General features: G+C 37.5%; 2 protein-coding genes across 3 annotated transcripts; both read right to left on the bottom strand.

Annotated features, from left to right (window-relative positions):
* Nucleotides 1-18,154: 18,154 nt before the first annotated feature.
* On the bottom strand, nt 18,155-44,623 carry LOC104113886 (uncharacterized). Of its 2 annotated transcripts, XM_009624201.4 has the most exons (27): nt 44,444-44,623; nt 44,055-44,297; nt 42,149-42,208; nt 41,972-42,064; nt 41,141-41,369; nt 39,858-39,964; nt 37,520-37,582; nt 35,389-35,489; nt 34,640-34,734; nt 32,975-32,995; nt 32,805-32,900; nt 32,576-32,696; nt 32,295-32,474; nt 32,001-32,197; nt 29,869-30,140; nt 29,071-29,172; nt 27,481-27,657; nt 27,182-27,370; nt 26,090-26,331; nt 25,845-25,991; nt 24,262-24,475; nt 23,700-23,828; nt 23,475-23,618; nt 21,217-21,288; nt 20,962-21,141; nt 20,400-20,459; nt 18,155-18,912 (listed from the first exon to the last, which is right to left on the bottom strand). In XM_009624201.4, the coding sequence occupies exons 1-27, from the start codon at nt 44,447-44,449 to the stop codon at nt 18,838-18,840; spliced, it is 3,615 nt and encodes a 1,204-aa protein (XP_009622496.1). In that variant the 5' UTR covers nt 44,450-44,623; the 3' UTR covers nt 18,155-18,837. The 2 variants fall into 2 exon arrangements, with proteins under 2 accessions (XP_009622496.1, XP_009622497.1); XM_009624202.2 differs by lacking the exon at nt 44,444-44,623 and having other exon boundaries at nt 44,055-44,303.
* Nucleotides 44,624-67,884: 23,261 nt separating this feature from the next.
* Nucleotides 67,885-68,492, bottom strand: LOC138892228 (uncharacterized). Its single transcript, XM_070175933.1, has 2 exons — nt 68,182-68,492; nt 67,885-67,921 (listed from the first exon to the last, which is right to left on the bottom strand). Exons 1-2 carry the CDS (start codon nt 68,490-68,492, stop codon nt 67,885-67,887), a joined length of 348 nt encoding a protein of 115 aa, XP_070032034.1.
* Nucleotides 68,493-72,089: the final 3,597 nt, after the last annotated feature.

Raw genomic sequence — 72,089 nt, 5'->3', positions numbered from 1 at the left:
TCTTCGCAGTTGTTAGAGAAAATTATGAGCTTTAGAAGAAAAAACTTTGTAAAAAGATGGTTGGTTTCAAAGAGAGAAAGAGGAAAAAACAACCGTGATTGGGGGAGGATTTACTAAATTAATGGACTACAATCAAGGGAAACACATTTAAAACTATTTGATATATAATTGGTAAATTGTATATGACCATGTAATTAAGTTAAAACTTGATTAGGAATGGTAAATAAGTTTCATATGTGTTTACCCGAAAATCGGATAACGTTAGATTTGTGTAGGGTTCTAAGGATATGCGATACAATTTGATATAAATCGTGTAGAGAAATAGAATATGTATATTCTTGACTATGAGAATGAGAATACTGAGTAAAAGGAATGAATAAAATAAAGTAAAACAAGCACAAGGGGATATCTTTCAATGTGAGAAGTGATCTTTTGCCCAATATCCTCCGCTTGCTTACAATCCATATCCCTCTTATAGTAGAGGGATCCTACTTTATATACAATAAAAATACGTAGTGGAGAGCCCATGATGTATTGTCTTTTCCTCGATTTCCGCCAAGATTCTCTCACATAGTGCGGTTGCAACGGCCCTAGTCTGCGAGCTCGATACTGGCTCGGGCTCGATATTGGATCGAGCCCTCGGTCTTGGTCCGAGCTCGATTCTGACTTGGGGTCTCGGTATTCGGGGTGAGTGTTGGTCGGTCCATGCATCTTCGATAATCTCCGCTTTGCCTCGTAGTTCGATTCGGATATGAGCTCGATAATGATATCGAGCTTGTCATTGATCGGTCTTAGAGCTCGAAGCTCGTCGCCCCTACTTTGGACCTTAACCGAGCTTGTCATGCGGATATATTTTGATCGAAATATAATCGTCTCGACCAGTCCGTACGACTGACTCAAATCAGTTTTAGCCGTACACAGATAGTCCCCTCGTTTCTCGAAAAAGGATGTGGCGAGAAATGATATGATTTTCTCAACAGCTCGATCAGATATATACTAACGTTTTCATCGATCCCGACCATGACGTATGTGATAGCTGTCCTATCGGTTCGATTTTACCAAGGCATTTAATGTGTTAGACGGTGGTCGGCCATTTTTGATATTGAACCGTCACTGCTTCAATCTATAAATAGCCTTTCCTTCCACCATTCATCATTTTTACGTCTTCAATCTTCAAAAAATTTCAAGTTCCTTTTCGTCTTTTCTGAGTTTTCTGCCTGTAAGCCTGTGAGTTTTACTGCAAACTCTTCCTTAGAACAACAAATACTTCCATTCTTTGTTTACGAAATTTTAAATGGCAAAAACGTCTAAAACTATTCCGCAAAAAGAGAGCGCTTCTTCATCTCGACCTGCTGGTGGCGAGGATGTGGAAGAGCCCCACCCTGAGGAATTCATTCCGGTTGGGTGTTCGACAGTAGGCAATTTTAAAATTGAAAAGCCTTCTCCGAGACCGGGTCGGTGTGAGCCGATGTCGAGGTACCAATGTTCAATCACCGAAACAATTCTCGATAAATTCATACAAGAATGCAATTGGGATAATAAACTCGTAGTAATCCCATTGCCCGATGAATCAATTACTACCTACGTCGAAGGGTTATTAAGTGTTTATACTTATCCTTTCACGTTGGGACTGTTGGACCCTATCATCGTTACCTTTTGTAAGAGGTACGATGTGACCCTCGGCTAAATCCACCCTTCCTTTTAGAGGATAGTGATTTTTCTTCGATTTTTCTCGAGCAAGGTCTAGGGGCGCATCTTCACCCTCGATCATCTTATGCGTCTTTACAGTCCCCGACTTTATCGAGGAGGACTAATCAAGCTTGCTCGCCGAGCGACCAAAGTGCCATTCTCAAGCATAGACTAGACCCAGGATCGGGGTTGGATGGGCTATTTTGTTCGAATCAGAACCTCGGATCTGATCCCTGCCGATGACTTGCCATTTCCCGAGAAATGGAATATGAGCCGTGAGTTAATGTTTCTCTTTGCCCGTTTTGATTTTGTGATTGCTTTATATTTTGTTGATCCATTTTTCCTTATCACAGTCATAGCTCGAATGCCGGAACCAATCCCGGATCTTAGACAATGGGTCGAAAGCCTGGTATTGCAGAGACCGTACTCCGAGTGTGCTTGGGTCGAATTATCAAAGGGTCGATGGGAGGCTAGCAGTCATGGTAAATCTTTTTGTCAACTTGTCTCTTCATCGATTTGTATGGTAAATCTCCCTCTTCCCTTTTGTGGGACTTGGGAAAGATGTAGTCATGAGGCCGCCATCTGGTGGCGAAGAAGTTCCTGTCCTGAAGCAGGTGAAAGAAAGGAAGAGAAAAAATGTATCGGGCTCTCTGAGCTCAAAAAAGAAGAAACTGGCTAAGAGACCTCGAAAGCTAAAGGGGGCTCTGGTGTTATGTCTTTGAAAGCGGTCCGTCATTCAAGGGATGAGCCCGAAGAAGGAGAGGAGAATTTAGCCTACATACGGGCTAATGTTGTGATTCAATAGTCTTCCAATTTGGTGGAAGCAAATCAGGGAACCTTAGCCATAATCCCAGAACAAGAGGAAGCCGAGATTGTACCTTCTCGAGCTAAGATAGTTGGAAGGGATACCGATGGTGGATCTTCTCAGGCAGTAGAAGATATTTCAAGGGATGAGTTCAGGATAGTTGACATTGGCGGATCCCCCCAAATTTCGGATGCCATGATTCGGGAGGCCGTCATGTTGGAGGATCGGTCCTATGAGGGTATTCAGGAGTCGGCCGATATCCACGGTTTTCTGGAGGGGCTCGAGTCAGGTGCCTCGGAGGAGGTTACCGGTTTTGGTGGAATGCCGGTACCCAAAAAAGCGTCGTGGTTGGATTCCACCGAGCCTTCATCGATTCATAAACTGGTGGACCGATTTTCGGCCCCGAGTATCGATCCCGACCGAAGGCGGAAGATAGTGCTCTCCGTACTTACGGATACCCGAATTTTTTATTCCCCTGTGGGGATTGCCAGTTACCTTCGGTCCTTGGTGACTGAAGAAGATCAATCAGTGATGAATACGGTGGGGCCTGCCTGTCGATTCAACGAGTCCCAACATGCTTTGAATCGGGTAACTCTGATGGCGTTTTCGCCGCTTTTATTTTTTACACAGAGTTGCAGGTAATTCTAATGTTTCCCTTTTTGTTTGCAGGCTTCGGTGTTGCATCACGAGGCCTTTCTTCGAATCAGGGAGGATCATGATGTCAAGGTTCAGAGCCTCACTGAGAAGAGTGACTCGTACAAGCTTCTTAGTGAAAAACTTCGAGCAGATTTGACAGCGGCTCGGGGAGAGCACAAGGAGATGGCTGAGTAGGTATTCCGAATGTTCCATGATAGTGAAGATGAAAAAGAGATAACCACTAACGATCCGATTCTGCAGGTTCGGCAGAGGATCGAGCAAATTGGATGACTTAACTCACAGGTAGATGCGCTACTGGCCGAGGCAGAAGAATTTAAAAGGTGTATGGATAACCTTGCCTCGAAAAAGGAAGCCGTCGAAGCTCAGTTGGAGCTATCCGATGCCCAACGTCGATCTGCGAAAGAAAATGCTTTGGGGCTGATCGAAAAGATGAAAGAGCTTCAGCATCGATTGGATTTGGCCACTTTAAATAAAGCAGATTTGCCCAAAGAACTCGAAGTGGCCAGATCTGAAGTGATCGAGGCCAACAAAAGAGCCGATGCCAAAGTGGCTCAGTTCAGGATCGATGTCGAGGTCAACCAAGCCAAAGCTACGAGCATGGTTGAACATGCAAAGTGGCAAGCTCGGAGAGAGGCTCTCGAGGAGGTCAGAGCTCAGGGCTTCGATGTTGGGGCCGAGATTGAAGTTGCTAGGGCAGAGGAGAACAAAGCCCGGAGGTTGGCTTTTCCCGAGGAGGACTCCGATGACTCGGGGGAGTCTGAAGACGAGGGCGATGCTGAGAATACGGCCTCCGATGAAGATTGAGTCATTTAGGGCCTTAGGTCGATCGCTGCGTTCTTTTGATACCGCTTTCGATTTTTGTATAAAGAACTTTTTTTGGAAGAGTAGCCGCCTCTGTACAAAAGATTTGTAAATATGAATCTTTCTTCTTTTTGAAGAGAAATGGCCTTTCAAACTAAATAGATAGTTTGAATTTAAATCTCCGTTGCCTTCGGGCCTTGTGGGTAGTCCCCTTTGCTTTATCGGGCTCAAACGTCCTTCAGCTTAAATAGTCAAGTTTTTGTTTTAATTCGAAGAAATGAGTAGTTTTGCTCGAAATAATGTAGCCCGTAGGCATAATAGTTGAGTGAGTGATTGCTCGAACTCGAAATAAAGGTCAAGTGAGTGATTGCTCGAACTCGAAATAAAGGTAGCCCGTAGGTTTAGCAGTCGAGCGAATGATTGGAACTCGATGCAATCTAGCCCGCAGGCGTAATAGTCAAAGTTGCCTGTAGGCTTAATGGTCGAGTGAGTGATTGCTCGAACTCGAAATAAAGGTAGCCCGTAGGTTTAGCATTCGAGCGAATGATTGGAACTCGATGCAATCTAACCCGCAGGCGTAATAGTCAAAGTAGCCCGTAGGCTTAATGGTCGAGTGAGTGATTGCTCGAACTCGAAATAAAAGTAGCCCGTAGGCTTGGTAGTCAAGTGAGTGATTCGAACTCGATGCAGTGTAGTACGTAGGCATAATAGTCAAAGTAGCCCGTAGGCTTAATGGTCGAGTGAGTGATTGCTCGAACTCAAAATAAAGATAGCCCGTAGGCTTGGCAATCGAGCGAATGATTCGAACTCGATACAATGTAGCCCGTTGGTGTAATAGTCAAAGTAGCCCATAGGCTTAATGGTCTAATGAGTGATTGCTCGAACTCGAAATAAAGGTAGCCCGTAGGTTTGGCAGTCGAGCGAATGATTCGAACTCGATGCAATGTAGCCCGTAGGCGTAATAGTCAAAGTAGCCCGTAGGCTTAATGATCGAGTGAATGATTGCTCGAACTCGAAATAAAGGTAGCCCATAGGCTTGGCAGTCGAGCGAATGATTGGAACTCGATGCAATGTAGCCCGTAGGCATAATAGTCAAAGTAGCACGTAGTTTTAATGGTCGAGTGAGTGATTGCTCGAACTCGAAATAAAGGTAGCCCGTAGGCTTAGTAGTCGAGTGAGTGATTGCTCGAACTCGAAATAAAAGTAGCCCGTGGGCTTAGTAGTCGAGTGAGTGATTCGAACTCGATGCAATGTAGCTCATAGGCGTAATGGTCGAGTGAGCGCATGTTTGAACTCGATCCTGTTTGCATAATAAATTTTGAACATAGAATATCGGTAAAGAAGAGAGCTTTCTTGGCAAGTCATTATACATGGGTTCATGTTTTGCCTCAGGGCTCGGGCCAACTATATAAGCATGGTTCGTTTTGTCCATTTGGCCCTTACAACATATCCCGTTGAGACACTGTTTGTCATGAAATAACGAAGTAACTTCCTTTGCACCGAACTTGATAATCATCACAAATGCGTTCAATGATAAAGCCCCCCAGTGTACGATGTTGATTTTAAAGAAGGCTCGGATACTCAACAGTAGTATCGTTTCTGTTATATGGCTGGTATCGATCTCTGGTCAACTTTTTCTTTTTCGTAACGGACCTAGAAATCAACTGGTCATCTTCGACTCTTACTTTGGATTGATATCGATTGTGCACATCAGTCCAAGTAATAGCTGGGTACTCGATCAAATTTTGCTTCAACCGCCGTGAAGCCATCGAGCTCCGCTCATTTAGACCTTGAGTGAAAGCTTGAACAACCCAATCGTCTGTGACTGGTGACAGATCTATTCGTTCCATTTGAAAACGAGCTACGAACTCCCTTAGCATCTCATTATCCTTTTGTATTATCTTGAATAGGTCTGACTTTCTGGTTTCGACCTTTATTGCTCCGACATGTGCTTTTATGAAGCAATATGCAAGCATAGCAAAAGAATCAATGGAATTAGATGGTAAATTATGATACTATATCATTGCCCCATTTGACAGGGTTTCACCGAATTTTTTTAATAATACAGATTCGATCTCATCATCTTCCAAATCATTGCCCTCGATGGCACACGTGTAAGAAGTGACGTGCTCGTTGGGGTAGGTCGTTCCGTTATATTTGGGTATTTCGGGCATACGGAATTTTTTATGGATTGGTTTTGGGGCTGCACTCGAGGGAAAAGGCTTTTGAATGAATTTTATCGAATCTAGCCCTTTTATCATTGGTGGAGCTCCCGGGATCTGGTCGATCCTGGAATTATATGTTTCTACTTTTTATCGTTGGCTTCGACTCATTTTGTGAGTTCCTCGAGCAATTTAGTAATTTTGGGAGTAGTCCCCGATTCTTGCTCATTTGACTTCTATATGGCCGGTTCCGTTCTGTGGGTGATTTCTCAAAGCGGATTGGGCTCCAGCCTGCTTTGTACCTGAATTTGGCTCTGCAACTGAGCTATTGCTATTTGCTGGGCTTATAACATATCGAAGATCATCCGTAAGCTGACTCTGATCTCCTCCACGTTATGGGTGTCTCAAGCTACGGATCGAGTATCGCCCTGAATGCTTCTTTCCGGTTCGGAATGCTGATTCGCCTCTAGAGCTATTTGTGAATTGACATCTAATGGTACTTCGGCTCGAATTTCAGGTGCATCGACTCGAGCCTTAGTGCCATCATCGAGTGGCCTTCCGGCCCCGGGTGCCAAGTTGTTGGTTTCATCTTGAAGACCGGCTTCGTGGTCGATAGGTAAAGCCATTGCTGATTTTAAGTTATAAGTTGGTGTGTATTGTAGGTTTGTATCAAACAACCACTGTTACCCTTAGCCCCACGGTGGGCGCCAAACTGTTTACCCGAAAAATCGAATAATGTTAGATTTGTGTAGGGTTCTAAGGATATGCGATACAATTTGATATAAATCGTGTAGAGAAATAGAATATGTATATTCTTGACTATGAGAATGAGAATAGTGAGTAAAAGGAATGAATAAGATAAAGTAAAATAAGCACAAAGGGATATCTTTCAATGTGAGAAGTGATCTTTTATCCCAGTGTCCTCCGCTTGCTTACAATCCATGTCCCTCTTATAGTAGAGGGATCCTACTTTATATACAATAAAAAATACATAGTGGAGAGCCCATGATGTATTGTCTTTTCCTCGATTTTCGCCAAGATTCTCTCACATAGTGCGGTTGCAACGGCCCTTGTCTGCGAGCTCGATACTGGCTCGAGCTCGGTATTGGATCGAGCCTTCGGTCTTGGTCTGAGCTCGATTCTGACTTGGGGTCTCGGTATTCGGGATGAGTGTTGGTCGATCCATGCATCTTCGATAATCTCCGCTTTGCCTCGTAGTTCGATTCGGATATGAGCTCGATAATGATATCGAGTTTGTCATTGATCGGTCTTAGAGCTCGAAGCTCGCCGCCCCTACTTTGGACCTTGACCGAGCTTGTCATGCGAATATATTTTGATCGAAACATTATCGTCTCGACCAATCCGTACGACTGACTCAAATCGGTTTTAGCCGTACACAATATGTAGTATATTTAAGTAAAAATCCTTATTCCTGCCATATATCTAAGAATGATACAAGATGTAATTATATTTACGGATATATATAAAGTAAATAAATAAGTATCAAGTATCACCACATTTTATCTCTTAGTTTTTATTTCACGACTTGTGCAAAACACGTCTTAATTGACCGGAGTCAATGACAAAAATTTAAGTAAAAGAATGTTTTGGTAGCATATATTTATTATTTTGATATATACATAATATAGTCTTTTCTTGTTTTTTCCTGGTTTGGACGTCTTTTAAAAATCTTTTTGGTACTGTGTGTGTCGGGTTAATTTCACTAATGGTCATTGAACTATCTTTCAATTTCACTAAAGTCATATAACTATTTTTTGTCACTTAAAAATAACTAAACTTTATCATTGTCACTTAAAAGTCATTTTGCCTCAAACCCCTACCATAAATATGACATGGCATTAAATTTTATGATAAAAATCCAAAAATAAATGCCACATAAGCTAATATGGGTCATACCCATTTTAGATCCATTTATCCTTTAATGTGATTTGATCCACAATCCAAATGAGTTTTGATAAAAAAAAATATTAATTCCACATTAGTTTAAAATGATTATCCTATACTATAAAGTTTTGCCTTTTCTGTCACGGCACAATCATATTATTCTATACTAAAATAATCTATGCTATAAAATTCTTATTTTATTTGTATGCCCCATCCGAGTCATTCATAATTATTCTATACTAAAATAATCTATGCTAGAAAATTCTTATTTTGTTTGTATGCCCCATTGAGTCATTTTAAAATACTATTGTATACAATAGTATTTTAGCTTCAGTAGAGTTATAAAATGATTCAGATGGGCCATACAAATAAAGTAAAAATTTTCTAGCATAGATTATTTTAGTATAGAATAATTATGTATATGCTGTGACAGAAAAGGCAAAACTTTGTAGTATAGGATAATCATTTTAAACTAATGTGAAATTAATATTATTTTTTTTCGAAACTCATTTGGATTATGGATCAAATCACATTAAAGGATAAATGAATTTAAAATGGGTATGACCCATATTAGCTTATGTGACATTTATTTTTGGATTTTTATCATAAAATTTAATGTCATGTCATATTTATGGTAGGGGTTTGAGGCAAAATGACTTTTAAGTGACAATGATAAAGTTTAGTTACTTTTAAGTGACAAAAAATAATTATATGACTTTAGCGAAATTAAAAGATAGTTTAATGATCATAAGTGAAATTAACCCTTAAAAGTCATACTAAAATAATAGAGTAATTTGTCTTGTCATCTAACTGTGTTTGTTCTTTCAAATTGAAACAAAAGTCTATTGATGATTCACAGGAAATACACCAAATTAAACTTGCTGTCCTTAATGCCCCTACCAACATACATTTGGTGCATATACATAAACCCGAATTTCCTTCATTCATGACTTGTTAACTTTGCACTGTTGCTTCCTCACCCAATAAATATAACTTAGGTCGTACACTAACAGTCTAAAAAACTAATAATGTAACATTTGATAGCAGATCAGTTACTTTTTAAACCGTGTTACCGGTGGCAAAACTAGAAAAATTAATAAAGGTGTTCAAATTTTGAATACCTTTTGTCGGTGGATTATGCAAGAGTGTTCAAAGTTTATTTTTTAATCAAGAACAAGTAATATTTTACCTTATACGTAGTATAATTTTTCGGCGAAGAGTTTTCAGTTGACTACCCTTGGGCCAATATAGCTTCGCCCCTGCATGTTACCAATCAATATTTAATGTTGAGATGGTAAATGGGCGGGCCGCGTCGAATATGGATGGGTCGAAAATAGGTAATGTAAAAAAGAGATAAAATATTCGAGCCTCTCATATTTAATACAGATAAAAAATGAGTTAATCAGTAAATAATAACTTCTTGAATGTGATCACTTTTGGAAGGATTTTTAATCTCCTGAATTTGAGTCTATACAAATATAAAAGTTAATTCATTGATTATTCATTAAGCAATATGAATTTTATCCATATTTAATCCATTTTTAAAAAGTTCATTATCCAACTTATTTTTTAGTTGATAATATGAATGAATATATTGTTTCAACCACCGCTAGTTTAATACAAAGAACTTGTACTTAATTACCTTACAAGTACGCACAATGCGTAAATATTATATATAATGCAAAGCACCAAAACTCGAAAAGCAAAGAGAAGATGGTGGAAGATGGGAGTAAAAAATTGGTTGGCTGGGAACTCTACCATTTTATCTAACCGACGTCACCGTAATGTATCAAGGAATCCGGAATCAAAATCGGTTCTTTTGAACTTAAAAATTTAAAATATGTAGGAAAAAAACTTGGGGACCATAATATGTATAGCGCGGTATTTCACTGCGCTATACTTTAACGGCACAGATGAGAGTAAAAAATTGGTTGGCTGGGAACTCTACCATTTTATCTAACCGACGTCACCGTAATGTATCAAGGAATCCGGAATCAAAATCGGTTCTTTTGAACTTAAAAAATTAAAATATGTAGGAAAAAAACTTGGGGACCATAATATGTATAGCGCGGTATTTCACTGCGCTATACCTTAACGGCACGTTTGTCTGTTAAGGTATAGCGCGGTGCAAAACCGCGCTATACTTAATTATTGGGCCCACTAATAATTCTTCTGGTATTAATTGGCACACCAATAATTCAAGTGGGTATAGCGCGTATATTTAAGGCGCTATACATTAATATTTTCCTTATTTAAAGAGTTTCAGGAGGATTTTGTAAAAATTCATTCAGAATCCTTCAAGTCTTCCGATATATTTGTTCGTTAAATATTTGTTAGTTAAGTTATTTTGCATTTTGCCATAATGTCTAAAGAGCGAAAAATTAGGGTTTCATTATATTGGGGGGATGAGGTTGTGGTGGAGAATAACTCAGTACACTATAGTTGTTCTCCACAGTGTCATGTTAAGCTGCCACTTACAATGGAGTACGATACATTGGTATCGTTATGTAAAAAAAAATGAGTGTGACCAAATGTTCGGTGAATATTAAAGTAACCAGAAGATATCCGTATTCTGTTACTCCGCAAGGGGTTGCTTGTTATGTTAAGTTTAACATCGAAGACGATGAAATTCTGAGAGATTTTTTTAGGACTCTGGATGAACATCGGGAATATCTTGTGATAAAAATATTGGAAATGTACGTTAAGGCTGAAGATGGTCGCAATAATGAGGTTCCGCAAAGTAGGGATATCCCCCAATCATCGGGTGGTTATTTTGGAGCAGTTTTAGTCGAACAGGTTCCGGGTGAAAGAGTTTGGCCTGATCTAAACTTATCTCCACGGGCGAATGAGGAGCGAGGAAATAATTTCTCCCCTAGTTTATATAATCCACAAGCCAAGTGGTAAACTTCAATTTTTCTTTGTGTTACGATGTTTATTTTTATGTAATGAATTTGTATTAAAACTCATATAATCTACAAGGGAGTACCGGCCAGATATGAATTTTACAAGTTATGAACTAACGCCCAGTTGGAATATGCCTAATTTTAGTGTGTTGGATCATGGTGGTCCATCCGGGAGTCATCATCAACAAGATAATGTCCATCATGGGATATCAACACATTATGATTTGTAAGTAAAGTGATAAAGCTATATGTAAAGTTTGGATCAATTTGAGAAACTCATTATTTTATTAGTTGTGCAGTAAAAACGAGCAACTTGAAGGTCCTGTCCTTACTCAATTGCCCGAAGACGACATATTTAATTGGGATCTGGCAGATGCGCAAAGTCAGGAAGAGAATAGTGATTATGACAACAATGCTAATGAGTCTGGAGATGACACACCCTTCCCTGATGAGGGTGATGAGGAGGAGGAAGAGAATGCTGGACCTAATTTGACGAGGGAGCATGCTCCACCTCCCGTTAGACCAAGAGTGTACGAGTCCCACGTGTCGTTTCATTCAAGAGAGATTCTCTACCCTGATCATTTGCCAAGTATGTCGGATGTGGATGCCCTCACAAGGAATTTTGACAAAATTCTGATAGCAATGTGGGATGAATCTAGAGAAACGATGCTGTCAAAGGGCATGCTTTTTGCTGATAAAGCGCGCCTAAGCAGGGCGGTGCGAATGTACAATATAAAAAAGTATCGTGAGATCGTGGTTCATGAGTCATCTCCGGATGTATACAAGGTTATTTGTCGTAGACGGTTTACGGGTTGTAACTGGATGCTCCGTGCGAGGAAGCTAAAAACAAATATGTGGGTTGTGAGTAAATACATTGGACCCATAATTATGAAATGGACACATTCAGTGAGAATTATTTTAAATTGAATGTTGACTTGATTTCTCTTGTCTTGATTCCACACATTGAAGCGTCCATAAGATATAAGATCAAAGAGTATATAACATCTGTCCACCAGGTATATGGGTATACCATTACCAAAAGAAAGGTATTTCTCGGACGCAAACGTGCGTTTGAAATTATTTATGATAACTGGGATAAGTCCTTTGCATCTCTACCCAGGTACATGGCTGCATTATAACACTTTAACCCTAGGATTGTTGTTGAATGGAAACTTGAGCGGAGTCTGGGAATACCAGAACACATATTCAGATATGTGTTCTGGGCATTTAAACCAGCCATTGATGGTTTTGTGCATTGTCGGTTGGTAATATCCATAGACGGTACTCATGTCTATGGAAAGTATGATATTAAATTGTTGATCTCCGTTGCAGTAAATGTTAATGGAAGCATATTTCTCATAGTTGTATTGTACCCTAAAGAATCATTATCACGCGAAACATAGCGTGCCACCAAAGGGCATTAAGTGTATTGTCTTGTCGACCTGAAAAGTTGTCGTACTGGAAAAGCTGTATTGTACCCAAAAGAATCATTATCATGCGAAACATAGCGTGCCACCAAAGGGCGTTATTTTCTTGTCGACCTGAAAAAATTGATGTTCTGCAAAAGGTGTCTTGTACCTTAAAGAATTATTATCACGCGAAACATAGTGCGTCACCAAAGGGCGTTATGTGTATTATCTTCCCTATAAAAGCCTAGCGCATTTTAGTTATTATTTGCGCTTAACCAAAATAAACAGAAAAACGTTCCATAAATTTTTCAGTGTTCTTACATTAAGAAATGTCTGGACGCAATGACGTACCAAGGTGTTATTGTGTCAAACGTGCGATTTTGAAGCCACGTTGGTCAAATAGTAATATGGGGCGCAGAGGCTGGATATGTCAACAACTTGTAAGTTATTGTTTTGGAAAAAATATTTGTTAATATTTTATATATAACATGTTAACTAATAGTATTGTGTTATAATCCACATTGGTAGGACGAAAATCAATGTAGATTTGAAGAATGGTATGATGAACCCATTAACCAGGAATACTATAAATCATGTTTGCAGTATGTTTGGAATACAATCGATGAATACGAACTCCAGATCTTTAAACTATAACAATAACTTACGGCAGTGCAGGAGAAACTAAAAGAGGCAGAAGAAGAAAAAAATAGGTTAGAAGAGAAATTTAAGTGGTTGAAGCACAGAATAATGGGCGATAGTGACTAAACAAATACATGGATGTGTTAAGTGTAGTATTTTATCTTTATGTTTTACGTGTCATGTGTTTTCATTAATTGTACCGAATTTAATTTATGTACAGTTGTCGTTTTTGTTTTTGTGTTGTAGTATTAAACTAAATGTTGCTAATATATACTGAATGTCATATGTACAGATAATAAAAAAATGTCAATGTGTCCCACAGCCTGTATGCTTTAAAGCATTGGCTGGCCTGAGGCGCATCCCATCCCGTCCGGCTACACTATCAGGATCTTCCTCATCACGTCGCCTCTTTATAGGAGGATGCGCTACAGCATGATCATCGGTAAGGCTGACAGGCTCGGTAGAAGGGGTCGTCGGTCCAGCAGTAACCTACAGAATAATAAGATATTTTAGTATATGAAATATATATTACTAATGTACGTGTTAGCTAAAAAATATTTAATGGTCTTACCATGGTTTCGGCGGGCTCCTAAATATAATCATCCATCTCAGGCATGTCAGTTTCACACAAAGTGGCCTCCGTGACGGGCGAGGATGATGCCTTTAAAAAAAATAAAAATGCTTTAGATATTGATGACTAATCAATGAGATAAAAAAAATATAAATAATAGTAATACAAACAAACCTGCGCCTGTGAAAGATCCTCAACATCCCTCGATGATGACCCATAACCCAGTCAGTGTCCACTATGCACATCTCGTGTCGGACGATCATCAGCAACCGTCGATGGCACTGGGGGACCATGAAAATACTGATCCCACTCTTGTCGCGTAATGGACGTGCCCGCGATCAACAATGGAGCTGACGGGGTCACCAATGAAGTCCCTGGCGTCAGCTGAAGGCTGAATGACGGCATATCATGAGGAGCATCGTCTGGCTCAGGGTGGTCACCCGACTGATCAACTCCAACACAGTGGGATGATGCTCGACAATATCGAGACACATCAATGGGACAGAAGATCTCTACATAAGTCGGCCGCTCGAGCTCGTCGTTATATGGGGCAAACCAGCTATTAGCTCGTCGATGTATGGCCTCCATATGAACTATTAAGTAAAAACATGAATCGTGAGTAAACGCAACACATATAAAGCCAGGCCAGGTAAACTTAAGTATACATGTACTTGCATGCCCTCTAGCAAATCCAACAAATCCCTGCAATAGGGGAGATTATGTCGAGTCTCGACCTCGCATCTGTAGCCTCGCCTATCAACCCACCTCCTAGCTAAATGGAGAAACGGTGGAGGTGGTACATCCGGAGCGATGGGTGGTAGAGGTGGTTGCAACTGCAGGAATCGCTCCCAGGCCCAAACCTAATATACAACGTGGACGTAAAATTTAAGGTATATTTTTACTATGTATGTTATAATTATGAAAATAATTGACTGTGTTTTCACCTGCAGCAGCGGCAAAAATCCGGCAACATCTCGCTGGGTGCCCATGCTCGCCCGGCACATCTGCCTATACAAGTAACCTAGAACAGCTGTAACCAGGTAAATCATCTAGCCGCTCAAGATGATGAAGAAATCTCAAACTGACTAGGTTTCCCGAAGTGTTCGGGAACAATACCCCACAAAACATAAGCAGCAATAACAATCTCGTGTACCTGTTGATATGAAGATCCTATGTATCATCCGTAATGTCCGCATCCATCGCCTCCAGATGCAGCCGGACGGGCGTCAACTGCAAACGACTGGCCCACTCAATGTATCCTCTTCCGCTGGCTGGAACCCGATGAGCCGCTGCAACATCTCCAGGTACTGCAATCTCGTATAATCTCTAAGCGCATGCAGGTAAGCTACAGGATGTCCATCAACCGGCAGCCCATACAGAACCTCCATGTCCTGAAGCGTGATAATAGCCTCGTCAATGGGTAAATGAAATGTGTGCGTAACCGGTCGCCACCGCTCTATCAAAGCCATGATCAACGACCAGTCCAACTACAACCGACCGATCTCAATAATCTTATAGAAATCCGTATCCTGAAGGCGTCTGATTATACGAGGATGGAGTAGGTGGGCCCTAAGAAAGTCCCACATATCGTCTACCCGTCTAGCGCGTAATGTCTGGGTCAAACACTACCCCTCCCATATGTACGAAGACCTATGCTCGGCCTGCAGCAACAGTAGCTCTAGCGATGCAGGTCTGGGATACATAGGTGAAACCTCCATGACGACTACTGTAAATTGAACAATATTAATTAAAGTATTTTTCTTTTTCATTGCTTAACATCTTTAAATATATTGAAATATCTTTAATAATAAAATTTATTCAATATTTTTACTATATTGTTAATTAGGTTGATACATTCGATATTTTTATATGTTACTTTAATATTTTATATGTTAGTTTACTATTTTATATGTTTGTTTATTTTTTAATATGTTTGTTTCTTATTTTATATTTTAGTTTATTATTTTATATGTTAGTTTATTATTTTATATGTTAGTTTATTACTCACATATTTTTTACTATAATAAAATTAAATAATTAATTTTTTTAACTATACAAGATTTAATTATTAAATATTCATGTAACAATACTTAGTTTGACAAATATTGTTGTTTTCTAATGTTATTTTCTTACGTTTGTTGACTAGAATTCGAGAGAGTTTGTGTTTGAACTATCAATTTTTTTTAGATATTTTTGGGTTTAACAGATAATTAAATAATTAATTTCAATAGCTATAAAGATACTACGCTAAATGGCACTATATTTTACTACGCTAAAAGGGCACTACATTACAAATACGAGCACTACATTAAAGTTAAGGGCACACGATATCACTACAGGGTACTAAAGTCACATATTCATATATGTACAACAATAACATCTACATATGATTAATTATTCCTAAAATAATAATTTATCTATTTTACTAATCTTTTAGCAAATAACTAATCTAAACCGGATAAAAATAATAAATTAATTTAATCACAAAACAATCACGAAAAAATATATACCACAGTAAAAATTAACTAATAAACATTATTTTTAACAACTAATAACAATTTTTCTATGTTACTAATTTTTTTAGCACACTAATAATATAATCCAGATAAAAAATAACAAATTAATTAAATCGCAAAACAATCACGAAATAACATAAAACACAGTAAAAACAACTAATATGCATTTTTTTATATATGAGTTTCAACAAAAAATGAGTCGGAATACCTCAATTTTAATTTTTTGAAAAGTTGAAGATTTTGTGATTTGGAGCCGAAACAAGCAACCCACTACGAGATAACGCCTTATACACGATGTGGGATCGAGAATCTACACTTTTTGTGGGACCGGTGGGCTCCAACCGAGTTTGTTTTGGTTAAAAATGGTGGGGAGCCGCTGGAAGGGGGGTGTTCTGGTTCGCGTCTGTGGGGAAGGAGGCTTGCATGCTCTTTTATCTAGGTATAGCGCGTATATATACCTTTTCGCCCATTTAAAGTTCAAATATAGCGCGGTATTGCACTGCGCTATATCTTAACGGACAAACGTGTCGTTAAGATATAGCGCGGTGAAATACCACGCTATACATATTATGGTCCCTAAATTTTTTCCCCACGTATTTTGATTCTTTAAGTCAAAAAGAACCGCTCTTTAGTTCTTTACCCATGTATCTAGTGGTAGTACGATACTGAACTCAAAACACTACGATCAAATCCAATCATCTCGTCCTTTTCCAACAGCTATGTTTAAAATTGTCAATTCCATGATATTTTGGAACTAAAGCTCCCCAAATATGTTAGGGGCAAACGGACGGGGCTGGTCGGATATGGGACGGGTCAAAAATGGGTAATGAAAAAGTGGATAAATTATCTGATCTAACCCATATTTAATACGGATAAAAAACGGGCTAACCGACGGATAATATGGATAACCATATTATCCATGACTTCTTGAATATGATCACTTTTGGAAGAATTCCTAATCTCCCAAACTTGAAGAACCCCTCAATTTGAGGTTCTACAAATGTAAAAGTTAAACTCATTAGTTATCCATTGGTTATCCATTTTCTAATTGAATAATACGGTTCTTATCCATATTTGACCCATTTTTTAAAAGTTCATTATCCAACCTATTTTTTAGTGGATAATATAAGTGGTTATTTTCTTTTAACCATTTTGTCACCCCGTATGTAAGCTATTGAATGCTTCCTACTAAAGTTTGCATTTATATTATACTAATGTCAGGACGTCATGCTAGACACTGCACAATTTTGAAGATATCAAAACCAACTACTCTTTGACTTGCAAAAAATTATACTCCCTCCGTTTTAGTTTATGTCCACCTATTCTTTTTTTAATTCGTGTCAAAAAGAATGATCACTTTTTATATTTGGAAACAATTTATCTTTATACAATCATTTATACCCTCACAGAATATATATACTTCATTTTGCACCATAAGTTCAAAAATTTTCTTTTTTTTTTCTTAAACTTTATGTCCAGTCAAATAAGTTCACATTGAAACAGAAAGGAGTATCAGTCATATCAACCACTAATGATGGAGTTGGAGGTGGAGGGACGAAATCTTGCTTCCTTGTTATTCCTTTATTATTTCTTTTTCTCGATTTTGGGTTGAGGGTGTTGGGAAGGAGATAGTGAAAAGTTTCTTTAATGCTGTCTGGTAAACTCAATGGTTGCTTGGTGAAGACAGAAATAAATAGATAACTTCAGTATCCACTTCCGCATCAGCAACAGTACATGACTAAGATTTTCTTAGAAGGCTAACAAGAGCTCTTTTTGACAAGACCGAGTAATAATTAAAGTAAACACTGATACTTCCTTAGCCGTGTATAATATGAATTATCATTATGTTATTTCTAAAAGTGATGATTGCTATGTACAAACTTAAATATCAAATATAAAGTACTATGTTTCTTTTCCTTCCTCGCGAACCAATTTTTGCTTCATAAAGTTCTCAGTTTTTCAACTTTCTTTCACAAACCAAAAGGCTACTCTTTCAACTAATTTTACTAAAGAAAACACTGCCTTAAATGTTGTAACTCATTTTTAACAATCCTTATTACAGCTCACTTCTGAAGGATAACATAGATGTGCTATGAATTGAAAGAAAATAGGAGAAATATCATAATACTTATTTGCCTCTCAATGGAATCAAAATTTGTAATTTGCCAATCAATTCACATAACAGGATCACATCACATCATAGAATCTGCATCCCCAGAAAAAATAACTCCTAAATATCAGCTAAGTATACATGATATGATCTTTCATATCGAGACTACAGAAATCAAGAACCAGCACCATAGACAAGAATGAACTACAAACCATGCCTCCAATCTTCATAACAAGACACCATACACGACCGGGGAAAAATTCAAGATACTTACACTCGAAAAGAGCACTACTGTCCCAGAATTGTTCTTGCTAGATGCAAAAGTGGTTCTTAAGAACGAACAGCAAATACAATGCCAAATATGTTAAGGAATGTGGTACACACCTAGAATCAGCAGAAGCTGTAGTAATTACCTCCAAATGACTTTGCTACCAAGCATAAGTCATATCCATTGGACCATCTGCTACGACAACGTAGGAGAAACAGAAGTTTCTCTGATAAATGCATGGAGCATATGTTCCAGAACTCATGCTCTAGGTAATTCAGATGATTATAGTGGAACCCATCGAGCAGAGTGATAGGAAACTTTACACGCCAAAGTTGCTCCAACAATTCGTGCGGAACAAAAATTTACTAGCTGGATCTTATGGTAATATATAGCTCTGTGCCTTCAAGATTGACTGACATAGAGTACTGGGACAAGGCCAGCCATTTTCCCATCTCTGCCAGGGCGTTTTTTCTTGACCTGAAACAAGTGTGCACCATATGTCACCAAATAATCATCAGAGATAACACTTTCTACATAGTTCCTTCTTCCCTAGAAGGCAAAGAGAACATAGTAAAAGGAACTCTAGGTAAAGAGTGCAGAGTCAACTTTCACAATAAACCCACTAAAAACATGGTTGAACCAAATCAGATAATCGTTACCAACAGAATCTTCCCAAGAAGATGCATATTACACATTCAAGCTGTCAGACAGAGTCTCCTTGAATTGACTGGGTGAAATGCTTAAGAAAGAACAAACAACTATGGTTCATGGGTACCAGTTGATCAGTGAAATTCTCCACAAAACTTATAAAAAAAATATATATTACTCCCTCCTTCCGACTTGTTTTGCATTGATTGACTAGACAAGGATGTTAAGAAAGAGAGACTTTTGACACAAACGAAATATGCATAGATTAGCAAAAGTACTCTCGTACAAAACAATTTGTTTTTAAGTCCAGTGGTGCCTATAACAAGTCATGTCAATGGCATGGTGGAAATGTAAAAATAACCGAGCTTTAAAAACAGGAAAGTGCCTAGGGATAGACAAAAAGGGATAGGGTTCCAACCAAATTGAAATGGAGCGAATAATAGAAAATAGCTGGAGGGGAAGAAGGGTTACATGATTGGATTCAAACCTTCCACCTATTAAATTATCTTTCGATTGATAATAGAGGATGACTGCAGAGGGTATGGAGCATAACTTGTAGTTTAAATTTATAGACCTGATACTATTTGGCAAAATCACCTTAACTCCAACCACTCCCTTTAGTTATCAGATATGAAAAACACAAACATAAGCTCCAAGAGATCATAGTATTACATAAAAAAAATTGTTAAAAAGTATCATAGTTTCAGATATCTAGCACAGCATTCTCAACAAATGACGACATAATCAATATGTGAGACAAATAATACAACTTCAGTGATCAGGAGAAGATTAATGCAGTGACTAAGTTATCACATTACTAGTTATAAAGCAACAGTTATATACCTTCATACATCTTAGGATTTAACATTCATTGCCAAAAATGAAAAGAGTATGGGAGATTGGAAATAAAGAGAGACAAAGTGGAAATAACTAGCCATTCGATAAAGTGACAATTATAATTCTTCTCTTCTCTTAAATAAAAAAAAAAATTACTTCTCTTGCTTTTGGGGTATCACACGAAGTAAAATGGGATAGGTGTTACACCAGCCTTGTTCTTCCTTAACCAGTATTACAGATACTCCACACAAAGGTTCTTTTGGTTAGAAAGAATAGAGTATGATTGGCATTCGGAAAGGGAGAATCTGGATCAGTGTCACACTTCAAGGAAGATATCTGGTCCAAAGTATCTTCCCCATTCAAAGAAATTGAGTAGTGTACATATGAATGAATACTAAGATACAAGTAAGCTGAGTCAGTTAGATGCATGATTAGCAATGAAGAGTGGCTCTACAAAACATTCCATGGGAATTACTTACATAGAACCAGCCATCTACTTCATACTCAATTTCCACTTCTTCCCCCGCCGTCAAATTTAGCTGCAAGAAAATCCAAAACTTAATTAACCTTTGCACCTCCAGTAAGCCACAAAGGACTAAGATACATTTAGGTAGAATTTGGACATAATTCAAAATGTCAACATAAGAGTGCAACGTGTTAAATGGGACCAATTTTGTAGCAAGCAAGAACAATATATGGTATCTTCATCCCCAAAGGACTAAGATACATTTAGGTAGAATTTGGACATAATTCAAAATGTCAACATAAGAGTGCAACGTGTTAAATGGGACCAAATTTGTAGCAAGCAATAACAATATATGGTATCTTCATCCCCAAAGGAGTAAGATACATTTAGGTAGAATTTGGACATAATTCAAAATGTCAACATAAGATTGCAACGTGTTAAATGGGGCCAATTTTGTAGCAAGCAAGAACAATATATGGTATCTTCATCCCCACCACACATACTACCACAAGGGATTACTAGATCATTAACCAGTCTTTCCGGGAAGAAAATCTAGTAGTCACTAATAGGCCTACCTCATCATCTCCACCAGCAGTGAAGTCGTAAAGTGCTGTACCAGACTGTGGGTTGCCTGAAGAGACTCGCTCTTCTTCATGGGATCCAAAACTGTGAGAACCAGAGCCAGCCAAGGGATTCTCAAACGACTCGTATCTTTCTCTAATAGGTGATGAATATGGTGGAGGTTCTTCTCTTATCTGCAAATTCCTTTAATAAGAGACTTGCATCTCACATGACAAAAGACATGAAATTGACTGGGTAGGAGGCCTTACCGGAGATCCCAGACCATCGTATGAGGAGCCACTGTAGGAATTATTCTTATATCGGCTCCCACCAGATTTCCCCTGTCATGGGCAACAATGACCCATTTTACACATTAATACAGGCAGAAAAGAAAGGAACCCAAAATGAAATACAACGATTGAACCGCTGCTCAACACTAAAAGCAATGCAATTCGAGTATCACGGAATTTTTCTTTCTTTTTCAAGGTATCACGAAGAAAATATGGCTTGTAACACGGAAGACTACTTCATTAAAAAAACATTTTAAGTCAGTTTCAACCTCATAGTAGAGTCCATCCCTAGTTATATGTATTACTTTAGACCATTCAGATATAAACAAGGGTATTGAAACAATTAAATAGAACTTCCATTCTGATAAACACCACTAACTAGAGCGATTATCTCATTTCATAACACAGTTTAAGCAAGTTAGTTAATCGTGTATACTCGAATGCATTGACCAGGTCCACTGAACCTCAGACTTGTTCTCATAGTAATAAGAGACAAAACATCAGAATTCAGCAATTGCATTTAGTTTGGTAACTAAGACTGAACCAACTTCACTACACAAGTTTACCAGGTTTACCAATATGGTATAGATCAGTTTTTTTCCCATGAGGAAGGAGATAGATACACTTGATCAAAAGCAGAATATGGCAATTTAGTTATTTACGTTCTCAAGAAAATTTTAATGAAGCTGAGCTGCTCTCAGTACAGTGGTTAAGCAAGTGTTCAAACAGTGGTAATAAAGAGATTCAAAGTTCAAGCTACAGAAATGATTACTAAAAGTAGGTGCAAATCGTAAGCAAGGAATGAAAGGATGTAAGTGTCTTAAAGTATTGCATTACATGATGAAACACAAAATTATCCATTATTTTCACCTAACACCACCCTTTTAGAACATTGTTTGGCTGGAAAGAGTGGATATGTCCCCCTGATATAAAGCAAAGTCAGTCTTAAATACTAAAATAGTATGCTTTGCCATGTAAACAATCAGGGTTGGTTGGATTTCCAAATGCTGTCTTTTGGAACTAAATAGACTAAAAACTCAAATTTTCTGATCTTTTCCCCTCAATTAAAAATGTTTATTATCACCCGAGAATGGGTTCCCAAATGATGTAAACAGTGACAAGTTTGGATACGTCATTCTTAAACCTAGAGGTATTCAAAACTTCCTGCAGCGTTACATAATTTCTGGTTCTATTTGTCAGGTCTCCTTGTTACAACTGAATTACATTCAGCTTTAACATGTGGCTCCAAGTGTTTCTAAGTCTCAGGTGTTCCACTCCAGGTGATGGACTAGAGGTTGTGATGGTCTAGAGAGAGGGAGAAATTCTCTTGCCTTAGCTGTTAAGACCACTGCTTTTCAACTCGTCCTTAGCAATCCTAATTCACACACTCTTGCCTTTTAATTCTGATGTATCCTCTCTTCCATTTGAAGATTACTTTATAAACAAAATAAGAAAGTGAATCCAGACATATCACGTCCATCCCCCGAGGCTTTCCTCATTTTAAATCATGAGAGAGATACCAAAGTTCTGCAGTCTCAGCAAAGGTAACTTTCTATAGTGATCCAAAAGCAGGTTGAACACAAGCAACTTTGGTGCTTCTACATAAAACATTTTAGCTACATTTATACAAACTTTTGTACACCTCTGTCATAATTACTGGTTAGCACAACATTCTATCTATATTTCTCAAGAGATGTCAATAAACGTTCAAACTTTTCCAAAATATACCAGTGGGCTCCCATTTTCTTAGGAAGATTTTACCATTTGGCACGTGAAGCTTAATGGAACATAAGCCAATTGATAAATATTTTATCTTTTGTGTGTTGGGGAGGGGGGATTTTTGGGGGTGGAATAAGGGAATGAATATGACAGGAACTGTGAACATACATATGCTACAAACATGAAAGGCAAATCGGTGAGAGCAACATAGTCCTGGACAAATACAGATACCTCTATCTATGAGGTTTTGATTTATGCATAATGATGAAGGCGGTTGTCTGTAGCGTTGCATACCATTACATAACAGAGGTCAAATACATCATTAAACAATATGGTTCTTCATCAAATGTCAAAATTTCCAAGCAAGTGTTTCTTCATTTGGGTTATGCTAAATGACAAAAAAAATAATTGGATATAGTCGTCCATATCAGCAGCTATAATACGAAGCTCCTTCAAGCATACCATAATTATTCTCAGTGCATTAAATTTAAAGCAAATTTTAAATGCTAACTACCTACCTTAGATTGTGAAGTCCCATAAGTAGATGGCTTAGAACTGAATAACGATGGATAGTTCATTCCACCAAAGTGCGATGATATGGATGTCTCAACTGACCCTACTGAGTCTGGGGAGGAAGATCCCGACGATCGTCCATCATCTTCCTGCAGGCGCCAGTTGTATATATTTAATCATTTGCACCATGTTGGAGTAAAAGAAAGCAGCATAGATTTAAGAATTACTACCTCCATCTCCGAAGATTCTAGGAGAGTCTTTGCCCACATATCATCATAACTCATGGAGGGTCTAGAAATAATATTCTCCTCCTCAACATCAGGAGCATCAGTACCAGCACCAGCAAGAAACTCATTAACCTAGGGATGAAAGAACTCCTTAACAAGCATGAAAAAATTGGTTTGCAGGGGCTAATCTATTTAACGGTATATAGTGCTACACTATGTTTCTGCACTAAACAGATAGATAGTTTTACATCAAACAAATTCAGATACAATTCAAAACATACTTGAGACACATATAGAGAACACATTTTTCGAAAATAACGTAAATGAAACCGAGACAGTAAAAAGCATTTTCGCTATCCGACGTGTTCTCCTGGCTATCCTACGTGTTGTGTCAACTATGTGTCCACAGCAACCTTTAATAAATGTCCAAGCTACATATGACATAGAACAAATAAGTTGTATGCAATTTTCTTTTGTTTTATTCATTAAGATATACAATTTGACCACCAGTACAGAAAGGTGACAGTGTCAGTTTTCAGGTTTGATACATTACTCAAATACTTACCCTGTTAATTGCAGGTGCATTATTTAAGCTATCATCACCAAGATTTGCAGCCCAGAAGTTCACAAGGTCATCATCAATTGTTTCAGGCTCAGCAGCTTGTGCCTTGGTAGTTTCATACATAAGATCAGAGATACCCGTGGCTACAGCAGGATCGCTGAGTCCAGTTGACGCACTTATATTATGCCGAGTGCGGTAGACATCGATTAGCTTTGCGCTGTTCAATATATATAACTTTATTCAATACACTACATTATAGAAAACTTAAAAGAGTCTAAGCACACTAACCATCATTTTAGCATGTATAAGATGAAAAACACTGGTGAAGATCTTGACAAAGACAACGCAACACCAAAAAATGGGAATAATTGGGTGAAATGCTAGCAAAGCTGGGTTTAAAACCTATTGGGGATCATGATTAAATATCTAGTCTTTTATTACTAAGCCTTCATTTTCCATGTTACTTTAACTAACTGCTCTAGCCAAGAGTCAGTTGGTAAGATGTCCATTTCCCCATTAAGTTAAAAACTCAGAAGTATGTGTTTTGATGGGATCTCAACTCCAATTCACGCTTTAAAAGCTAGGTGCTTAGTTAATTTGTTCAGTTGGAACTTTTTCACCCCTGTAAATAGTGTAGACAACTTTTTGGAATTGTTAGCTCCTTGCTCCTAGTTTAGACACTCATGTACTGGAGCTAACTCTAATCTGTAACTCTTTTGCTTAGCATCCTCCTGATGCTCTTTAATGATATCTTTTTACTTCATCAAAAAACAAAACTCAGAAGTATGTGTAGGGCAGTTTCAGAAATCCCATTGAAACTAGATGACAATGAATTATTAAGTGGTTTTAAGGACTCGTGTCTTGCCATTGTGAAGTTGTATCCCCAAAGATTTGCAAGTTCTAAGAGAAGCTTTAATTTTCCTTGCAAGAATGCTACGGCTCCAACATGGTTGTCAGAGAACAGAAGGCAACTAAGGTAAGGTTGCTCCTAAGTAGTCCAATGATATATTTCTTTTAGATTATCTTCCCCCACAATGAACTGCTCTTTAACATGGTAAAATTGGGAATCCCAGGATGTGAATCAGGCTCTAGAGGCCACAATGCTACCATTGGGGAAAGAGTACCATGCTTCTGTGGTCACACGTCCCGTGCACGCTTTACAACCTCGCTGTTCGTTCAATACACACCACGCATTTTCTTAAATCTAATTAATGGTATTTGATTATAACCTATATTATGTGTGTTCTAGAATCCAGAATTTGGTTACTTTACTTCATACATGTAAATATTCTATCATGCAAGATATTTAAATACATTTCTGGCATTTGAGTTTTAATCAATTTTGATATATCCCCAACTTCTATTATTACATCTATTTTAAATTCTATTTCATTTTTACGCCTCGTGTCATGGAACTAATGTCCCAACCCATGAGAGATAAAATGTGCAGACCTTTGTCTCCACTTCCTAAAACACTGTTAGCAAGTGAATTGATGTTGTCGCTCTCACTTCAGCATGAAACTAACGAAAATTCATTTCTTGTATGCTCAAACAACAATGCCAAGGGGAACTTAAGAACAACGTACCTCGTTGGCCCTAAAGGAAGATACTTTGATCTTGGAACATAACAAAACAGAGAAACGAGATCCAAGAGCCTCTCATGAGTTTCATACAATTTCTTTAGCTCCTCGTCAGTCCATTCTTTTTTTGCATTATCATGGTTACGCATCTCTCTACATAATCAAGTAGACTGTTAACAAGGGACTACGTGTCACACCTTACAAATGGTTAATTAGTGTTCAGATGAGCCAGAAAATAGCCTTACACTTACTTTATCAATTCATCCTGCGCAGAATACATTTCATCAAGGACCTTCAACATAGGGCTGATTAAAGATCCAAGGCCAGTGCCACTGGCTCCCTGGTCCTCTCCATTGCTAATATGCATGTCTGAGAACTGAGACTGTACACCACCCTGGGCTAAGGCATGTAAAAATTCATAGATCTGTAACCTATAAGGCTCACCAGATCGAATTGCAATAGTTGTAAGAGCCTGGGCAGCAATTATGCGAACCTGAAATTTAAAAGTAGTAAGAAGGGAAACCACGGAACACTTAATAATATACATTTTTCAAATATAAAACACTCAATGATGTATATTGACAATAATAAGAAGCATTTGTAGTTGGATTACAACTAGAACTTACCTATACTCGTATATTCGTACTATACGTTAGCAAGAAATAAAAGATGAGTCAACGCCTCCACCCACCGCAGGAGAAAGAAGGACTGCCCCAAGAGGTATTTACAAACGTATATACAGGTTTAGAGCTCCTTCAAGTGGGAAGAATACAATTTTTCAGGGAGACAAGGACTTGAACATTAATTGTAGTGAAATGAACACAATTTTAGGATGGATTTGTTCCAGCACAGTGCCAAAAGTGTAAAACACAAAGGCAGGGTATATTTTCATCGTCAGCAACAGACACACACACTCCAGCTACTTGCCATTTGAAATATCATGAATAAAGTAAATCTTAATTTTTGTGAGAGCAGTCGCAACAAGATTAACACACTGTCCCGTTTTGTTTGACCTGGTTATTATTTAGAAACTCAACAAATTCGTCTTTGATCATGATTTGTTCAATTATTTCTTTTTTTTTCTAGCAACATTTTCCATGTACTCTCAAAATCCAAAATTTTATAGTTTACAAAATAAATCATCAATGTTAGACAAGTTGATCGAGTCAACCCTTGTAAAAAATTTTGGGAAGGGAGAAATATAGGTTCTCGTACATTTCATGTTCACAACTAGTAAGCAGTTATAACCAATAACCAAATGCATAAACCGTGTATGAAATAAATCAAAGCTTGCCAAAAATTTTGTTTGCAAAAGGAACGATTAAAGAGCTTAAAACTTCTACCTCCCAGCTACCATTAAAAGCACACCGTTGAAGTCGAGTCAGAGCACCAGAGAGAGTAGGATTACGAGAACTGGCAGCAGCAACCATTTTATCTGCATCTAACATCATCAGTGCTGTGCCCGGGGGGGTAGCTGACTCCCAAGCATACTCAGAGGCAGCATAATTTGCATTTTCTCCAAGGAACCAGACCTTCAAGTATGTCATAACCCATTCAGAAAAATAACAGAAGTCATCACAGGTACTTGGTAGTTATCTGGTAGCTCAATATCAACAAATTAATTCGTAGATGAGGTTCTTACTGCTGCTTGGACCATTCTCTGCAACGCCAGAGCTGACTTTGGATCGGAGGCAGATACGCTATCAACTGAGGTAAGTCCAGACATTGAACCAGGTTGTGGAGGAGGCAAATCCAGAACTATAGTGACTGCTTCCAATGCGGTGTGTTTTCCATCAGGACCAGCTCCAACTAGACAAGTCTATAAATTATATTACTATAGATTAGCATGCATGTTTGCTACACGAATGGAAAAACTTAAAATGACAGAAAGGAAACATAGGGAAATGTATGAAATGGAATTTTACAAGATAAGGCAAAGATGAGAGGGTCAATAATTCCAAAATTCACAGAGCACTGTATCAAAGATTTAACAAAAAAATCAAGTTAATGTAGCAAGACAGAGAAAACAGGATGTGAATTAGCAAACAATGTCAAAGCTCCAACGAAGTTGCTCAGCATTCAACTAAGTGGAAGAAAAATTCTGCAAATCATACTGCACTGGCTGATGAAAGTAGCATCCCTGAGAGTACCTACAGATAGATCAAATAGAATGCCCAACTGTAGTTGAGAGAACGGACTGACATTATAACCTACAACCATTACACAACCATGAGGGACATGCATTTTCTGACACCCTTCTGCACATGTAACCTTGTCTTGGGATTACACGTGGATTGAAAAGAAAAACGATTTTCGATTTAAAAACACTGAATCTAACACCCCCGGCACGACAAGGTTAAGAAATCTGGAGCATGGACATAATGACATGAGGAATGAACACTGAGCAAACCAAGAATAGGAATGGGGTTGGCTCTAATACCATGTTAAGAAAAAAATGGACTGGTGCTTAACTCAATCCCAAAAGCTAGTTCATGAGGTGAGGACTGCCAAAAACCATATAAGGAGACAACCGCCCATTCCCTAATAAATTCCTAAGATGCACAAAAAATGTATTCATGTGAAATGAATAGACTGTTCGCAATCGCACTATTCTTCATTTGAGCATTATTTGTTAAAGAAAGAAATTTGGGAGGACCCAAGATCGTAAATCCACCCTCACTATCTACTTTCAAGCATATGATGGTAGAAAGAACAAAGAAAATGATGGTAGAAAGAACATCAGGTTATGAAGTGCAGCCAGAATAAACAGATGATAAAATACTTAATCATACCATGCGTATAAGTATTTACAGACACAGAATTTGCAAAAACGTATCAATTCAATGTTGTCAGATAATGTCCCTTTTAAGGGCACCGAGGTCGATAGACACTATACAGGACTTAGGTTGTTAAAAGAATCATCAATACTCCAGTTTAGTACCAAAAAAGTAGATAAAGCATGTATAAACAGACCATTCTCAGCAGTATATGTTATCAACATCTGTTCAGTCCATGTAGCAATTAGGGAAACTACAATCTGCTACACATGCAACTTTGTTTTAAACTATTTATTATGAACAGCATACTCAAATTGGAAACTAATAACTACAGAGAAGTTATAAACATATTCTATCGCCAAAAGATTAATTGAAACATAAATGGAAAGAAAGAACAGAAGCGTTAATTAAGGAAGAAAAATCAACTTCACATTCTGTTATGAGAGTGAGCTTACTTTCCATAGAAGTTGTAGCACATCTGCATCTATCTTTCCAGGAACTTTGGTGGCAAAAATTCTTGCAATCTCTAGAAGGGTTACTGCCATATCAGGAGTAGCCTAACAATCACACAGCAAAAGAAAGTACGGTATGTGAGCTCTGGGGATTATGCCAATTATCAAAGATCTAACGATACAGAATTTCCACACGCTAATTAACCGCAGCATGGAAAAATCGTGAGCCTAAACTTGCATTCACCCATCTCTGTCTCTTTTATTGGTGGCATGGACACTGATCTCAAGATTAAGATTAAAAGGAATGAATCTTGATTAGGTGAGCATAAAAATACTTCAAGCTAAAATGAAGTTACAATAAGGCATACTTTAAAGCTCTCTCTCAACAAATGGCTGGACAAATTAATACCTCTCGACCATCCACAATACCATAGGAAAACATTACAGGAGAAAATGATCTTACAATTCCACAGAAGAACAATGAACACCTATATACGAAACTTCCAGTGTAGAACAAACATACGTTCTTAAGCATCTTTTATCTAGTTCTTGCATCAAGATTTCTTTCACCAAAAAGAAAAACATTATGATGGAAAAGAAAGGGGTAGAATCTGTAAAACTTTTAAGGATGTCTACATATTTAGTCACAAGAAGAAACTAAAAAGCACAAAGCTCCAAAAGTGAAATAGAGAATGAAGCACTATGTAAAGACAAGATATGTTGAGGACGATCACTTAATTGTTTACCATATAAAACCTAGACAACAATGCAAAGATAATGCCTTTAACCGGCTCTAAGTACCTTGAAACGAGCATGAAGTGTTAACAATATATCATTCACTAACGGTGCTGGCCAAGCTGGGTCTGACAGTTCTGAAGCGATGATGGATTCCAATTCATCAAAAGACTCATGAGGGCTTTGCATCCATATCAGTGCTTTTATTACCATTGCACGAACATAAACACATTCACATGCAACAGTTGTCCGCACCACCTCCATTAATGATGCTAATAAACTTGCAATCGTGTCCTTGGCACCAGTGGCATTAGATATCGAGGAAACTCGGCGTATGCCTAGCCAAAAGGACAAAAAAAAATGGAAGAATCAGGAGGACTGACAATTCTGGATCCAACAAAGAGAACACAAAGACCATCGAAGAATTGAGGCCAGACTCCGATTATAATACGAGAGAAAACTGAGTTATTCCAACTAAATAAAGCCAACAAGTAAGCTATTCTTTACAGGACATAAAAGCAGCAGGTCATCCACAAAGAAAAATTACCTTAAGAGATGCAGAATCTATAAGTAAACACGATGCGGGAAAAGACTGATATAATTAGTAATGGCATACGAAAGGTAATTCAACTTTTTTGAGAAAGGTAACAATACTACATATCTTTAGTACAAAGGCTGTGCTAAGAGCCATACTTAAAGGTCATAGCAAGCAAAAGTATGTCCTTGTTCTTCTTACAAAGACTCTATGATATCTAACAATGGATACATATGACCTACAAATTCTTCTTTACACCAAAACTAAAACAAGAGTAAACAATTCATCTTGATTTTCTATATAGGGCTGCTAGATCCATCAAAACACCCTGTATTTCTCTCCCTTCACACAGTCCACCATATGCTGGAACGGTTTTCCACCATTTGTTCTGTCTAACCAAATCATTGGAGCTGGTCCAGTATGCTCGTAACTCCCCGTTTGTTTTAAGGATGGTCCATTTCAGTCCTTTCATGCTTCGGGAAAAGTTGCCAGAGTAGATCAGTTACTTCACAATGCAAAGAAGAAAAAAAAGATGACTATCGCTCTCTGCTTCCTTTCCACATACATTGGTGGAGCCACCTTTGTCCAACGGGTGTCAATTGACACCCCTTCGCCAGAAAATTACAATGTGTAGCTAGGTAAAAAAAATTATGTATATATACTATATGTTAAATCCTCTTGGCTTCTTCTTGTGTTGCCTTCTTTATATTTTGGACTCCCCTTAGTGAAAATCCTGGCTCCGTCACTGTCCATAGGTAACATCTTGAGCAAAGCTGCAATCTCTCTTCAAATTCTCTCGAGTCAAATGAGCATCCTTGACAACTAGCCAGACAACGTGATACATTAAATGGTATTTCAGCTTCTGAACAGATTTCCAATGCCAATTGTAAAACTGCTGTCCTGTAATACTACTTCATTTTGCTCATCCTATTTTAGTTAAATGTGCTACATATTCATCTATCATGTCATATCTTGAAATTGTGAGCCCTGATATCTAAAATGTCTGTACTTAGGCACTGCAATCCGTCTAATCACCTTAACGTCATTCTTCGTGTGTGTGCCAGTCGTGTATGTACTATATCTTACCTTTACTTATCCTCAACCCTTACTCTCTAGAATACTTCTGCATAATTCAAGCTTTTAGCTGATTCCCTCGCTGGTTTCATCCATTAACACAATATTGTTTGCAAATAACACACCATGAACTCTATCTTGTATAATATTGGTTAACTCATCCAGAACTGCAGTAAATAAGTATAAGGCTCAAGGCAAATACCTAATGTGAACCCACGATTATGGGAAACTTCTTTATATCTCCTCTCAGGCTCTCACAGTCCACAAATTTGTGATGGCTCCTATGTACATATCTTAGGTGTTCTCCAAAACTGGAAACTCTCCAGATCTCATGCTTATTCTCTCTCCATATGACCCAAAACTGCAAATTCCATATATTAGCCCATCTGTTACTCTTTTTTAAGACTTTGAGAAAGATCATTTGCACCACATATAAGCAATTAATGAACTCTTCAACCGGTATGACTTTTAAGAAACCATTCCATATCACAAAATTGAACCTTGCAGAAATTTAAAAGAGAGAGAGGGAGAGAGAGAGAGAGAGGAGAGACCACAAATTATGGCTAAAAAGCATATTCATTTTCATTACCTTCAGGGTGAGAAGTTTCATTATTATCGTGATCAAATGAGTCGTTATTCTCAGGAAAGGTGTTAACATAAGCTCCTTCATCAATATCTTGTAAGCCCAAAGCAAAAGCTGCAGCGCGACTTTTACCCATTTCTTGCACCACCCGGGCTGCTGCATGAAGTACAGGCCGAGAGAAACTGCGAAAGGAACTCTCCAACCTGCCAAAATGAAGGGTGTTATCTTACCAATTCAGCACGAAAAAGTTGAACCTATGGGTTAGGAGGGGGACGAGAGCATTAGAACAAGCTTGAGAACCTCCTCATCACAAGTTTGATCAAAGGTTGAGGACGCCTTGTCTTTGAAGACTTATCTTTGGAGGACTTTGACGGAGCTGCATCCTTTGATTCAGAATTTGCGTCTTTAGCTGAAGGTGCTTCTGGAAGCTTAAGAATTTCTCTGGTCAGTCTATACCACCCAGCGGCCCGTTCCTCAGTCCTACAGAGTCCAGAAGTCCACAGAAGATTGAGTATTCATCAATGTTACAAATTACGCAGTCTACAACATTAGGTAAAGAAAAGTCCAGTAGAAGGAGCTACCTCTCAGCATTATCAGCTTTACCCAGCACACAAAGGATTGCCTCAAAACAAACTCTTTCACTAGGATCAAGAAGTAGCTGATAGAGCACTGAATTGAACTGAGTCTTAATGTCTTGCCTTTCTGCACACGCAATATGGAGTTCACCAAGCAATCAGCCATTTTATTTACCCCCAGTCTCCAAACAGAAAAGGAACTTGCTTGCTCAGAATACATTTCAAATAGACATACCATCTAATGACCGAGCTCTGGATATACTGTGGCACAACCTAGCAAGTGCAACTCTAGCAAGAACATCATGCATATGGAGTACATCCTGTAGAGCCCCTGATTCAAACAAATTCTGATAGTATTAGTGGCTAATAAATGACTGTGAACCCAGAGAGTTTATATTAACTTACCACCAGGCTGCACAAGTTTCCCTGCAAAAAGACAAAAAGGCCTATAGTCAAAAACCAACTCTAGACCATCAATCAAATACATCAACAAAGAAAGTCTACACAATGACTTCATGAAAATCACTAGAAGTAGCATAAGACACCACAGCATCATAATCTCAATAACAAACGTTAAGACATTGCTAATTGTCAAGTGCAAACCCACAAAAAAAAAAAAATACAGAGTTATTTATCTAAAAGGAAAACAAATGCAGATAGGAAATGAAGTCCTCCTTAAAGAGTCCACACTCTGATCACTATAAACTCATGATAGTTTGAAGAATATCCCAGAAGTCCAGAACTTTGGCACTTGTAAGAACCCGTTTGGATTGGCTTAAAAAAGTAGCTTTTCAGCAGAAATAACTTTTAAGCCAAAAAGCAATAAGTTGGGGTTGCCCAGCTTACTGCTTTTGGTTTGTTTTAAGCAGTTTATAACTTATTTTAAGCACTTTTTAACTTTGTCAAACACCGAAAAAAACTAGAAAGAGCTTAAAAGCTGATTTGACCAGCTTAAAAGCCAATCCAAACACCCTCTAAGTCCTTTCCTCAGCTTATTCTTCACTTCTTTACTAATTGAACTGTGCTTCGTTTGCAAAACACACTGTTCATTCTACTGTTTAAGGAGTTCCTTCTCTTCCCTCTAACTGTTGAAGTGAGGATTCTCAAGTTTCTATATCTTTCCACGACAGAGCACTTCAACAATTTATCAAGAAATATATTTCTTTTTCATATTTAGGGATGTGTGGACTTGGACATAATTCAAATTTTTCAAAGAAGAAAAACCAAAACTATGGAACCTTTGCACCGTCCAACCATTCCTATTTACTTAACACAACTGCACTATTTATTTAACACCACTTCCCTCCTTCTCATTGGCTTTTACATTCTTGATCAAGAGATAGCACTATTTCTATAAAACACAATGAACTCCAAAGCGCTCCCACCAATAAGTCTCAAACAACTGGCTATGAACAGATTGTGCTTGTTTTATTATTTCTTCAGACTATATGGACTATGAAAACCTGAGAAATTAAACAATGAAAGAGCTATAGTGTCTGTATCTTGTGAAGATTCTTGAAGCAAAGCATTAACCCTCAATGATTGGACTTACTAAGCCTCTACGGGAATTAGTGTTCTCCAAGGAATCGATAGAGTAAATATCACAATAAAGTACATGAGGCAAGGGAAAGAACAGAAACAGGACATGAAATGAAACGTCCTTTTCAGTCTTTTGGGAACTGCTAAATAAAGGATCTCTCTTCAATGCATCTATGATACTTCAAGCCTTTTTCCATTCAACAGGTTTTTACCCTTTGCCAGTTATCTCTGTCCTCCATATTTTTAGTTCAGACACTTGACTGGAAATAGTTCTGCTTTTGGTAAAGTGCTCTTTAAACTATTTTCTTTTGGGAGGACAGTAAATGCTCCTGCACGCGCAGCTACAGAGTTCCAATTTAGGCAAAAAAGATTGCCAGTGTTCATTAACATAAAACAAGAATCAGCATAGCAATGCACAGTATTGTAAGTCAACACAAAATAGAAATTGGAGTTCAGGAACTGAAGTTCCTCATACTATCAAAGCAAAAGAAACAATTGCCAAAAGCTTAAACACCTTATTGAGAATATTACCTAATCCCATAGCAACTCCATATGGATCACTTGTGGCTAAGTCAGAGAGAATTTCTAAAGAATGCCGTACAGCAACTGGATCAGCAAATGAGACACTGTATCAACATATAAACTGCCTTAATTTTGGCTGTTCGTCGATGCAAATAAATTTTAAACAAGCTTAAATGTATTTTTAACAAAAACAAAAGACCAAATTATTGTAGTAGACTAGTAATGAGTTTGAAACACTGTTGCAGATACAACACCGTATGACTTTTCTGCTCATTAAATAGAAGGGATCAGGTAATAGCTTATCAAGCCATGCTAAATTTCTGAAAGGCAAGACCATATTTAATGGCCCAGGCCCCGTAGGCCCAAGACAGTGCTCTTGGTAAACTTGAGAACTGGGGGCTTGATTTTCACCTCTTGACGTCAAACCACTTGGTAGCAGACATCTCCAGGATTTATTAAGCAGTCAATTTACCATATCCTCCATAATATGCCAAAAGAACATGGTTGGACCATACTTCATATGGTAAAAATCACACTAGTAGTCATACGGACAAGCATTGATTAATTAAGCAGAGTTCAGAGGCATGTAAACCAAGAATAAGACAAATTTGTGTTTCATCAGATATTAGTGTCCCTGATTACGACAATAGACCACTAATGAAATTGGGTTTACCACAATTAAGCAGCGAAATGAGAAAAAATAATCAAAATCTTTGTCCATTGATTAGAAAAATATCAACACTAGGGAGCAAACAAACCCTTGCACAGCACGATGAAGGAAAGCTGGATTTCCTGGATCCAAGGGAAGTCTTCTCAACGCGCTCAATGCAGCATATTGCAAATTACCCCTAATAGTAGACTGAAAAATGAAGAAAGGGAGAAACAGTAAGTTGATAGCTTCCAAGCAGAACCATGAGACTGGTGAAAGCTTGTAGCATCCCGCGATATGATATCTATTTGTCCAACAGCCCTTACCCCACCCAACTACAAAAAGAAAGAGAATAATGGCATCCACACTTCAACTTAAATCAAAACCACTTAAAGCAAGGCTAGCTACTCAGCTACTCAAAAACGCCATGAGTCGACTCATTCAGCAACTACATTTAGATGATGGTGAATCAGCCTAGAACAAGTCTGTAAACAGTAGAAACCCATATTGCAAAAGGTAAATATTATACAACAGATGGATCTCCAAGATAAAACACGGATGTTATTTCAGAATTTCAAGGAACCATTATACGCCCGAAATTGGCTCGTGAATTGTTACGTATCACCACTTCACCAGTGCATAGAACTTCATGCAGTTGAATTGTGTGAACCGTCTTGTCTAAACGTTTAAACTAATTTATTTTAACAAGTAATGTCATACTGGATAGAACTATAAAGAGTAAAAACCTACACAAGAATATGATTCTCTACAAAAAATAATCTCATAGGTGCACCCAAAATTAACTAAAAACAAAAGATGGGCACTCGTTGTAGCAAATCATTTTTCAAACCTTCTTCTCTTGTTCTTTTTTTTTTTTTACGATGGTATCTGGGCCACTTGGTGTACACCTAACTATTTCACTGGGTACCTGCTACCTCCCACCGAGTCCGACACAGGTATCGGGTACCTTTGAACAACAAGGCTAAGGAAGATGTGATAAATCATTTAGTGCTTTTTGCCTCCGGTGGGATTTGAACCTGAGACCTCATGGTTCTCCTCTCACTTCATTGACCACTAGGGCACACCCTTGGGTGCTAAAAGAGTTCTCTTGTTTCCTCCACCCACAAAGTATCTGCGCAATAGCTAAAGGAGCTAAATCAATGCATTGCAGCTTCTTTTCCTCCTGCAGAAAGCTTAGTGAACATTACATTACAACTGTAGCCGACATCCTAAAGTTTAAAGTGTTAGCGATGGCGCATTTTTAGTTAATTTTGTTCGGTCTTACATAGCCCCTTCACGTGCATTTAAAGCCCTTCAAGAATCCTCCTGCCACAGCTCTGTCCGTTTTCACTCATCATTTCTCATATCAGGATCTCGCTTTTCTTTAGGTTTTCCCTTAATCTCGAAGCAGCTTCAAACCACATCAAAATGTTCTTCAAACTATTGAGCTGGGCCATCTCAGAATCATACAGCATCAAAGTATCATTCGTCCACCAATAGCAAATGAGATAATCTATAAGCTATTGATCTTTCCTCTCCTAGCTGTGAATCCCTTCAAGTACTCTCATGTCACTGCTCTATCCATTGTATTTGTTGAGTTCCTCAGTAACTATAATGAATTGCATGGTTGATAGAGGATCCCCTTGTCTCAATGTCATCGACTCCAAAAGAAGCCTAAGAGAGTCTAATCATGATTAAGAACATTACCGACTCACTAGTGATGGAGTGGATAGAAAAAAGGAATGTAGAATTGTTCTTCTTTTTCTTTCTTTTTTTTGATTCATAAGAAGTATAGAATTATTATTTTCTTTACCATTTCATACAAGGTACATCCCTTGGTCTAGATACGTCAATATTATTCTATCCTAGCATATGCCATCTAAGTAAAGATGTATTGGCAATTATTAGTATTTTAGAGTTCCAAGTCTAACAAAAAGATTGTAAAAGACATACTACCAACTCTTATTTGAAATTCTGTAAAAATAATTTATCAATTTAAAATTGCACTCAGTTAAATTAGATCTAAGAGAGAGAGGATATGTCTTCAAACTGCAAAAGTCCATTCACATGTACATTGGCCCAAAGATTTCAGGCCATAAAGAAAAAACTTTGTGTTCCTGTTTGTTGGAAAAATCTCCTTTCCTCGCTAGTTTGTAATATAGTAAATCATACCCAAGGAAAGAATAAAATAGTTTGCAAACCAAATTTTTTATTTTATTACTGTGATTTGATGAATGTACCTCCTTATCACCTCCTTTCGTCCCAAGGATGCCCTTCTTGCGTTTTTGTGGTGTATCAGCAACCTAACAATTGGAAAACATCAATAAACAACTTGAGCCAAACTTTTTCAATGATTGAAGTAGATAGAGTTATTAAAGAACCTTATCCAAAAAGATAGCTACTCAAGAAAAACGTTTACAGTTGCTTATCTAACAAATAATACTCCCTCCCTTCCAGTTTATGTGACACTATTTCCTTAATAGTCCGTTCCAAAAAAGAACGACACATTTCTATATTTGGTAACAATTGACATTACACTTCTTATTTAGAAGAAGCTTTTATAGCCACACAAATGTTATGCATGTTTAAGGGTACAAGTTTCAAATGTTTTATAGCCCACAAATGTTATGAGCATGTTTAAAATCACAAATTTTAAAAGTCTTCATTTTTTACTTAAACCCAGTGTGATTCAAACTATTTCACATAAATTAGAATGGAGGGAGTAGTTGTGTTTATTTGAGGCAAAAACTCTTAGTTACTAGAAAGCATGTTTATGATTTTCTAGCATACTAGAATCAACAAACATAGTACCTGTGGTATAGATGCACTATTTGTTCTCATAAAACAAAAACAGAAATGTTCTTTTTTGATAAAGTAGCAACTAAAAAATAGAAAAAATTAATAAGCCACAACCACAAAATGCTATAAAGCACATTTTATATCTTGGCAAGAAAGACAATCTGGCAAAAGATTAATTTTATGTGGAAGTGATAATGGTGCAGAAACAACATACAAGTAACTGACAGGGACCAAAGTAGTTGACAATGGCTTCGTTCCTTATCAGATTACCTTCCAAAGCCTCTTAGCTTTTTATTACCTCTCTGTAAAGACTTTCGTTCGCTATGACCACAAGTAAATCATAATTATCTTTTCTTAATTTTTTGGGATAAACCACATGAGTTCATACTTCACAACCAGTAAATCATACTCATACAGTCAAAAGCATTAGGAATTTAGGAATTAAACAGGGTAAGGGTTCCAAAGCACTTCAGTTGACAGATGTGGCAAATTACTGCCACTAAAGAAGATAAGAATATTGAGGGGCAGAAAATTTAAAAATTTCAGGTCAAGAGAATTGCCAAAAGAGGAAGTTAGAAAAACAGATTCTCCTAAGTATCTAGGTCCACAAGCAAAGGAGTGTATATAGGTGAAAGCAGGAAATTTATGCAAAAAATAGGATTAGCTTCACCATGAGGAATCTGAATTTTCCTGGCAAAACTAGGAGCAAAAATTGGGTAAGACCTGCTCTTAGCAAATCCAATTTCACTGGTTTCCGAATACTACAATAAGAATTCGCATGTGAACTTCAAAACATATTAGAAGCTCCAATAACTACTCCACTCGTCCCGATTTGTATGACACTTTTTTCATTTTGGATGTCGCGAAATTTGACACCATCGCATTTTTATGACTTTTACCACTTTCAAGAATTCAAAATTCATAGAACTTTAAATATTTTGAACATTGAGGTGATGTTATCCCTAGTAAAATAGTGTTTCAGTACTTATTTTAAAATATTATTACGTTGCCGCTAATATAATATATGAGTCAAATTAACATCTTAAACTCTATATCCAATTAACTGCCATCATATACAATAGGTTCGAGGAAGTAATAATATGCGCATTTAAAGAATTATAATCAGTAATTTATACGAATTCTACATTTGATGACTCAAAACACCACTGCGTAAAGATTGTTCTTTTTTTATATTTTTGATAAGGTACTGTGTAATGATTAACATCTCTTTGATAAAGATTGAATGTTCTCAATAATTTCTTTGGACCAACTCTGTCCTTTGCTTTCTTTTAAGTTAATAGTTTTTTTTTTTTTATAAATCAATTTTTAAGGTTAGTAATTAGTATGTAGACACCTCCTGCACAAAATGTATTATTACTTTAAATTGCATTTTGCAGCATGCCTTTATCCCTTAGGGTAAACACAACTGAATACCTTATAATCTGATTTTGATGTGTTCAATTAAAAATGTAAAACATCTTCGTACTTCCAGCAGGAAACAGTGACCCATCCCCCCTACTACTCCTTTATAGGAAGGAAAGAGAGAACATCATAACAAGGAGAAATAAATTGGCTTTACTTATCAGGAAAAGAGGACCAGAATAAAGTGGAGACAAAAAAGCATATGCTTCATATGTACCACAACAACTCAACCACATTAATAATGAAAATGCAAAGTCATATGTAGTATGTATAAGAGAAGCTATCTGTACAAAGGAATGGATTTTTTTAACCCAAGTGTAAGAATATGTGGACGGTAAGATATATGTGTGGACAAACCTTATCTAGAATGCCAAAAACAATTTCGTACAACTTCTGCGAAATCTCAGAGCTGCTAGAAGGTGCATATGTAAGAGCCTTTAAAGCTTGAAGACGCCGTGCATGAACTTCAAAAAGAAAAAGAAGCATCACCAACTTCATCCAGTTACACAAAAAGACAACCATATGAAACAAATTTATCTATTTAATAAACAAGCTCTGCTTGTAATGACACTAAGTATGATATGTAGAAGTTAACAAACATCATGTGTAAGAAATTTCTGTCGACCAACTAAATCTTAGAGAATGAGTTGATTCATAATTTACGTCTAGTCTGCTCTAATAGCAGCAAAATTCAAGCAAAATAATGTCATGGACAAATTGAAGTGCATGGACGAAAATTTTGAGATTAAGATGACAGCAGAGCAACTATTTTTCTGGTGGGTATGAATTCAGATTACTCTATCGGAAACAGCATCACTACTCCTCCGGAGTAGGGGTAAGGTCTGCGTACATACTACCCTCCCCAGACCTCACTTGTGGGATTTCACTGGGTTGTTGTTGTTGTTGTTGTTGTATGAATTCAGATTACAAGAATTCATCCACAGCCTATACATTAATCTTGAGGAGGATTCAAAAGGTTGCATTCAAGCAATGCTCAGGAGGTCAAACATCAACAGCAACAACAACAACAACATACCCAGTATAATCCCACAAGTGAGGTCCGGAGGTCAAACAACGAGAAGGAAAAAAGGTTGCTTCTTACATCCCCGTTGTGGCATCATAATTATCCCACAAAAAAGGAGGGAAATAGGTTAGCTTCACAATTCAAACTTTGGATGGGATGGGGTAGGGTTGTTAGAGGTCATATGGACGGAGAGATCAACACTGCCTATGAATCAGTGACAGCTACCTCCTTTTCTTAAACATAAAACTCCATTTGGCTCCTCAGTCATGGTTTTCCTGATGCAAGAAAACTTTGATATTCACTGAGCTTTTGTCAAAAGACTTGCAAGAGCCATGACTTTTACGGGCATAAACAAACTCCATAGGTCAACTTTGATAATCCAAAAAGCATTTGACATTTGACTAGAGAGGATTTTAAGCGCTTTCTTAAAAGCTTCTTCCATGTGCTTCTATACTGTCATTACGTTACTTTTTTTCAATAGGTGATAATCGTACAGTTATTTGGTTACTTCTAAGTTATATCTCGTTCTCTGGCATGATTATTATTTTATTTTTTTAAAAGAATGATAATACATAGATATTGCAGCTAAAAGGGTGAATAAAAGTAGAAGATTTACATTCAACATCTTCATTTAAGGCCTCTGATGTTAACCGATCTACTATTCTAGGTACCACATCAGCTCTTGTCACTCCTCCAACTGCATCAATATCAGCTAAAGCATCCCAGTTTGGTGTAGGAATCCCACCACCTGAACTTACACCTTGCGAACCACTATCTGAGAGAATCCGGGCCAGGTAATAATAGACATAACGTAGAACAGTCCGGTCCTCACACTGTTGATCAAGCTGTAATATAACAAAAGAAAGAAGCGTTGGCAAAAAAAAAAAAAAAAAAAATTTATCATAAAGCTTAAAAGAAATTGAAAAGTTCATTGGGTCCAGCATAAGAGTAATATAAGGAAAAATCAAAAGGTCGCTCCTGGCATATGAGCATAAAACAACTTTCACTAATTCAGATTCCTCAAGGAAGCTATAAGATATTTTAAAAAAATAAATCACTTCTTTTGCTAAGTAGAATAATTCACAATCTCCTACAAATAAAAGGAAAAGAACATCAGCAATAGCAAACTCCAGCAACTACCAAATCCTTCACCATAAAGGCAAATTTCAATTTTCACCTTCTTGTATCAAAGGAAATGCTAAAGAAACAAGAAAAGTACGATTACTTGTCAAAATGCACGCATTCAAGCTATAAACACTTACCATCAGCTTGGCTGTAATTGAACACTATTTCATGCAAATAAAGGTCACAAACGCTCAATGTATGCTCTTTTTTGGTATTATTCTCTACTCTTGCACGCTAAAAGTTCTTTCTAGAGCTTCTTTTTCTCTGGGAAGAAATAGCCAATGAAATGCAGAAACGAGATTATAGAAGTCGTAAGCCATACCATAAGAAGAGATGGCGCTAAAGAAGGGTCAACAGAATTGTATACGGCCAGTTTGGGGAACACATGATGAACCAACTGCCTCTGAGAACTTTTCTGCAAGTAATCACAGACAAAAAGAGAAATTTTAAAGAAAGAAATTTATCCAGTGGAAAGTACAATGTGAGAAAACTAATGTACCTGATCAGACGTTGCTGCTAGCTCGTGGATACTCCTTGCAAGTTGCGCATAAGAAACTGGCTGTACAAAAACGTCAAGCAAACTGAGACAGGTACACTAGAAAGGCACACTAGAGACGAGATCAGAAAGATTCAACCAATGTTTGGTCAAAGACGAAAAGTCCCATTGCCTTAAAAACAAACACCATTTAGGTTAGCTAGGTCTAGTCCTATAATATGAATCCCTAAAGCTGGCAGAGACATATTTCCTTCTATAACACCTACAAAAGAGTGGAACAGTTATATGAGTATACTCGCAATAAACTTGTGCATTGTGCACAGCCTTTACAAGAACATTTATGCACGAGAATGAAGTACGCAAAATTAGAGATTATTGGGTGTATTCAGTAAGCAACCATATTTTTGTATGGGTTCTCTGCTTTCTAATATATTGTGTATTGGAGCTTTTCCCAAATCAACTAAACACAAGCATACATTGGGGCTTCCAAGCAATCCCGCATTGCTTTGTGTCAAAACGCACATTCAACATAGTGTTCAAACTCATGTGCCTTCCGAAACAAGGGGTGTCCGAGCCTACTGCGTAGGATTAGCCAGCCTTGTGGCGGCAAAAGGATTAGACCTTCCCCCATGATAGAAGCATGGAAATGAGACAAACTCAAGGCCCTTCTTGCTCTAATACTATGTTTAATTGTATGACCACCTCATTTAAAAATTTAAACTATTAGAGATGTGACATTTTGATTTATTTCTTTTAGATCTGCAACAGCAGAAATAAACATTATTAGTGCATAGGCTTCGGAATTAGGATAAGATGTCGAAAACCAAAATGAAATTATGAGCCCTACTTTGAAGAAAAACAAAATGATATTAAATAAGTCATAAAACAACTACGAATCAACACCTAAAGATTGCAAACTAATTAGGAAACACGAATAAGCAAAATCCTTTCTTTTTCAATTAATTAGGAATCGAAGAAAATACGAAAAACCTAGATTCAACGCAGCAGGATTAGTACATTTTTCATTTATTGGTTTGCACTACAAGCAAAGAGATTAAAAGCAACTATCACATGAAATATACACCTCGTTATAACATTTGATTTCTCTATGTACAAATATGAAACACTAAGCTAGGGTAGAAGTAGGGAGATACATATTAATATCCATCACAAATTTCCTACATTTCTATGAAAAACTAAAGAGGCACTACAAAACAGGGTACACAGAGATAAAGCAGTGGCTCATAAAGCTGATACAACATTATCCTTATAAAGAATGCAAAGACAACTAGAATTAAGAAATTCATTTCTGATTTCTAGAACATCTCATAAACTAAGATCTATAGTACTTTGTGAAATACCCTCTCTTTTCAGGATTTTTTTTCCGCTTGTGAGCTCCAGATCACTTCAATAAGAGTGATACATAATAACAACTACTATGCCTCAATTCAACAGCAGTCGGGTCAACTATATTCTTTTATGACCAGAAATCCATTGTTTTTAACTCGACACTCAGGGATATAATGGGCCTGCTACTCTACTCTTCTATTTGGACCTGTAAAAGAATGGTACTCCCTCCATTTCAATTTATGTAAACTTATTTACTTTTTCGTCCGTGCAAAAAAGAATGACTTCTTTCCTTATTTGGAAACAATTTACATTTATGTTAACTTATTTACTTTTTAGTCCGTGCCAAAAAGAACGACTTCTTTCCTTATTTGGAAATAATTTAACTTTATGCAATGATTTATAGCCACACAAAATGTACATGACTCATTTTACACACAAGTTCAAAACTCATTTTCTCTTTTCTTAAACTACGTGTCCAAAACTCATTCTCTTTTTTTTTTTTCAAACTCCGTGTCCGGTCAAATGGGTTCAACGGAGGGAGTATTATTTAAAAAGTTACCTTTTTCTTTTGTTTCTGAGGCATAATGTTGGCACGAACAGCCTTAGCAGCAGAAATGGTATCACTTTGGATCTGCATCAGTGTGCCCTTCTTCTTCCGATCCGTCGATGCGGAAGCCGCCACAGTTGCCGTCTGTGAAGGTAGTGAGGGTGGTGGTGCAGCAGGCGTCGACTGTGATGAAGTGGAGGAGGTGGATGATGGGTCTGATGTTATCAGATCCATTAACGTCGTACCCGTCGAATCCTGCATCATTACAAAACACAAAATTAATTTAGAATAGAAAAACCCACAAATCAAAATGAAATTTAGGTAAATTTGTGATCAGCTTTTTGAGTATTTGATGGGAGATGAAATGTAGAATGGGAGAGTGAGGTTGGTAGGAAATTTACTGCCATGATTGGGTTTGATTGGTTGGTATTGTTGAAGTGAAAAGAGCAGAGACCAAAATTATGAAATGCACATTGATGGAGAGAAAACTCTGTAAATTCTTTGTTTGTTTGTTTGAAGAAGACGAGTTTCTGCTGGGTGGTTAAACGGGTCGGACTCTTTCCATTTGCTTTCGGTTCTATTAGGGAAGTTACACCTACATCCCTCTTTTATGATATGATTATACTAGTTAAGTTATTTAAAAAAGCAATAGATTATTGTATGATCTTGTTATACATTTAATCGTGATAGATATACAAATTTCATACAATGACTCAAAATATTTTTCCTTGTTAACTCCAAAACTCACAGTATTAAAAACTGCACATTTCACTCACTTCCAAATAGATTGAAAACCACTTGACAAAATACACTAAAAGAAAAAGAATCAAAACTAAATTTGTCAAAATCTTGAAAAATATTATCATCTTAGCAGAAACGGCTTAACATACGAAAATCAACCGATATCGCGAAACTTAACCTCAATTTCTTTAAGAGGAAAAGCTTTTTGCTCAAAAGGCGTGGTAATAGTAATACTATCACTTCTTAAACCAAATTATTGCTTTCAAACTTTAGTGGCTTCCTCTCTATTAACTTTTTACGAAAATATTGTTAATTCTCGTAAGCACATGTTGTCTTTGTAATTCGTCATTATTTTTAGTATATGTAAAGGTCTAGAGATGAACTCAAAGCATATAACGCAATAGATAACATAATACATAATTATTTTAAATGAAGCAGACTTCTATAAACAATAAAAAGTACGATATTGCTTTGGAAAAAAAGTGTAAAAAAAAAAATACAAAGAAACTAAAAATTCACAACCTATAAATCTTTCTTCACTTCACTAATACTTTATTTAAAAGGTTTATATGAATTTATATATATTTGGAGGCATGCAAAAGGCTTGAAAAAGAATAAAAAAAATAAAGCAAAAAAAAAATACCATATCAGCAAGGTTCTAAAATCTGAACTTTCATGCTCTTGAGGACTTTGCTGATTGAGGCTCTCTTAGTCCGTATATGAAATTATCTTTAAGAGATCCATAAGTTTAAGACTTCATTGAGAACGTTCAGCAAAATTGGAACTTCTCAAGAAATAGAACTCCACCAACACCAATGAAGTTAAAGGGCATGACTAAATACAAGCAATAATTGCAATATTAAAAAGAAATTACTACTTTCTGCTTATAAGCAAAATATTTGTCATTTAACTCTAAGAATACCTATTTCTGTAAGTTCAAGAATAAGAACAATCTGTGATACAAGCCAAATATTCGACGCATTAATGAAAAAACGGTTACATTCAGTTGGTAACAAAATATGTTAATTAACGCTAAGAGATATATCTGTAAGTGTGCTCCTCAGAACCAAAAAATAGATTGATACAAAATATAAGATAAAGATTTATACATGAAATTTTTACTCTGGCGCTATGATTTTCAAAATTTCTCAGCGGCATATTACCTTCAATTTTGGCATAAGAATCAGACATGAAGTCAAAGCAGAGTACTTCTAATACTACACGAAATAAACTCGACCATAAAACTCAAAGCAAAACACGTAAATTACTTCAAGAACGACATCACATGCATATCCCCAAATCAAATTGCCACTTGATCATTGATCTATACTTGTACATTTATACAAAAATTGTCCAATCATTTTTTATTTTTATATTTTACAACAGGCCAACTGACATGGGAGGGGGAAGCGAACTTTAGTTTGGTTTTGCCATTGATAAGTTGTTGAATTTCTCTAGCCTCATAAGAAAACGTCCCATGATTGTGATTAGGTGTTTGAAAGTTGAGCAGTTGAGGCAGTTTGTCTGTCGAGAGGACACAGTTGAGAAAAAATATTAATATTGGAAGAAAGAAATTGCACTTTCTTATCATGTAAGATCAAAAGTATAAGTGCAAAAGAAAACTCATGTTGAAATCCTATCAGCAACGGTTATGTTTTTTTTACCTAATGTCTTCGAAAGGACGCTTCTTCAATAAGTTTGCGACGTTTTTTTTTTTATTGATGGCGTTTTATTTTTTTAACCACGTAGGTAAACGGGAAAAAAAGGAGGACAACCTAAAAAAGGAGAAAAAGATGAAGTGCATTCCCAGTTGATGACAGGTGCCACGTAACCAGGGCTATGTCCCTCAATTATATTTATATATAGATTATACAACACTCGAAGTTGGCACTAAATACCAGTTAGACGCTTTAACTATTTTTGTGACCAGATAAATACGGTTACTTAGCACAACTGCATTTTGTGCATACCTGAATCCAACAGATCTAATGTGTGAGTTTCAATCTTAATAACATGTCGAACTAACAAATTAATAAATGACACGTATAATTAAAAAAAGTTAAAAATACCTTTTTTATGAAGTAAAATAATTTCATTAAAAGCATCAAGCTGATGCATAGGCAAAATACAAAGGGAATGATTGTATACACCATATCTGCGATTCTTTTTATATCTAAATGTACAAAAAAAAATACAAGCATACACCATTTTTAAGATCTTCTTGATGGCTTTTATCAACTTTTCAAGTGCTTTCTTAGTATTGATAGGTATGACCTAAGCTAGTCCAAAAATTGAAAATAACTTGCACCGGAGATCGATTGTTGCTAAATAGTGCTGAAGCTGATAATTCACACTCTCATATTCCTTTTGACACATATAACACATGTTCATTATCTAAATTTTCTTCTACTCGGATTATCTTGTATTAGACAAGCTTAATATAAGGTACTAAGGAAAGCATATATTTATTGGTAGTTTAGTCCTCCATACGAGCTCTCAAGGCCACCTGTCTTATTTGAACCCCAAAATGTATACCCTTCTTTGATAGAATTAGTCCCCACCCTTAAGTTGCCCCATATCATCTTGTCACTTTCAAATAGACTAATTGAGCAACTATCCAGATTAGCTAGTAGTTCTACTAGAAAGTCTAAATCCAAATCTTGAATTTTTCTCCTCAATTACATAATCCATGTGTTCTCCTCTTTGTTTTGAGCTATAATGGAGTCTGGGTTACTAGCTAATAGAAAATGTTAGGAAATTCCTCCTTTAGTGTTAAGTTGCCCAGCCATTTTCCCTACTAACATGATACGTGTGCTATATTGCCTACTTTGAAAGAGCAATTTTGCTGCAATTCTCCCTGAAATTTTGAGATGCACCTCCAAGGAACAGTGTCATGAGGTGATATAATTTGCTTTGTACACTAGTGACCCTATTCTTTGTACTTTACTTGTATAAGTGACTTCCACAAACTAGGATTCTGCTGAATCTCCATGACTATTTCATTAATATACATTTGTTATGTCCAACCAAATTCTTAATACTCACTCTGCCATATTCTTTGGGAAGTATTACTCTAGACTTTAATCAGATGAAATTTTGTGATTGTGTCTATTTTCTTCCCATGAAAATGATCTTATAATAGGGTCTAATTTTTTCTACATTTTATCTGGAATCAGAAGTAAAGATGTGATGTAGTTTGAAATACATCCAACATTATTAATGAGAGTCAATCTTTCATCAAAAGATAGCATCAGCCATGAGGTCAGCCTCTTTTAAAATATTTTTATCACTCCATTTTAGATTTCAGTTGTCACGATCCGGATTCTCAACCTCGTGATGGCGCCTAACATCCACTTGCTAGGCAAGCCGGCGTGAAATAGATAATTAACCAATTTTAACAGTTAAAAATAAACTAATAATATTCAACGAGAAATAAATGTCAAATCTAATACAATGCGAATATAAATCACGGAATACAAACTACTCCTAGAAATTTGAAGTCATGAGTACACGAGCAACTAGACGTCTACAAACATAGTCTGAAATAAATACAACTGTTCGAAAAAAATAAACAACAAAAGTAGAAAATGGAAGGGGACTTCAAGGTCTGCGAATGCCAGCAGATTTACCTAGAGTCTTCGTATGAAAATGATAAAAGTCGACGCACCTCAAGCACCACTGGGACCAATACCAGTATTTGTCCAAGAGTGCAGAAGTGTAGAATGAATACAACCGATCCAGTGTACTCCGTAAGTGTCGAGCCTAACCTCGATGAGGTAGTGGCGAGACTATAACAAGACACCTACATAAATATACCCATACAATTATATATAAAAGCAGCAACACAACAAGAAGAATGATAAAATACTAACTGGAGGGAACATGCGAAAAGGGGAAGATATAATAAGTACATCACGTTGTAATCACAAAATAACGTCTTCCGTAATGAGTAGCAATATAACCAAGTAAATCACCAAAATCGGAAACCAAAACCGAAAATTAAATAAGACAATGATAAGAAAATTGTACGGCATCACCCTTCGTATTTTTACTCTCGTCCTTACCATGTAATATCATGAATATAATAGCACGACATCACCCTTTATGCTTTTACTCTCGTCCTCACCATGTAATAGCATGAATATAATGGCACGCATCACCCTTCGTGCTTTTACTATCAAGTCTCACAATGTATGATTATGAATGCAAATGAGGCACGGTAACACCTTTCGTGCTTTTCTCTCTTCCTCACCAAGCAACAATATAAGTCCGAATAATAAAACAAGGTGAGGAATAATTTCATTTCAAATATGGTGACATGATATCAAACTTCAACTTTTAAAAAATTTAACCTCTTTAAATAAACAATAAATATGAAATGAATAATTAAAGAAGTAATAATCTAACCTAAGCATGGATAACATAATTATCAAAATAATATAATATGCTTTAGCTTAGTGACAACGCATATTGTTTACCCGTAAAACGGTACAGTTGACAACTCTAACCATTTTCAAGTTCAAAATTAAGTTTTATTTGAAAAATCATATTGAAACTTTTCAGAAATCAAACCAGACCACACAAGCAAGTCATAAATCATCAAATAAATATATATAAGGTTTCAAATCACAAAATGAGAAGCTAGAACTCATAACGACCTATCGAGTCATTACATAAACCAACTACAGTTCAACATATAAAGAAGATATGGATTTGATATCAAATAACACGCCAACAGTTGCATACAGAGAAGATATGTATGAATAATCAAGTCAAGTTGCATAGATTGACATATAGAGAAGATATATACCATGTCATTCAAAGTAGCATATAGAGAAGATATGCATTTGAATATCAAATAACCCGTCAACAGTTGCATATTGATCACGTCCAACTATGACTTATTAAAAGGACTAAGCGGTCATTGCTAATATAATCCGGTCTTATAGACCGAAGTCAAATCCCACAAAGAACTAAAGCTTAGCTACAGTTATTCGATATCACTAAGAAACAAGTTTGAACAAATTCTAAAGTTTATATATTAATATTCTTATGTCTAACTAATTAACTAACAAATTAAAGTAGCAAATTATTAACTAAATATACTAAGGGTTGGAGACAAAATTAAGGAGGGCTAGAGTTATGATTTTTCTAATTTTTGAAATCTTTTTCACTACGTCTTCTATAATTTCATCTACATATTCTCTACTGATCGTGAGCACTTCAAGTGTCGTAATTCTCTCCCGAGCAACTACAATAATTTACTAGACATATTCTCCTGAACTACGCTAACTGGTACTATTTTACCGCTCATTATGACACGTCAAGGCTTTGTTATTCCTAAACTCACCTTTAAACCTACTGTATTGGTTCCTCACATACATTAGGAGTTTCAAATGTAAGGCAAAGACATCATGAACAAAAATAAATCGCTCACTCTCACAAAAATATTCATGTGCATTCCGAGGTCGTACAATAGGCTTGCATGTAGTGTATGTCTCTACTAACCTAAGCTCGTAAAGTCTATGATTAATTAGGTCTTTGCAAGTTGTAGTGTAGGCTAAGGAACAGGATGTGTATTTTCTATCCTTTTTTTTTTGTTTTTCTTTTTGTATGTTCTTTGCTTTTCTTTTTCTTCTTGTTTTTCCCTTCAACACTCTCCATAAATTTAGTTTGCCCGGCTAATGATTTTTAAAAACATATGTGTACTTTTTGGCCTTTATATGGTTCTACTCAAAAGTCACTATAACTCTCACCTTACTCTTCTAGCGACTTAAGTGGAGGTAAAGGTTCAACAAAATTTAATTAAGAACAAAATGGGATTAGACTTGTAATGTGGGTGCCAAAGAAAAGGTTTGTAGGCTCAAATAGGCTATCTAGGGATAATTTTATTTATCGTGGCATACTAGCTCAATGGACAATCAAAGAAATGCCTACATCATTTCCTAGACTCACAAAGCTTACTTATTTTGCTTCGATTAACACAAGGTGAAAGTTTTAGACTAACACAGGATAGCACATAAAGTAATCAATACCTCACATAAAATACTGCTCATGACCCCAGCCAGGACGGTCTCATTCAACTCTCAAGTTTAGGCAAGTAATCACAAAGTCAAGAAATATTAAGCAATAAAGCATTGCATAAATAATGAGTCAATAAACTGAGAGAAAGCGTCATATACAGACTATTCAATCTTTCACGATATCAATTTTCATTAAAATATGTTAGGAAGGTAATTTGCATGCTAAGGCCTAACTATACTAGCACCAAACAGGTCAAAAGGCACATAGGAGCACTCAAGTTTTCTTCCCTCGATTTTCTAAAAAATAAAAATATCTGGTTCAAGTTACATCCCATGAAAAAGAACCAATGCCAAAAGAAAAATCAAGGGGTATTATTATCTACCTACAACTAACTAAAAATAAAGAAAATATTGTTGGATCTTTTTATTGGACCTTAATCTCTCAAGAAAGCTGTCTAAGAGATCCATCGTCGGAAAAAATTCAATTATCTCTCTTTTTTAATTTCTTTTTTTTCAATTAAACTAACACAACTAAAATAACATAGAAAATAACCTAGACAATTTTTTCACCCCACACTTAAAATTATACATTGTCCTCAATGCATATCATAAATAATAGAAGGGTAAAAGAAACTCTCTGGCAGGACAAAGGATGAAACATTAGCAGCTCATGAGGTACTCAGACTTCTCCCAGGCCTGGTCTTTTGTGGGGGCACCCCACACTTAGTTCTAACCATCTGGCATGCTTTTGCTGTCTTTCAATGGCTTTGCTTCCCATGGTCCTAGAAAATAAAAAAGAACATTAGCATAAAAAACACAATAAGAAAAACTAATTAAGAAAAACAAAAAAAAAGCAGTAAAAATTGGGTTGCCTCCTAACAAGCACCTAATTTAATGTCGCGGCATGACATGAATCACTTCTTGCCTCCACTATGAATTAATGAATTGGATCCTAAATTTTGATTCTGCTCTATGATCATGCTCTTGGGGTGGTGTAAATTCTTGCAAGCCAAAAGTTAAATAATTCCTTATGCACTTTTTGGCTTGAAGCTGAGGAGTATCACTTGCCTAGATGGCCTCGAACATTTCAAAATATATGGCTCATCTATTTCTTTCCTTGTCTCATTTCTACTCTCATAAGGATCCATTCTCATTTCACCATCCGAACACAATGTAGAAAAGTGTTTGGAATGAGGTCCAACATGTTCAAATACATGAACTTTAAGATGTTCAACATTCTCTACACCAATGATATTAGATTTAACTAAATATGTATTCTCAATGTCCTCGGTTGACTCTAGTATCACTTCTACAACATTAGAATCATCAAATTCTAGTTGGTTAGGTTATTGGTGTTCTACTCTAAACTCCCCCATTAGCACATCAATTTTCGTCTCTAATTCACGCTTTTCTTAGCTACTATTCGTAATACTATCTTGTTGAGCATTTAAAGCCTCAACCAATTGACTCACTTGAGCCTCCAAGTTACGAATAACCACCTCTTGCCTTTGGATAGTAGCCTCCTACTTTTGTGATTGTAATTATTTCTCATATTTTATTCCAAAAGGCACATTAACATGTCCTTGATTTTGTTTTGGCCAGCATCTCTAGGTTCTTTGTTCCTATTAACTTCACAAGAAAAAGTAAAACCGTCATAATAAGGGGTTGGGGGAGGATAAGAAGTATGAGCACAACCATAAAAGTGACTATCTTGACCACCACACACATCACACACATTTCACACATAGGATTGAGTTGGTGCACATAACTCGCCCTCGAAAATATTTTGAGAATTTTGCCACAGGTGGTTTCCTCCACAATAAGTTTTAGGAAGATCAAAACTAGAACTACCAACATCCAAACTCCCATAATTACAAGATGTCATATTTCTCATATCACAAATAAAATAAATAAAATAAAATAAAATTAATGTTCAAACTTGAACCCTAGCAATAATTATATCTAACCTTCAATAGGGCTGGATTTCAAGCTAATATTGCTGCACTTGATAAGGTTGTAAAACCAGCAGGTGTTACACCTACTGCTGCATTTGAAAATGAAAAAACAGTTGGGTTGATTGCTACTACAGAGCATGTTCAGGGGCAAGTTTTTGCTGGTGTGAGTGTTTTGGATAACACAACTGATGCTGCACTTCATAAACAAACAGTCTTAAAAGGTACTATTGTGCAAAATGAGGGGCAAGAGCTTGAGGGTAAAGCACAGGTTGGGCAGGTGATACTTTTGTCAAGCACAACTGGTACAACTACACCAGGAACTAGGGGGAGTGAAGATGATGGTAAAAAACTAATGCAGGCCAAGAATGAATGTGCAAATATTAAAGGGGTTACTGGTTTGCCTGATAAGAGGAATAATGAGCAAGATTTACAAAGGATCAACAATAATCGCAAAGTTATTGGAAAGACTAGTGGTCAAGAGAAAAGGGCTAAAGTTTGGTTGGTTGTATCACCTAGCAAAAAGGCTGCTATAGATCAAACAAAATAGAAAATTGCAGCAGAAAACATCTGCTGTGCTAATTCTTTTGATACCTTGGTCATTGAACAGATAGATGGAGAGAATGATAATGGTAAGAGGTTCGAACTGGAGTGTGGTGATACAGTTTCAAAAATGGAGATAACAGCTCTCCAAGGCAGAATACAACTCCAAAAGTGATGAAGCAGCAACAAATTTCAAGTGCTGCAGATGTTCGACAGAATCAACAGCAAACAGTCGCGCACCGATCACCTAAAAATAGGAGATCTCCAAGCGTGCAAGACCAGGTACTTCAACATGAGGCAACCTCAAGAAATAGTAAAATGCTGTAGTTTTCCAGCCCTCACGTAGAAACAATTATTAAGGACACCCATCTGATGCCAAAAACTGAAAGTACTTCGACTAGAAAACTAAAGAGCAAGCTTAATTTGGATGCTCCAGAATTCATTCCTAGAAAGTCTCCCGGTGCTACATGCATTCACAATGTAGTAACCCCACCAAATACTGGGCAGGAGCATATTGAAACAAGCAAAGTAGGTGCTATCTGGATGAAAAATGCAGCAACAAAAAGGATTGGGCAGCAGCAGAGTTTTGCAAACACTTTAGCTGATACTCTTGTGTTTGGTCAATATGCAACAACACCAGCAGTTGCTGGACAGCAGAAGCAAATTGCAAGCATGCCACAGGCAGTAATATCAACTCCAAATGCTGGACAACAACAGTAGCATTTACAACCATGTATTGCAGTAACAACTACACAAGCTGGACAACAACAATTAGTTACAACCACTCCATCTATTTCTGTGAATGAGGAAGTAAACGTTAGGCGACTCCCAATGAGAGTTACCAAACAAAAACATGCAGCCCCAACTACATCTACAAGGTCCAAACGTTCAATAGAAAAGTCATGAATTTTGAAGACATTCTGAAGAGGTTTGATGAAAATGATCAAGAACTACAAATTGAAGAAGTTACAAGTTTGGGCAACAAGGGACAAGAATCAAATTCCTACTACATCTTATTTTACCATTTTATTAGTATAGTCATTTGTAATATCATCACGGAGTATGTTATAAACTCTGTGATGGTCATAAAATATTTAGTGCTCTCTAGCTCTTTCTTTTTACATGCTTGTTAGTAGGCGAGGATATTTATGCCTCAATAGGATTAGTAAGGTAAGGTTAGGCCCAGTATGTGGTTGCCCATGTCCTATGCCTTTGGAAAGACATCCAAATGGCTATGAGATTATATGTCCTCATGAGACTTTGCCGGCAGATCCATGATCCTCTACATGAGGCTGCCATTATAAGGCAATGTGAGGCGCAGATGAGTGATTATATAGCCAAGGCATACAAGGAACACTATTGGTGCTATTGTCCCCCTTATTTGTACTCTTCCTATGTGTTGCGCTTTTCTTTTATATTATTAATAAAATAACTACTGGGCACGCCTAGTAGTATAATTTGCCAAAAAAAGAAGCAATATTTATACCTACAGCTACACTGTTAGTTCCCCGACAATGGCGTTAAAATTTGATCATGCCCAACTATGCCTTATAAAAAAGACTAAGCGGTTGTTGAAAATATAATCCGATCTAAGAATTCGGAGTCATATTCCGCAGAGAACTAAGGCTTAACTACAATTGTTCTATATTATTAAGAAACAAGGTTGAACAAATTCTGAAGTGTATATATATATATATATATATTAAGATTCTTATGTCTAACTAATTAACTAACAATATAAAGTAGTAAATTATCAACTAGAAATACTAAGAAACGGTGACAAGATTACGGAGGCCTAGAGTTATGATTTCCCCAATTTTTGGAATCTTTCCTGCTACGTTTTCTATAATTTCGCCTAAGTATTCTCTACTGATTGTGAGCACTTCAGGTATTGTAATTCTATTCTGGCAACTACAATAATTTACTAGATATATTCTCCCGAACTACAATAAACCCATCTTTAAACTCGTTGTATTGATTCCTCACATACGTTAGGAGTGACGTTGTTCAAAAACCACCTAACTATGTACTCTTTTCCAAGCAATACATACTAAATAGGTACTGTTAATTGAGAGCTCTTCAATTAACTAAAATAAGCACGTAACTAAACAAGTAGAGAAATCCGAAGGCTAAATATATGAAAACATATCAAGAATTCATATTTCAAAAGGTTCCATCGAAAATCCAGAAAGAAATTTAGCTACTCATAGCTTGCTAACAATCATGTTAATATTTGAAAGCATTAATCTACAAACTAACAAAGAATGGAAGAAGAACTTAAGGGATCCAGTTCTTTGCAATTGTTTTAGCGGTCTTTTGCCTCTCGAATAATGTATAACCTCTACAAAATAGGTTTAGAACCTTTTTTCTACATGTTGGGGGCGTGTAGGGTCGAAACTTTAAAGTCTTAGCCAAAATAGGAAAAGTTTCCGCTTGGGTGCCACAGCGGGTGCCTGGCGCAAAGCTAGGCGCCCAACTCTGTCTTATGTTGTCTTTTGTGTTTTGAATGGTCTCTGGCTCAAACCTGGATCCCAAAAACCATACTCCCGCTAAACTCTTCCATTTTGGCTTCAAATTGCACACAATCCTTCCATATCACTTCCGGTTGACCCCTACACATATAAACATCATTATTAAGCTCGAGTCACAAATATTTGCACTAAATTTAACAAGATTGATGCATATTGCAAGGCAATTTACATGCAAAAACATGAAATTTTAGCCAAACATCACATATAGAGAAGATATGCGTTAATAAATAAGTCAAGTTACACATATTGGCATATAGAGAATATATGTACTTTGAATCATTTCATCAATCACAACAGGACATGGAGAATATATGAATAAAAGGCATGTATATATATATTCCAAAGCTAGCATATATAGAAGATATATGGTAAAATTATATATACATCCAAGGAGTTTGCATATAGAATTGTCATGACCCGGAATCTCAACCCCGGGGTCGTGATGATGCCTAACATCCACTTGCTAGGCAAGCCGACATGAAATAAATGATTAACCAATTTTAACAGTTAAAAACAAAATATGTTCAACGAGAAAAAAATTCCAAATCTAACACAGTGCTAATATAAACCACGCGATAATAACTACTCCCAGAAATCTAGAGTCAAGAGTACACGAGCAACTAGAAGTCTACAAACACAGTCTAAAATAAATACAACTACTTGAAAGAGATAAACAGTAAAAGTAGGAAATGGAAGGGGACTTCAAAATCTACGAACGCCAGCATATCTACCTCGAATTTCCATATGAAAGTGATCAGAGCGGACATACCTCAAGTATCGTTGGGACCAATACCAGTATCTGCACAAGAAGTGCAGAAGTGTAGTATGAGTACAACTAACCCAATGTACTTTGTAACTGTCGAGCCTAACCTCGACGAGGTAATGACGAGGCTATAACAAGATAACTACGAAAATAAACATGTACAAGTGTTTATAAAGTAGCAAAATAACAAGAAGAATGATAAAATGCTAATTAGGAGGGGACATGTGAAAAAGGGAAGATATAGTAAATACAAGTATGAAATCACGGAATAACATCTTCCGCATTAAGCAACAATATAACCAAGTAAATCACCAAAATCGAAAATCAATGATATGAAAATGGGACGGTATCATCCTTCGTGCTTTTACTCTCGTCCTCACCATGCAATATCATAAATATAATGGCACGACACCATCCTTCGTACTTTTACTCTCGTCTTTACCATGTGATAATATGAATATAATCACGATCGATAGCAGTACACCCTCTTCTCAGTTGACTTGGTGAGCCCCACTCAACAAATGGTATACAACTAACAACAAAGTTGTTGAGTCTGTCACTCCTCCTCTAGAAGGAATAAAAATCCCAGTTTCCAATACTGTTATCTCTGCTTCTCCTTTTAAAACGAAGAGCAAGAAACCTACAAATATAGTTGCTTGTTCTAATCTCGAACGAGTTATTGAACAAAACAATTATTCGAATCAACTCCTTCATGTCATTTCTAGACAAATAGAAGACTCCAAAGAAAAGTCTTTATTCAGTGGAAAGCCAACCTTTTCCCAATCCAGTTCTAGTCAGAACATTGAACCAAACCCAAGCTTCAAAATCTCTGAATTTTCAAAGAACAAATATCCAAAACTCAAAGATACTTTTGAAGTCAGTGGTAATGTTCTCGACAAGATCAACAAACAGTTGGCCAATTTTAATATTTCCAAAGAAGTACCCAAGGAAGGAAAAATATCCACCATCCAAGAGAAGGAAGACCTTCTCCAAAGACTTTCTCATGAACGCTTTCATAATTACAAAAATTATCATAGCGTCCCTCATTTCCAGATATTCAATATGAGGAGAATCATTTTCTTGCCTCTACTTTTCACGAAGGAAGAAGCATAATAGAATGGAACATTGATGCTTTGGAAGAGCATCAAATTTACCATAAACTTCATGAAATGGGAGTTTGCATTACAACTTATAAGATAAGAGGATCTTCTGACAAAGAAGCCGCCTTTATGATTGTAGCTGGATTTACAGGTATGTTGAAACATTGGTGGGATAATTATTTCACTGAAGATGTTAGACAAGCCATTTATGCTGCCACGGCTATTGAAACCATAGTCAAAACCGAGGGAACTACCTCCACTGCTATGGTTATAGGAGGTACTATTACTCCTATGGAAACCACCTCCCAGATAACTAGAGAAGATGCTTGCGCTACCCTTCTCTACCACATAGCAAAACACTTCATCGGAGAACCAAAACTCTTCCAAGATAGAAGTTTACAAATTCTAAACAATCTATCCTGTCCATCTTTAGATGAGTTTATCTGGTACAAAAACCAATTTATCAGTAAGGTTATGATTAGACCTGACTGTCATCTAGATTTTTGGAAAGAACACTTTATCAGCGGTCTTCCTCCCCTATTCGCTAGCAAAGTCCGCACCAAAATCCAGGATCGTTGTGAAGGTAAAATTCCTTACCATCAAATGACCTATGATGACATTGTTAGCATTATCAACGTTGTAGGTCTAGAACTCTACATTGACATCAAACTCAAAAATCAGCTCAAAAAAGAGCAACACTCTTCTAGAAAAGAATTAGGAAGTTTCTGTCAAGACTTCGGTTACACAAACATTGTTGCTCCTTCTACTCATTCTTCCAAGAAGGACAAAGCCTACAGGTCTTCCAGAAAGACTCGTCGCCATAAAACTAGGAAAAATCTCGATGATTCACCTAGAAAGAAATCCAAATTCAGAAGACCTTCAAAGTCTTCCAAAACCAAAGATGTCTGTTGGAACTGTGGAAAACCGGTCACAGAGCCAGCCAGTGTAAATCTGACAGAAAGAAGAAGAAGATTAATCTTCTTGAAATCAATGAAGATACCAAAAAGGAACTCTTCTCCATTCTGGAAGAACCCAACTCAGATTCTTCCCCTGATTATTCATCGGATGAGTACAGTGATGATGAAGACATCAACATCGCTTACAACTCAGACTCAACCCAATCTGGTTATGAATGCCATTGTTCCGGAGCCTTCTGTACTTGTGATAAAACTCCTAACTCCATCAAGGTACTTTCTGATAGCTCCAAAGAAGCTCTGTTTGATGTTGTCCAACACATCACAGATGATGAGTCTAGGAAGAAATATTTGATTGAACTCAAAAACCTTATTCTCACTCATCAAAATGACAGACCTAAACCCAGGTTAGTTGTTGAATCTTTCAGCATGAAACAAGTCATGGCTCATTTTGATAAGCCAGCTGAACCCTCGATTTCTGATCTGAAACATGAAGTTTCAGAACTAAAAGAAGAAATCAAAGATATTAAATCTAGACTTGGGAAAGTCGAAGTTGATGTTCTAACAGAACAGGTTCTTAAACACCGCTAGGACCAATACTGGTATTTGCACAAGAAGTGTAAAAGTATAGTATGAGTACAACCGACCCAATGTACTCCGTAAGTATTGAACTTAACTTCGACGAGGTAGTGATGAGGCTATGATAAGACACTTACGTAAATAAATCTACACAAGTGTATATTAAGCAGCAAAATAATAAAAAGAATGATAAAATGCTAACTGGGAGGGGTCATGCGAAAAGGGGAAGATATAGTAAATACGGCAAGTATGAAATCACGAAAAAACATCTTCCGAATTAAGCAACAATATAACCAAGTAAATCACCAAAACCGAAAATCAATTAAATAAATGATATGAAAATGGCACGGCATCACCCTTCGTGCTTTTACTCTCCTCCTCACCATGAAATATCATGAATATAATGGCATGACACCACCCTTCGTGCTTTTACTCTAGTCCTCACCGTGCGATAATATGAATATAATGGCAAGGCATCACCCTTCATGCTTTTACTCTCGTCCCCACCATGTAATATCATGAATATAATGGCACGGCATCGCCTTTCGTGCTTTTACTCTCAAACCTCATAATGTATGATAATGAATGCAAATGAGGTACTGCAACACCGTTCATGCTTTTCTCTCTTCCTCACCAAGCAGCAATATAAGTCTAATAAATAGAACAAGGCGGGGATAATTTCACTTCAAATATGGTGCCATGATATCAAACTTCAACTTCCAAAATATTCAACCTCTTAAAATAAACAATAAATACGAAACAAATAATTAAAGAAGTAATAATCTAACCTAAGCATGGATAACTTAATTATCGAAACAATATAATATAAAGAAACAATTTCCCCCGCATGATTTAGCCTAATGGAAATACATAGGTACTCGTCACCTCACATATATATGTCCCACACATAAAACACATAGATAATAGACCAACAAGTCCTAATCCCCCAAGTCAAGGTTAACCACGATACTTACCTCGCTTCGTAATCAAAGAAACCAATCAACCACGACTTTGCCTTTTGAACAAGCATCCAAACCAATCAAATCTAGCAAATTATTGATCAAACGGTACAAAATAAACTTTAGAAACTACACATCAATGATAAAGGTTGAATTTTGCTCATTTTAGAAAAAGTTAACAAAAGTCAACCCCGGGTTCGCTTGGTCAAAACCCGAGGTTCAGACCAAAACCCGATTACCCATTCACCCCGAGCCCGATTACATGATTTTTTTCGAAATCCGACCTCAATTTATGGTCTAAATCTCAATTTTATAAAATCCCTAATTTTTATGGAAATCCTGGATTTGTTATTGAAAACACGTGAAAAGTAATAGGTAATTGAAAAGAAATGGGCTAAAGTTCTTACCAATGATTTTGGGAAGACAATTCTCTTGAAAAATTGCCTCTAGAGTGTTTAGGCTTGAGAAATGGTGTAAAATGAGCTAAATCCTGATTTTTCCCTCTTTTACCCAATTGCAGATGTCGCAATTGCGAACATTGCAAATGCGAGACAAGGGTCGCTAATGTGAACCCAGTCACAGAAGTCCAGAAGTCGCAATTGCGACAAAGATATTGCAAATGCGAAGATCTCACCTTCGCAATTGCGGCTAAAATCTTCGCAAATGTGAAGATGCCCTACTGTTGCGAGGCATCGCAAAAGCAACCAAGTAATTACAAAAGCGATCCTGAGCAGTTCGCATGTGCAAACATTTTCCTCAAAAATGCGAGGTTACCCAATCCCAGGCCCTGCTCGCAAATGCGAGCCAAACCTCCCAAATGCAAGATCTGTATTAGACACCAGATCTAGCATTGCACCAACAACCTTTGCACTATTCAAACTCATCCAAAACACGTCCAAAACTCACCTGAGCCCCTCAGGCTCCAAACCAAACACGCACACAAGTGTAATAACATCATACGAACTTGCTTACATGATCAAAACACTAAAAGAACACCTAGAACTATGAATCGGACATCAAAATGCATGAGATTTTCAAAGAAACTCAAGAACTTCCAAATTCACAACAGAGCGTCAAATCCTATCATATCATCTCCGTTTTGCACCAAATTTTGCAGACAAGTTTTATATAGTAAAATGAACCTATACCAAGATCCGGAACTGAAATCCGAATCGGATAGCCATAAAGTCAACCTACGGTCAAACTTCAAAAATCTTTTTCTTTCAAATTACTAGTTTTCAACAAATCATGTCAAATTAAGTTAGGGAATTACGAATTCAATTTCGGGCATGCTCCCAAGTCCAAAATAACGATACGGACCTACCAGGATTGTCAAAATACGGATCCGGGGTCATTTACAAAAAGTGTTGACCGTAGTCAACTCAAGTCATTTTTAAAGCTAAAATTCATGTTTTCTTCAATGTTTCACATAAAAGCATTCCGAAAAAAGACACAGACTACGCATGCAAGTTGATAAATACTAAACAGAGCTAATCGAGGTATCAGAACATGAAAATAAGGGCTAGAACCCAAAATGACCTATCAGGTCATCACAAGAGAAGATACTCAAAATTCAACGACTAATTAGTTTTCCATAATCTGCGTGTAGGTCATCAAGGTGAAACATGAGAAGAAGACCCTAGGGGGATGGATTCTTATCCACACGCTGCAGGACAACTCACGTGCTATAATAACCCAACCCTCATGGACCACTCACGTGATGTCAATCCAGTCCATCACAAAGAAATCATATACAAGAATACATATATACAAACAACGGATATCAAATCACATACTCATGGACTTAGGAAAATAGCATGTAAAGGTGTATGCGTGTGCAGAGTGTACGACTAGAGCTCAAATTAGATGGTTACACCATAAAATAATGAGTATCACATTCAAATAGGAAATCAACACCTACACATGATCTCTAGCATGTTTCAAGAGGTTCACGTAGTCATACAAACATATAAAGCATGATAACAGGAAGCCCAATATCCATAATAGGACATGATATAACCTAAAGACTACCCCGGGCATGGATAAACCCAATGCACGCACATATGCTCATTACCTCGCATGTACGCCACCCCCGCATGTAGAAAATGATATCATTTATTAATTAAAAAAATTCCCTCAAACTAAAGCTAGGCAAGACACTTACCTTATTCGACTAGTCTTCAACCTCAAATCGCTTCAAAACCTTGCTCTTGCCCTTCGATCACGTAATTCCAAGCCAAACGTCATCCATGGAAGTCAAACAATGCTATTGGAGGTGATACCAATTCATAAAGCTTCAGTCTTTGAAAAATCCTCAAAATGTCATAAAAGTCAACCCGGGCCTGCGTGCCCAAAATTTGAAACCAATATCAAATCTCGATGGCCCATAACCTGCCGAGTTCAAATATATAATTAATTTCTGAAACCAAGTCCAAATTAGTACTTAAATCCTCAAAATACATGTCTTAAAGTGTAGACAAAAAACCCAAATTTCACTTCAATATTTCATATTTTTGGTGAAGAAATTCATGGGGAATCAATATATAAAACCAAATCCAAGTGAAAATTCCTTACCTTCAATGTAGTAGTGAAATTGCTTTTCAAAATCTCCACCCCTCGATGTCTAAGGGGCAAAATATGAAAGAATGGGTAAAATTCCGAAATATAAAACTTATAAAAGTCTGCATAAGCGATCGCAACAGGGCCCCCGCATCGCATGACCAAATATGACCTGCCACTCTTCTTTCTCTTCGCGGATGCGGTCCTCATCTCAGGAATACGGTGTAGCTGCGCCCAACTCTACACGGATGCATCCTACTAACCGCGAATGCGAAACACAAAACTCCAGCTTAACTCTACTTTTTCGCGGACACAGACCCCCATCACGCGAGGGCGTTGACAAGTGAGCCCTGTTCTATGCGAATACGGTCACTCCCATGTGAATGCGAAGAAAACCTCTCCTAGATCCCGGATTACATTACGCGATCGTGATTCAACTTCCGCGATCTCGAAGCTGTTCATAGACACCAGAAACCAACAATGTAAAACTCAATCGAAATGATCCAAAACCACCCTGAAACATACCCGATCCCCACGATACCCCGTCCAGTCATACCAACATGTCCAAATATCTTATCCAAACTTGTCCCAAGGCTTGAAACATAAAAAAAACATCAAAACCAAGAATCGAAGATCCAATTATTTCTTACCTTTCAAATATTCCAACTTCGCCTAACGCGTCCGACCCACACTTAGGCCTTATTTGTTTGCACTTAATAGAAGTCTGAATCTTAATCATTCAGATCTCAAATATTAAGTGTATTTATTTTCAAAGTGTAAAACTTAATTGTCCAGATCTTAATAATTAAGTGTGTTTGCTTTTTTAATTCACAACCACTTAATAGGTTTTAATAGATGTGTATAATTAAGATCTATAACAAAGACTTATTTTCATTAAGATGCTATCATCTACGTTCGTTTCTATCTGCCGCCACCGCATATCATTATCAACTACCACCACCACCATACTCAACCTCTACCACCACCACCATCCATAACTATAGCCGCTACCACAACCACCACCCACTACCCTCACCACCATAATCCTCAACAACAACCACACTCTCACCTACCTCAACTACCACAACCAACCAACCCATCAACATCAACAATCATAGTCGGCACTGCCCACCATTATAAGCTACCACCACCTACCATCACCTTCCTCAATCACAACCACAACCCACCATTATTAACTATCACAGCCCACCACCACCATCCTCAACCCTAACCGCCATCGCTACCAATTACCACTAGCTACTACCATGAACCACCACCATCAACCAAAACCATCACTAACCACCGCCAACCACCACATTCACAACCACCTTCGTTAGCCATCACCAACACCAACTATCGTATTTTAAAAAAAAATATTTTAATGATAGAATATTAGATTACTTAGTGTTTTATTTAATTTTATATTTATTAATATTTAAATAAAGATAAATGTTATATATGCAGATGTTAAAAAAATAAACAATCTTAATTATTTAATATTCAGATCTTAATATACATCTTAATATTCAGATGTGTATTCAAATTCAGATGTCTTAATCTTAATACACATCTTGATATTCAGATATATATTCAAATTCATATGTCTTAATTTTAAAAAAATGAGTCCTTATACATTTTAGATCACAACCAAAGTTTGCACACAAGTTCCAATGAACTAAATGAACCTATCCAAGGCTTCAAAACCACAAAGAAGTCCAATAACACTGAAATCAACTTCCGGTCAAACCTATGAGCTCTCCAATTCTTCAAATTACCAACTTTCGACAAATAGAGCCAAAGCCTTCTAGGAACATCCAAATTCAAATTCGAACATAAAATCACCATATGAACCTATTGAAACAAAAAAATCTCGATTCCAGAGCCGTTTACTCAAAAGTCAAACCTTGGTCAACTCTTCCAACGTAAAACTTCCAAATTGAGAATTACTCTACCAAATTAATTCTGAACCTCTCGAACATCAATACTAACTATACACACAAGGCTTAATGTATCAGATGAAGCTGCTCAAAGTCTCAAATCGCCGAACAAAAATGCTAAAGCTCAAAACAATTGGTCGAATCATTATATTCTACATATGTTTGTCCTCAAACGTACTAAGGGCCATTCCAAAGCTGTCAAATCACTGCATAAACTCATTATCCTGACTGAAGATTCTTCCTTCAACCTTAGCTTACAATCCTTAGAGCCCAATTCCAAATTTTGGAACTCCCTATAAGATCCTAGATCTTTGTATATAGACACTGTATCAATCCCCGCAATGCCACCACCCAAAATCCCACCTCGAGGTCGTGATGGCGCCTAGTCGAACTTGCTAAGCAAGCCAACTCACAAACAATGAGTAAAGTCCATTTTTGTTATTTAACAGAGAGATATAACAATAAACGATTAAAATAGTCTCAAACCAATGATAGTATCTGATAAACCCAAGCACGACCTAAACATGACCAACACAATACGTCCCCAAGACTAGGTGGCACAAGTACACGAGCAAACTACGAAAATGAGAACAAGTCTATATACATAACAACTGTCTGAGATACAATAGATAGAAATAAAAGAAAGAACATGGACTCAGGAATTGCAAAGTAGACCCATGATTTGTAGCTCATCCTAAGTCTCCGTATAGTCTCCTAGCTCAAATGAGGAAGCTCTGCTAGTACCCACCTACGGATATTCACAAAAAGATATGCAGAAGTGTATTATGAGTACATTACAATCGGTACCCAGTAAGTATCAAGTCTAACCTCGAAGAAGAAGTAGCGAGGCTAGATACTTTCGAATACTTACCGCACAAGTGTAGTAACTAAATTTAACAACTGAAAAATAAAGAACATCATAAATAATAAGAGTCATAGATATCTACGGGTAAGCATGCTCTTCTAGCAGAGAAATAACCCTATCACTGCTCAAATATAATAATAAAATACCACATTCTTAAATAATTGAGCCTGGGCTCCCAATTAGCATGTAAGAATGTCAAGTAACAGTTTATAGAGAAATAAATACTCCAAGATGAGTCAATAATAAGGATGCATGCTCAACCGGTACAAGATCCATGTACCCGAAACAAAGTCCATGCATCACAGAACCTGATACAAAATCCATGTATCGATCCAGTACAAAATCCATATACCGACCACGCTCACATGGCCCAAAGTAACATGAGTTATCACCTGACTCCGGAGGGGAGAATCCAAATCCAAGCGCAAAGAGGGGCATAATAGCATACCTCATAAATCAATATCCAATCATTATGTCCGATGGTCAACCCAGTCAATATTCGAGAGAGGGTAGGCTTTTGGCGTCCGCAGAGATGGCGGATGTGCCATAACTGTATCTCACCCGCACGTTTACCCTTTGTGCCAAATCCTCAGTCCAAATCACGTATTCAATATTGAAAATGTATGAATATGCTCAAGAATTATAGATAAAAGGTGCACAAGGACTTAATAAATATCATACGGATATGTACTCATGTAATCTCTATGTGACTACATTCAATTAAACAATTTAACATAGCAGAAATAAGCTCCCATGCCTTAACGATTAATCACAAGCCTAGGCATGATTTCTAACATGAATAAGAGAGAAAACATAGTCACATAAGTCAAATAAATCATGAATCAATTGAGTTTATAGTCAAACAACTCATAAAATATCCCAATTTCTACCCCCGGTCATGATATAAACTCAGTGAGTGCATATATGCTCGCCACCACGTATATAGGCCAACCATAATACCTCAAACACATAGCAAACAAGTCAAATCCTAGGGGTTTCCCTCTTAACAAGGTTAGCCAAGAGACTTACCTCCACTTGGTAGCATCTAATCTCCCAAAATAGGCCTTCCTCTCAAATCAACCTCTGAACGAGCTGAATCTAGAAAAATACAACTCAATAACGTCAAACAAGGCCATAGAAATAAAATCCAAATGATAAAGATTGAATATTTGATCAAATGCACAAACTCAACCCGAGCCCACCTCTCGAAACCCGATAATTCTCACAAATCCCGAACACCCATTCCAATACGAGTCCGAATATACAAGTTTCATCCAAAACCGGCTCCAAAATGAGGTTCAAATCTCAATTATTCGCTTTCCAAAAGTTTCTTACCAAAACCCCAATTTTTTCCTTTAGATTTCATCAACCAAAGGTCAAATCCTAGGTAACATCATGAATAATTAACAAATCTGAGTTAAAAATACTTGCCCAATCCGAGTGGGTTCGCCCAAATACGAGCTCCTAATCCCAAAATATGAAAATTAGGCCAAGCCCTCGATTAAAAGAACAGTGCCCAGTAATCCCATTTTTGTGGACCCAAAAGTTGCTTTTGCAACTCCGCTTCTGCGGAATTATGTTCGCATTTGCGAGTTCACTAACACCCCCAACCAACCGCTTATGCGATGCAAGATCTCGTTTTTGCAAGGCCGCACCTGCGTAAAGACCTCGCAGGTGCGCGAGTGCTTCTGCACCCCAAGCTTCACACCTGCAGACTCCCTGTCCCAGGCTGAAATCCACTTCTGCGCTCACCTACCTGCATCTGCGGTCTCACACCTACGTTCAAAACCTCGCAGGTGTGCAAATAGCAAACCAAAACTACCAACTAGTTCCAACATGTTCCGAAACTCACTCGAAACATAACTGATCCCTTCGGGACCCCGTCCAATCACACCAGCCAGTCCCAAAATATAACACGGACCTACTCGAGGTGTCAAATCACCCAAAATAACATCAAAACTACAAATCACACCTCAATTCAAGCTTAATTAACTAATCCACTTTCAATTTTTCGAATCTCATACTGAACCACATCTAAACAACTCGGAATAACCCCAAATTTTTGACACAAGACCCAAATGACATAACGAACCTATTTCAATTCCCGAAATAATAAAACAAACCCAATATCATCAAAGTCAACTCTCGGTCAAACCTACGAACCTTCCAAACTTTCAAATTTCCAACTTTCGCCAAATAGAGCCAAGTTAACCTAGGGACCTCCAAATCTAAATCTAGATACACGTCCAACTCCAAAATTATCGTACGAACCTATTGGGACCATTAAAACACCATTCTGAGGTTGTTTACCCAAAAGTCAAATTTTGATCAACTCTTACAACTTAAGCACCCAACCTTAGAACTAAGTATTCCAATTCACTCCAATGCTTCCTCGAAACCAAACCAACCATCCCTGCAAGTCACAAAACAATAGAGAAGCATATAGGAAGTATGACATAGGGGGAATGGGGCTCAAATACACAAAAGGATCGGCTAGGTCGTTATATTCTCCCCCTTATAGACAAACATTCGTCCTCCAATGAGTTTAGAGACATACTTGGAATTCCAAAAAGACGAGGATATCGACTTCACATATCATGATCGGTCTTCGAAGTCGCCTCCTCGACCGGTTGACCTCTCCGCTGAACCTTCATTGATGCAATATCCTTTTACCTCACCTTCCAAACCTGCCTTTCCAGAATGCCTACTGATTCCTCCTCATAAGCCAAGTTCTCATCCAACTGCACTAAACTGAAATCTAACACATGTGACTGATCCTCATGATACTTGTGAAGCATGGAAACATGAAAAACTGGATGAACTCCAGACAAGCTAGGTGGAAAAGCAAGCCTGTAATCCACCTCACCCACACTTTCCAAAACCTCAAATGGACTAGTGTACTGAGGGCTCAATTTGCCCTTCTTTCCGAACCTCATCACAACTTTCATCGGCAAAACTCTGAGAACTTTCCTCTCACCCTCCATAAAAGCTACATTGTGAACCTTCCTATCAGCATAACTCTTCTGTCAGGACTGCATTGTATGAAGTTGCTCCAAAATCAGCTTCACCTTCTCCAAAGCATCACGAACTAGATCAGTACCCAACAACCTAGTCTCCCAGGGTCAAACCAACCAACCAGAGAGCGAAATCACCTCCCTATAAGGCCTCACACAGGGCCATCTGAATACTTAACTGGTAGTTGTTGTTGTAGGAAAACTCAGCTAATGGTAGGAACTGATCCTAATGGCCTCCGAAATAAATGATGCATGCTCTCAACATATCTTCCAAGATTTGAATGGTCTATTTGAACTGCTCGTCCGTCTGAGGATGAAAGTCCATACTCAACTCAACCTGTATGCCCAAATCACGTTGCACTGCTCTCTAAAAATGTGATGTAAACTGAGTGCCGCGATCCGAGATGATAGATACCGGCACATTATGCAGGCGAAAAATCTCTCTAAGATAAATCTGAGCCATGTGCTTAGAAGTGTAGGAAGTTATGATCGGGATGAAATGTACAGACTGGTCAGTCTATCCACAATAACCCATACAATATCAAATCTCCTCAAGGTCCGTGGCAACCCAACCACAATATCCATAGTGATACGCTCCTACTTTTACTTTGTTATATATAACCTCTGAAGCAAATCGTCCAATCTGTGATACTCATACTTTACCTGCTGACAGTTCAAACACCAGGAAACATGCTCAACGATGTCCTTCTTTATCCTTTCCACCAATAATTCTGATTCAAATCACGATACATCTTCGTATCACCTGGGTGAATAGAATACTGCAAACTTTGAGCCTCCTCAAGAATCAAATCTCTCAAACCATCCACCTTCGGAACATAGATCTGACCCTGAAGCCTCAATACCCTCTCAAAACATCCACCTTCGGAACATAGATCTGACCCTGAAGCCTCAATACCCCATCATCACCAATAGTCACCTCCTTAGTACCACCTCGCTGCACCGTGTCCTTAAGGACGAGCAAGTGGGGATCATCACACTAGCATGATTTAATGCATCAAGCAAAGACAACTAAGACACAACACAAGCAAGAAGCCTGATCGGCTCCAAAATATCCAACCTCACGAACCTGTTGGCCAAAGCTTGAACATCCATAGCTAACTCTCTACAGCTGGAATGAATTCCAAACTCCCCATGTTGTCCTCCTTTGTACTTAAGGTGTCAGCTACTACATCGTCCTTTCTCGAATGATAAAGAATGATGATATCATAATCCTTCAATAGCTCAAACCATCTTCGATTCCTCAAATTCAAATCTTTCTGTTTAAACAGGCGCTGAAGACTCCGATGATCTATATATACCTCACAAGACACGCAGTATAAGTAATGCCTCCAAAACTGGAGCCATAGTCAATGCCATCTTGAGTTTTAAAAGCTATCCTCACACTCGTCTGACCACCTGAATGGAGCACCCTTTTGGGGTAACTGATTCAATGGGGCTACAATAGATGAAAACCCTTCCACAAAGCGGCGATAATACCCATCCAAGCCTAAGGAACTCCTGATCCCTGTAGCAGTAGAAGGTCTGGGCCAACTCTAAACTACTCAATCTTCTTTGAATTCACTTTGATCCCATCACTAGATACCATATGGCCCAAGAATGCCACTAAGTCTAGACAAAACTTACACCTTGGTAAATTTATCATATATCTTCTTCTCACTCATTATCCGAACCACAATCCTCAAATGCTGCTCATGCTCCTCAATACTACAGAAGTACACCAAGATATCATCAATGAACACAATAACAATGTAATCCAAATACGACTGGAACACATTTTTCATCAAATGCATGAAGGCTACTAGGACATTAGTAAAAAAAAGATAACACCAAAATGCATAATGCACATATCGAGTCCTGAAAGCCGCCTTGGGAATGTATGATACCCTGATCTTTAACTGGTGATACCCCGATCTCAAGTCAATCTTTGAGAACACCCGAGCACCAATGATAGTTGGCCCTCTATCATCTTCTATCTGGTAGACTTAGTAAAAGGGCCCCGACTTATTTCCAGAATAAGAGTTCGACCGCGGCTTCCCTATGTTTTTTGGGGGGAGGGATCAAGTTCCTTGCCAACTACCACCTATCGACCCCGACCTCTTTTCATTTGTTTTGGATATTACCAAACCTAGCCTAGCCTTCGTAAATCACACTAAAGCTTACAACCAACTATGGAAAAGTCCTGAAGCTGGTAGAATAAGTCATCAATGCGAGGAAATGGATACTTGTTCTTGATGGTCACCTTATTCAAAAGCTTTTAGTCAATACACATCCTCATGGAACCATTCTTCTCCTTCACAAACAACACCAGTGCACCCCATGGCGGTACAGGCCTGATAAACCCCTTATCTAGCAGCTCTTGTAACTGCTCTTTTAATTTCTTCAACTCTACTGGGGCAATGTGATATGGTGGAATATATATGGGCTGAGTTTCCGGCACCAAGTCAATATCAAAATCAATATCCCTATCGAGTGGAATGCCTAGGTCTGCTAGGAACATATCTGGAAACTCCCTAACTACCGAAATTGACTCAACAGTAGGAGTGTCAGCACTAACATCCCTAACAAAGGCTAAGTACGCCAAGAACCCCTTCACAACTATTTGCCGAGCCTTCAGAAATGAAACCACCCTACTAGCAGTATACATAGGAACCCTTCTATTCCAACCCCGTCAACCCAAACACAACAAACTTACGATCTTAACATGACAATCAAGAATAGTGTGGTACAAAGATAACAAATCCATACCCAAATGCACCTCAAAATCAACCATATTGAGCAATAAAAAATCAACCCAAGTCTCTTAAACCCCAATGTGAACCACACAAGACTGATACACACGATCTACGATAATAGAATTACCAACAAACAATGACATATGCACAGGAATATCAAGAGAACCACGAGGCATGCCAAAATAATGAGCAAAGTATGATGACCCAAACGAATAAGTAGAACCAGGGTAAAATAATATTTAAGCATCCCTGTGGCACACTGAAATAATACTTGTGATCACAATATCAGAAGAAACTGCCTCTGGCATGGCTGTAAATTCATAACAACCGACCTGTCCACCACCTGACTGACCTCCCCTTCTAGGTAACCTCGAATAAACTAAGCCCCACCCTAGATGGTTGTGCAGGTGGTGTAGCTACTAGTACTGGAACCATAGACTGTGTTCCTTAATGGGTACACTACTCAAAAGCCTTGGGAAATCCCTCTTGAGATGACTCAAGTACCCATACTCGAAACAACCCCTCTTCTAATGAGGTTGTTGACCTTGCGACTGACCCTGATAACCCGGGTATCCGCTTGTGGAACCCTGAGCAGATGGAGCATGGTAAGAATTCTGTGCTGCCAGTGCACTAAAATATGACTGACCAGGGCAAGCACTGTATGAACCATGGCTAATTGATAAATCATAAGGAATTTGACGATCTGCCTGAGCGAGCCTAAAAGGACGACCTCTGCTGTGTTGTGACTGGCCCGCAGATGAGGTACCACCAAAACCACCCAAACCACAGGGCCCCTTGGCCTCCCTCCCCTCGC

Source organism: Nicotiana tomentosiformis, chromosome 5 (genome assembly GCF_000390325.3).
Source record: "Nicotiana tomentosiformis chromosome 5, ASM39032v3, whole genome shotgun sequence".
NCBI classification, from domain to species: domain Eukaryota; kingdom Viridiplantae; phylum Streptophyta; class Magnoliopsida; order Solanales; family Solanaceae; genus Nicotiana; species Nicotiana tomentosiformis.
The sequence above is the reverse complement of the archived record's forward strand: the minus strand, read 5'-3'. Positions and strand labels throughout refer to the sequence as shown.

Coding starts and splice junctions, on each gene's coding strand:
- LOC104113886 (XM_009624201.4), bottom strand. Junction 32,697..32,804: donor CAGAGCTCGGTCATTAGATG/GTATGTCTATTT, acceptor TTGCGTGTGCAG/AAAGGCAAGACATTAAGACT. Junction 25,992..26,089: donor GCGCAGGATGAATTGATAAA/GTAAGTGTAAGG, acceptor TTGATTATGTAG/AGAGATGCGTAACCATGATA.
- LOC138892228 (XM_070175933.1), bottom strand. CDS start 68,492: ATGGAGGGTGAGAGGAAAGTTCTCAGAGTTTTGCCGATGAAAGTTGTG. Junction 67,922..68,181: donor AGGCAGGTTTGGAAGGTGAG/GTAAAAGGATAT, acceptor TGTGACTTGCAG/GGATGGTTGGTTTGGTTTCG.